The sequence below is a fragment of the Trichogramma pretiosum genome, unplaced genomic scaffold (genome assembly GCF_000599845.2).
Source record: "Trichogramma pretiosum strain Unisexual culture from Peru unplaced genomic scaffold, Tpre_2.0 scaffold107, whole genome shotgun sequence".
In the NCBI taxonomy this organism is placed as follows: Eukaryota; Metazoa; Arthropoda; class Insecta; order Hymenoptera; family Trichogrammatidae; genus Trichogramma; species Trichogramma pretiosum.
This window is the reverse complement of record NW_019640861.1, coordinates 315,116-385,440: the sequence shown is the minus strand read 5'-3', so window position 1 is coordinate 385,440 and position 70,325 is coordinate 315,116. Positions and strand designations below refer to the sequence as shown.

Below are 70,325 nucleotides of genomic sequence, written 5' to 3'. Positions count from 1 at the left end.
GTGTACTGACTCTATCTTCGTATGGCTAATTTCTATATATAAAGTGTAAAGGAAGTTCGATGGTCGAAGCTAAAAAAAGTACAAGATGCTACATGCGTGTCGTACTGAACACTACCCATGCGATCAAGCAGCTGAACGAGAGATTCGATTAGAATATCTATTAGGCCATGGAGACCTGTATAGCACACAGGCTAATACTTAAGGTATAAGCGTTACATATTTAATAGACATGAGTAAAAAATTACAGTAAGAGGTAGAGAAAGAGAGAGAGAGAGAGAGAGAGAGAGAGAGACAGGAATATACAACATTTTGACTTGTGCGGCCGATGCGCAGGTCACGTTGCGCATTGACTGTATAACAACTCTGAATCGACTCTCGTATTTATTAGCTTATAACGTTCAAGTGTTTCAAGTTATTTTAGAAGGATGGGTAGTTAAATTGCATTTCAAAAACAAATAGTCCAATTAATGGAACATTTTTACACAGTAAAGTTTAATCATTAAAGAAGTTGTAAAAAAATTTCAGTTAAAAATATTGAAAATTGTCTATTTTTCATTAATTGATTTCTGTCAATGATTTGACACGAGTTTGAATCATTTTTTTGCTCTGCAGTTCAACACAGATAGATCGAAAAATCTCGCGGTTTTATTTCGGTATTGATTTTATGAAAAGTATAGGTGTTTGCGATTTTCACGAGCTGTGTAAAGGATAAGAGCATGACTTCGTCTGATTCCAATCATCGCGCCGTAGCACCCAGAGTGAGCAGAGACTCTGGTCGCATAGTTTATGCGTTAAATCTCATCCACAAGATTAAGTAATTATTCCTATGTATTTATCCTGATGATATTATTTAATTTCGGGAAAATGAAGTTTTCATTGAGTAAAAAAAAATCATTTAACCAAGACTTTCCTCTGTATTTTCTACATATTTATTCATTTATTTTTTATTAATTTTTTATTTTTTTTTAATTTATTTTTTATTTTAATATCAACTTTATTACATAACTAGGAGATTTGTTGGAGAGTTACAAACTAAATTTATTACAGTCAATAACAAATATAAATATTAAGCCCTAGGTTTTTCATATATTTGATTATTTTGATCCACAGCAGCTTTTTTGCAACGTTTATTATAATTACATGTTTACGAAATAGAACGAGCTTTCGTCTTCAGCTGCCAAGCAAATATTTCTTAAATCTTCGTTCGATAGCTTCTTGATGATCATTTCGCAGGAGAGAATCGACAGCCGGTATTGCGTCAACTCCATAAAAGGATCTAGTGCCCAGCGTCGGAAAAATCTCGACATTATCTCGCACAGACGAGGAGAATAAATAGGATTAAGACGATGCTCTCCAAAAATGTCCGCCGAAATCTCGAATCCTTTAACAAAAAAGTTCATGATCGTCATGGCTCCGACTCGGTCCAGTTCGTATCCCCTTCTTTCTAGGTGCTCAACGACGACAAAAGCACCGGGTGCTTTCAATTGAAAATTGAATTTAGACAAGTAACGAGTCTCTGTATATCTCGAATCGACGCCAAAGTAACTCGAATCGGGAAAAACGAAGCTCGACAGATCGGCACCACGATCCAAGAGTACATCGACGGTTTTCGGCAAGAGATTCGCCACGGCCAACTGAAGTGGTGTCCGGCCCAACTTGTCTCGGGCGTCGACCTCGACCAGCTGATGTTTTTCGTCGTTGATCTGGAAAAACAGCTCGACTAAGTCATCGTCGAGGTATCTCTGGCAGATATAGTGCAGAGCTGTCGATCCTTCTTCGTTGGCTAGATTAGGGTCGGCGCCTCTCCTCAGCAGCAACTCGGCCACCTTCTTCTTTTCCTCTTTCAAAGCCAAGTGCAGCGGTGTGTTGCCCGATTTGTCACGAGAATCGATTTGCACCCGCTGGTGTTTAACGTCGCCAAGCTTGAATAATAACTTCGCCAATTCACAATTGTCCACTTGCGTCGTGCATATGTTGTGCAGAGGCGTGTATCCGTTATTGTTGGGCAAGTTCGGGTCGGCGCCTTGACGCAGCAACAATTCGACCACCCACCTGCGATCGTATTGACATACAGCCAAGTGCAACGGCGTGTCGCCCGACTTGTTCTGAGCATTGACTCGAACTGGCCGACGTTTATCGATGCCGAGCTCGAATAACATCTCCGCGACATCGACATCGATGCGTTCCTTGGATATGATGTGCAGAGGAGTCATACCCTCTGCATTGGTCGAGTTCGGATTGGCACCTTTACTCATCAGAAATTTGGCCACCTCACTCTTCCCCTTACTCAGAGCTAAAAGCAACGGTGTATTGCCCTTCTTGTCTAGGGCATCGACCTGCACCGTCCGATGCTTCTCGTCGCTGAGCTCGAAGAAAACCTTCACCACGTCTTCGTCCCAGCCACTCGAACAAATCGAGTGCAGAGGTGTCGATCCGTCCTCCCGAATCAAATTCATATCGGCGCCTCTCCTCAGCAGAAATACGCTCGCCTTTGTGTTGTTACAGTCCAGAGCATATCTGAGCGGTGACCTACCCAACGCGTCCACAGCGTCGATCGCCACCGGCCGGTTTAACTCGTCATTAATCTTAAAAAAAAGCTCCACCAAATCTAAATGATACTCATTCTTGCAGAGCTCGTGCAGAGGAGTCATTCCTTCTGCATTGGCCGCATACGGACTGGCGCCATTTCTCAGCAGTAATTCGATCAGCTTTTTGTTACCGAATTTCGAAGCAAAATGCAACGGTGTGTTGCCCCTTTGGCTACGGGCGTTGACCTTCACCCGCTGATTTAACTCGTCGTTGATCTTAAAAAATAGCTCCATCGAATCGAAATGACACTCATTCAGGCAGAGCTCGTGCAGTGGAGTCATTCCTTTTGCATTGGCCAAGTTCGGAATGGCGCCTCTCCTCAGCAGCAGTTCGAACATCTTCACGCAGTTCGATCTCGCAGCTAAATGCAAAGGTGTGTCGCCCTCATTGTCCTGAGCATTTACTCTCACCGGGCGATGTTTCTTTTCGCCAACCTCGAATAACATCTTCGCCACGTCGCTGTAATCCTTCCTACTGGCTGCAAGATGTAGGGGTGTGACACCGTCTTGGCCAGCCAAGGTCGGGTCGGCGCCGTATCCCAGCAGCAATCGCGTTACCTCTTTTTGGCCCCATTTCAGAGCCATGTGCAGAGGTGATTCACCCGTCGATTCCAGAAGGAGGTTGGGATCCTGATCGTGCTTGAGAAATTTTTCAACGACATCGTAAAGGCCGAATTGGCAGGCCACATGGAAATGCGTCAATCCATCCTTGTCGATGTAGTTCACGTCAAATCTGTCGTAGATTTTAAAAAGCTCGCGGATCACGATTTCTATGTCGCAGCACCAGCTTTTAGCCGCGAGATGCACCGGTGTGGTACGATGCAACTTTCCGCCTTTATTGATGTCGGGTCTGTCCTTGAAGCCGCTGCGAGCCACGAAATCGATGAATCGAGCTCTTTGTCCTTTTCCTGTTATCAAAAATTCTACTTCAGGCCACTTTACGGACTCCGTAAGAAGACAGTCAATTTCTTCGGTCCGAAAAATGACCCGGAGATAAGGCGATCGTCCCGTCCAATCTTTGATCAAGGGATGAAGTTGACGTAGAAATTGACGTCGTTCTTTTTCGATCTCCAATTTGACATTTTTTCTTAATGCCTTCAATTTCTTTGATCTCTCTTGGTAAATATGCTTCATTTGTTTTATACGATGTGATTCAATACAACTTAATATACATAATAATATCACGGCGAATAAAGAGTACAATATTCTATAATATTCGTTGTTTTTATCATCTTCCCCTTCGCCTACGCGGGGATTAATTTTGAATAACTCGTTATTCATTCTCATTACATACACACACACAATACACAGTCACTAATAATTTTTTGAGATATTGCCTTTTTTCACTGCAATCACTCGATTTAGTCGATTCTTGGCTCTGTACACTGCGGCGTCGTTACGTGTACTGACTATCCACGTACGCTGCTGTTCTATATATAAAGCGTATATACGAAGGAAAATTCGTGGGTGAAGCTAAAAAAACATTGTGTCGTTGAACTGAACACACGCAGCTGCGAACGAGATAGATGCTCCGTTCTCGACGCTACCCTACGTGGGTTGTTTTGACAGCCTATGTATGAATTTTTTCCGACTTCTGACCTATACCGATTCGAGAAATTAAAAGATAATATAATTGTCTGTTTTATCATCGGTTGACATACGTGATACTTAAATTTTCAGTATAACTTCAACAGCTATATTATCGGTCTTAGAGTACTGGAAGGTTTTTTAAAAACCAAATGGATTCGAGTAATTTTAGCACGTGTAAAATGTAAAAAGCTGAAAAAGCTAACGCAAAGAAGAAACGCACACGCATGCGCAGCGTATAAATTAAAACAACGTTTTATCGTTGTTGTCGTTACAATCGCAGCGATAAAGAAAGTTTATAGTGCGCCATGCCCGGGCCTTTTTTTTTTATATATCGACGATCATTTATTAGCGTCTGCTCGGTGCATTATACACGAGCAAACAAAAATGGAAAAAAAGAAAAAAATTGCGAGAAAATTGGAATTTAATGAAAGTAACAACGATACGCGAGTACCGGCTGCAACGTGCGTCAATTGGTTGGACGAAAATAAATCCCCACACACTCACATATCCTGAACTTAATTTTATTATAAAAGTCGCGAGAAGAAAAGGTAAGTGATTCTCGCGAGGATACAGAGAGCCACGCGTATAATGTATATATTATTCAATTAAAGTCCGAAAGATAATGCATAAATTGCTCGGACGCGTTTTACATTTACGCACGCAGCGTTATAAATAATTTTTTTTTTTTTTCGAAACTTCGAATTATCGATCGACCGACGCGCATAAACGATAATACACTCACACACAAACGTTTTAGGAAAGTCCGCGGGTACACATAAATGCGCTATGCGCATTGTACACACAGAGAAAGTTAAAAAAAAAAAAGAAGAAAGAAAGAAATTTACGATCTAATTGCGCGAAGATTTCGCGCGCACAAGCGGCGCTCGTGCGCGCGTATATATCTATACACAACGACCGGGCCCCGGGGATGGGTCAATCGTCGGTGCAGCAGCAGCAGCAGCAAGAAAAGACATATACGAAGAAGAAGAAGTTATTATACGATACGAACGAGATACTTATTTGTGCTCGCGCACGCGAGTGTATGTATACACGAGAGGCTGTGCGCGCCGCGGATGTGCGTGCGTGACGCCACAATGCGCCAAAAGTGTTACAGAACTGACGTCACGAAAAAACGAATGTGCGTGCATACGTGCTATATATTATTATATATGGGTCAAAATAATACTTTTTTACAAAACCGTGCGCACGTATGTCACCGATCTTGACGCGCTTTTGGTATGTTATAGTACATGGTAAAAAGGTCCCAAAAAAAAATTTTTAGACCCCCTCCCCCCTCCTACCCCCCACTTCCGGTATAAACGTCCATTTTCGATCTATATTTTTTCTGAGGACATGAAGCAAGTAAAAAATCTGAAAAAATTCATAAAAATACTTTTCCACAATCCAAACAACCTTGAATTTTTTCAGATTTTTTGAGTGCTTCAGGCCTTCAGATAAAATCATTGAAAATTTCAAAAATCGAGATACGGCGGTATGAGCCGATGTAGTACTCGGAAATTTTTTCAGTTATTTTTCGCATTAAAAAACATAACCTCAATTTTTTTCAGATTTTTTCAGATTACCTAACGCACCTTTTGAAGCCAAAAACCGATTTTTTTGACGAAAATAATTTTTTTAGGACAGTACGGAGCCTCGAAAAATCTGAAAAAAATTTTTTCTTGTTTTTTTCATCAAAATACGTAATCTCAAATTTTTTCAGATTTTTTAATTGAAGGCGATAGCTTCTAGGGCCGAAAAATGCTATTTTTAACAAAAAATGGTTCCTAGAACCCGATGGTTCCGGTGAAAAAATTTGAAAATATTTTTTTTGAATTCCTTGTCAAATTTTAATAAATTTTGACCGTTTCAAAAGTTCGATTGAAGCTTCCTAGCTCATTTTAGAGCAGGACAAAGATTAGTGCAAAATATCTGAAGACGTTTCTGAAGACATTAAGGAATGATAAAACTCGTTTGATGCTCTAAAATGAGCTAGGAAGCTTCAATCGAACTTTTGAAACGGTCAAAATTTATTAAAATTTGACAAGGAATTCAAAAAAAATATTTTCAAATTTTTTCACCGGAACCATCGGGTTCTAGGAACCATTTTTTGTTAAAAATAGCATTTTTCGGCCCTAGAAGCTATCGCCTTCAATTAAAAAATCTGAAAAAATTTGAGATTACGTATTTTGATGAAAAAAACAAGAAAAAATTTTTTTCAGATTTTTCGAGGCTCCGTACTGTCCTAAAAAAATTATTTTCGTCAAAAAAATCGGTTTTTGGCTTCAAAAGGTGCGTTAGGTAATCTGAAAAAATCTGAAAAAAATTGAGGTTATGTTTTTTAATGCGAAAAATAACTGAAAAAATTTCCGAGTACTACATCGGCTCATACCGCCGTATCTCGATTTTTGAAATTTTCAATGATTTTATCTGAAGGCCTGAAGCACTCAAAAAATCTGAAAAAATTCAAGGTTGTTTGGATTGTGGAAAAGTATTTTTATGAATTTTTTCAGATTTTTTACTTGCTTCATGTCCTCAGAAAAAATATAGATCGAAAATGGACGTTTATACCGGAAGTGGGGGGTAGGAGGGGGGAGGGGGTCTAAAAATTTTTTTTTGGGACCTTTTTACCATGTACTATAACATACCAAAAGCGCGTCAAGATCGGTGACATACGTGCGCACGGTTTTGTAAAAAAGTATTATTTTGACCCATATATATACGGTGTGCTTCCAAAGAGACGCTATACGCAAGCGGCAGCACTTTTTTGTCCATTTTCTTTCTTTCTTTCCTTCATTTTTTTGTTGCTGTTAATTTTGCCTCAACTCGGCCCCGTGAAAATGAGAGACGTTAAACTTACTTTTTTTTTTACTTACGGATGCGTGTACTCGCGCACAAAAGGTGTATGTAATATATACAATCAATTTCACCGAGCGCGCACCGCAGTGAGAATATAATAAAGTTGCTGAAATTTTACGAGCGATTACACACACACAGCTGAGAGAACCGATTTTTCCTTTTGTTGTTGCTGCTGTTACTGCTGGGCTCGAGCTCCGATTTTCCGACGCGCAAAATGAGAAAGCTCGCGTGTAGGTAGATGTAGGATATAGGTACGTGCACATATAAACCCAAAGCCAGCCGTAAAACGCACGCAATAAAATGTGTATACACGCGAAACACGTCATTGCAGGATAGCAGCAGTACAGTGTCTGAAAAACAGGTAAGGACCACTATACAGAGAGCCCATATAGTAGAAGTTAGTAGTAGTAGTAGTTGAGATACTGCACCGTAAGTCTTTGCTGCGGAGATCGGAAAGGAGGACAAGAGACGTCGTTGATACATAAATATAAGAAAAAAAAGGCAATAGAAAGACGAAGAAGAAGAGTAGAAACATATATCCAGTGTATAGGAGGGCAAGTGGCTATCTCGGGGTTTTACCTCTCGCACTCGGTGGTTCATTTTGCGTGGTATAGTTTTGATGAAAATAAAAAATAAAGCCACACGGGTAAATACATTAAAGGCGCAGTCGACGTCGCGGATATAATCCGGACGAATCGCTTCGTTTCCGGTTATACTTTTTTTTTGCTTTCCAAAAAAAAAAAAAAAAAAAAAGCAGAGAGAGAGATAGAGAAGACACTCGCCTTTTCTCGAGCTATTACTATCTACTGCAACGAGCCGCGAGATCGCGTCGTCAAAACGCATGTTACAACAAGATAAGAAAGTCGTCGTCGTCGACGACGAGGGGAAAACGAGAGAGAAAGAGAGGAAAATAACTCGTGTTTATTCGTAAATAACTCGCGTTAGCTGAAAATATATACGATACCGTGGCGCTATTGTACTGCAGCAGCTCGAAAGAGCGAGCCTCCACGCGGGAAAAGGCTAATTAGCCATTAAAGTGCCATTCCGCGCGAGTGCCGCGTTTATTATTATATACATACTTGCACAGTTGTGTATATGGTACACATGCCCGAGTGCGCGCAACAAATATCGTTAGACAAGTGTCACACGCGTATAAATATATACTACACTATACACATATATGTTGCAATGCGCTTTTGCGTCGAGAGCTGGGCAAAAGACACGCGTGCCTTTTAATTGGAGCGATCATCGCTGGTAACGAACGAGTTTATTTTCTCGCGCGCGAGGCATCCATATACTTTCTGCGTGTCTGTCGCGCGCGCATACAATCGGACAATGCGAGGGAGAGAAAAGCTCGACTATAAAATCGAAGTCGCGCTGCGTATTTTATATAAAAAGTATAATATACTTGAAAAACTCTCCAAGGCCGCGATACTACTGCTGCTGTGTGCACTTATAATTGCCGCTCGGCCGGCTGGCACGAGAGCAATCGACCGTTATTTTAACCCTTTGACACGGAACGAGTTTCGCGAAAGAGAAGAGAGAGAGAGAGTAAGTTTAAATCTATGTCTCTCTCTCTATCTCGATGTCTTGAGTGTGTGTGTGAGTTTGTGCATACGTGTGATTGTTCTTAGTGTGGGCCGGTCGCATTATAATTTATTAAACATTTTTCGCGCGCGCCCACGCGCTGCCGCGGCCTTAAAATCGTTTGGCTCGTTACACATACACACAAACACACGCGCGCGAGATCCATATAGAAAAGCTAGGCTTCGAGAGAGCAAAAGTTAAGAGCGCATCGCAGAGAGCCTCTTGAAATTCAATTCCTCCTCCTGCATATATAGACTCGTGTGTGTGTGTGTGTGTGTGTGTGTATATATAACGGCAGAAGCGCACTGCAGCAGTGCCGAAGGTGTTGGAGCGTCCACTTGCGCGTCACGATCTAGGTTTCCTCATACATATACACGGTACACACTGCTATACATGCAGTAGTGCGCGGCTGAATTCCAAACTACTGCAGCAGCAGCAGCACGAGATGCTGCGCAGTAGTATAGTAGTTGCAGCTGCACGGCCTATGGTCACGACTCCTCTCGTCGTCCTTCTTTCGCCGCGCGCGACGAGGGCCAGTATATATAGGATGTATGTATTTTATAAAATATATATGTGAGCCGCGAGGAGGCCTACCTGCGCACAAGTGCACGAAGCTACACACACACACATGCCTGCCAGTCTTGTAATATACACAGTTAGGATCGCCGCGTGCAGGGACGATTTAGAGATCGAGCAGCTACACACATACACGCGCGACGTACCCGAGTGTATAGCAATATAATAAAACGACGATAATAAATTATATCGAGAGGGGCATTATTATCGGTGCTTCGTGGCATAATGATGCACTCGTCGCGACGACGGAGCGAGCATCGGCCGTAGACAGAGACTTTGCGATAATAATTTTCCTCCGGAGAGCGCAAAAGAGAAGCAAAGCTCGTACACGACTCGATTGTGAACTTTTGTCGATGGACGAGGGAGAGATGTATCGACGCGTTGTGTCAAAACTACTTCGTTGACACTGCGACGCAATTGTTAAACGAGTTTGCTTTATTTATGCAACGTATTTATTGTACATTAAATAGTGCACTTGGGGAGAGATAACGAGTTGGCGATTAGCGAGTCGTTGCTCATTATAAATAAATGATGTACAAAGTACATAAAATATGTAAAGCTGATTTGACTTGTTTATTGACTTGTCTTATCGCGCCTCTGCGCCGATTATTATTATTACATACTATACACCTGTGCTCAGCTGCAAGAAGAAGTTAAGTAGAAGAAGAAGAAGAAGAAGAACCCGAGTAGTTAGAGAAATTGATTTATTATCATGGGATACGCGTAAAAACCAGTGCGTGCATCGGGGACGCCTCTATATTGACACTCCGATGAATAGGAATTCAGCCGAGAGACAGACACGCGCAGACGCTTTTCGAGAGAAACCCGCGGCTAAACGATGTCAGGCGGCGTTTAGCGCACGCCTAAATGTTATAATGTAAACAAGAGGTAAAAGATGGGTCGTATATCATACAGACGCGCACATACACACGAACGTCGAAAGGAATGTACAGGTACAAGTAGCTGTCGCGACGCACCGTGCCTCGTTACGTATGCGTAAATCGCGATCGGCATTATCATTATTATCGTTATTACTATCCGCTCGTTTGCGCGAGGTGTACCTACAGCAGCAGCTCCTGTATGGTATACATGAGCACAATCTTAATCCTCCTCCTCCTCGAAGGAACTATAAACGAACGTCGAGGCACCGCCACGCAGAGTTGGCTTAAACTTAAAATTGTCATTACACGCGCTGTGCACATGATGCTATGCAGCACGACGTTAGAGCAGTTTTATACAATCCTCGCACGTGCGTGTGCGAAAATCCGCGACGGACGCGGCTCTCGAACTCTTCTCTCTTCTCTCTCTACTCTCTATCTCTTTCTCTTTTCTGCGAGTCGGGAGAGATAGATAGAGACAGAGAGAGAGAACACAACACGCGGACATACACAATAACGGTGGTGTTTATTTATTTTTTTCCCCCTCGTTCTTTTTTATCTGGCCTTCGCCTTGAATACGAAATGAGCTGCGCGCACGGTAGCCCTCGCGTATACATGTGTATACACATTATTACACGCCGTGCTATAAACGCGAGAGAGAGAGAGAGGCGATTTTTGCAGGCGGTGTTGGCTGCGAACGGAGAAATAGAAAAATGCAAAAGAAATGACAACTAGCCGGATGTGCGCGTCTGTCGCGCGCGGCACGAGACCCCCTCGCACACGCGGGGAGGGTTTGACACTTGCTGCCCCCGAAGACGCGGAAATAACGATGCTTGATATTACGCGCACGAACCGAAGAGACGAAGGAAGAAAAGAAACATTTGTGTATCGTATACAAGGGACACGATTACTCACCGATCGAGGAAAAACAACGACGACGACGACAGACAGTCCTTTGGCACACTTGTGTCTCTTATCGCGCAGAGGAGTCCCCACGCAAGAAGAAGAAGAAGATGAAGATTATCACACGCGAGTTATGTTATATTCAGAGACGACGACGACGATTTCTTGTGCACTCGTTGACAACACACGCACACACACGCGCACACACTTCACAGCGTCGCGCTGCCGCTCGCGTGTATATCCTTTGGAAATAAACAAAACTGCGCTCGGGGACTATTCGCACTGCGGAATTTCTAGGTTATACAGGCGAGTCGAGCAGAGAGCGACAGCGAGCTCGATACGATCTCACGATGTAAAACAACAATTGCACTACTCAACAACAAGAAACTGCATGAACCATCGAGACCAAAACAACAACAACAGCAGCCAGCACACGCGTGAATTTGAATTTTTCGGTGGGGGCGGGCGCCGATAGAGACAGAAACTCGTGTTAGAAGAAAATCACACACCTCGCGCGACTTCCAAGATGTTGTTTTATTATTAATTCAGTAGTAGAAAGGTATCGGAGCTGCAAAAATTCACGAAACACGCGATAGTATCGTGTGTATATAATGCACAATGTATACAGTGCGGCTGAAAGGGGGGGACGGATCGACGAACAAACGAACGACGTTCGGGAGGCCTGTGCGTGCTCGCGGTTCGAGCGTTAGCGGGATACTGCCGAGTGCTGAGCCGAGTGTATCTGTCTGTGTCTCTCTGCGTGCGAAAGCAGCGGACAATATATATATAGGTATATGTGTTCGCGAAGTGACTCCGGGACTGTGCGGCGGCAGAGATGCGGGGGGAAAACGGGTGGGGGACGCCGAGTTTGCCGGTGCGCGAATTTGTGCACATATACCTATATATGATGCACAAGTGAGAGGCTTTGCCAGGGCTGCAGCTAGATTTGAGGCTTGCCCTCTTCTCCTTCGTAGTATAGCATTATGATAAAAGTCTAATTGAGCGCGCAGGTGGTGCAGCTACTGTAACTTCATAACTATTTACATGTGGCACGGGACATTTTCGTTACGATCCTTTTTGTTTTCTATCGCGGTGTATATGTTGCGCTCGAGCGATGCACTCGAGGCCCAACAAGCATACGTATATGCACTCGCACTCTCTGCTCGAGTACTCAAAATCATATGTATACTATATTATATTCTACTTGGCACTCGACGGCACTTCTGGTTCCTTTCATCGACTCGTATACATACGCACAATATGCAAGGCCAAAAATAAAATAATAATAATAATGATCGTCGCGCGACATAAAGCGACAATTGTGCAATTGCCAAATCGAAGCCGCTGCGGCGGCGTCGACGCGTGCAATAATGACGTATGGTTATTATCATATATAGTAAGGGGGCGACTCATGGGAAAAACTGTCGTCGTCGACTACACCTATATACCTATCTTTAAATCGTGTGTGTGTGCGTATATGCAGTGTCCCCATATCGCTTATGTGTGACATTTTTAAGGATTGCGCCGTGAGCGTCGAAAGGGGGTGTTCTTCTCCTCCCCTCTATTACTTATATAGCCAGTACACCTACCTATTATACAGTCACGATGGGCAAATCGCTAATAAACGACTCTTGTCTGTGTATACGTGTAGTGTGTTGCATCCTAGTGTGCGCATGGGGGGAGAAACGTTATAATCGGGATTAAGGATCGACAGTGTGGGACCCATGTAGTACACTGACAGAGAGAAAGAGAGAACACACATGTGACACGCGATGTTTTCATTATAATAGTGTCCCGGACGCTGTGACGAATGCTTTATTTTTTAGCTTCGCAGCAGCCATAGTGATCCAACTTGCGATTGTATTGCTAAATATTTTTCTTATTATTTAAAGTTAATTTCGTTGATTTGTACTCATTAAATAATTATTAAACACCTGTCCGAACGTTTATACTGGCTAAAATAAAAATATCCTATAATATTTTGTAGTGTCCGGGTACTGTTACACCCCAGAAGTGTAAGTAAAACTCGGCCCTAAAATAAAATAAACATATTATCACACTTTCACACATTTTCGATTACTTCTATAATGAATTTTGTGTGTAATTTATTTTCCAGATTTTTGCTTTATTCGAGAGTTGAACATGAAACAATTTTTTCTTCAAATTTGGCGTCCATATGTACTAGTATGTACTAGTTTTTCTCGTTTTAAACCTTCATTATTTTCTGCTCTTTTTTCTGAAAAATAATTAATTAAAATAATTTTCCGAGCTATTAAAAATAAACTAAAACTTCTACAATTCTCTTCTCTCTCTTTGAGCTATTTATCCCGTTACCGTAACATATAATATTACATTATTAATTATCATCACTCCTTCGCGTCACTCAATTGCTTCACAGCCTCCGCCTCGATCTTCTTCTTCTTCCTCGCGCTGTGATAGACCTCGCAGAGCAGCACCAGTCCGGCCGCCGATAAACCGATCAGCAGCACGTAGACCGCCACGACGAACTGATTCAAGCCGATGTAGCTGGACGAGCTGTAGGGCGGTTCCAAGTCGTACTCGCTGTAATTCGAGTAGTCCATGGCACCCGTCGCTGCGTTGTCTATGGCCAGCCGCTGCAGGTGACTGACGAATGGATGTCCCTTTTTCAGATAGAGCAGCAGCGGAAACGTGACGATCGGCTCCTCGATGTAGTAGAGATCGACGTCGGGCTCGCGCAACAGTCCCCTGGCGACGTTGTCGATCTGCATCTTGGACAGCGCGACGGTGACGTCGTGATCGAGCAGCTGCTCGATTATCTCGTCCGCGGCGATGATCTCGTACCTCTGATAGAGACCCAGCAGCACCTCGTTCTCCGTGTCGTTCAAGAACTCCTTGACGGCCTCGGGACCGCCCAGCACGTCCACGTCATCGAGCTCCAAATCGCCCAGGGTGCGATAATTCGTGCCGTGATCGGCGTTCATGAGCGACGTCTTGAAAGCCGCGTTGTAGAACAGTCCGCAGAGAAAGGCGAAGACGATCCACATGGCGAAGACGGCGCGTATGCCGCCGTGGCCCGGCAGTCGGGCGCCCTGCTCGAACAGCACCGCGTAGATGTCGAAGACGCGGCCGGACTCGCGCAGCAGCCGACGAGCTCGCAGATACGAGGTCATGAGCAGGAAGCAGGCGCAGAGGCCGGCCACGCCGAGGAAAGAGACCCAGATCGAGGCGTCGAACGGCTCGAGGAGAGCCCCGACGTTCGGTTTGAGATCCTCGAGCAGATCGGCGAAGTAGTACGAGTTTTCTCTGCGACAAACGCGATCGGTGACGATGAGTGCGAAAATTTTCAATCAATTCTTAACGCGAACTTTCATATGATCTTACGCTGGATCTTGAGTATGATTATCGACAATATCGATCTTACATAATTATTCACACGAGTTTTTAGTTAAAAGTTAGTTCTACTAAACTCTATGTATGGAAGTAAGATCTTAAGAACTTGAGAAATAACTTTCAGAAGATCTTAAGTAGTCTTATGTAAGATCTTAAAAATAAAAATCGTCAGAAAAACTATTTTTTTTAGCTTAAGAAACTAAATTAATCTTGCCGCAAGACATAATCTTCCTTTTCGTTCATACTTTTGTTCAAGATCTTACGTAAGATTTCATCTAAGAACTTCTCAAGTACATGCATATATTAAGTTATCATACAATGAACCAAATCTTCCGTAAGAATTTCTGTCCAAACTTCTACTGTCGATAATATTAATAATACGTAAGATTTTACGTAAGATCGAGCATAAGATCTTCTCTTCAAGAATTGTCATAAGATCTTGTTTAATATTTTTATTGAGGTAGTAAGTACTATTAGCTCACTTGAAGACGCAGACGACGTCGAAGAGCTCCGTGAAATTCGGCGGCGCCAGCAGATTCCCGAAGATCACGTCGATGCCGTTGAGCTCCTGGCTGAGCTGCTCCTCGAGCTGCCACCAGTACTCGGCCGGCTTCAGAGGATAATACACGTAATCGACGAGACGATTCAGATCGCAGAACGTGTCGAGCAGGTCGCGCACGGCCGTCTGGTACTCGCGCGCCCTGAAACGCGTCAGCACGATCTCCTCCTTCAAACTGTTGGCGTGCAGACGGCACTTCTTCACCGGACATATGGTTTGGGAGTAGGGCCTGACGTCGCGCACCACCTCGGCCCAGCTCAGCGGCTCCGCGATCGGTTTCTCCAGCACCGCGACCAGATGCTGCTCGCGATGCGGATAGATCGTGCTGTTCTGGCTGCGCAACTGATAGATCCGGCCCCGGGTCTCGTTCACCAGTCGCACGATCGTCACGTAGGCGTAGTCACGGGCCTCCAGGTGTCGCAGCAGCGCCCGGAAGTCCTCCTCGCGGTCCATCTGCGTGCCGATCAGGTACTTGGCGTACTTGTAGTGCAGCGCGTCGTCGAAGGCGCCCAGAAAGAAGTCCAAGGTCCGGGACATCACCAGGTAATTGACGTCCTCGTTGGCGAGGCCGACGTCCTCGGCGAAGAGCTCGAAGGCCAGATCGATGGTGCCGCGGCCGGCGCGTCGCTGTATCACCGTGGGCGCGTAATTGTTGAACGAGCCGCCGGCCCGATCGAACAGCACGGTGGTGCGATGGCTGTGCGCGAAGATGTGCTCCAGCAGTCGATACAGCCAGTCGTAGAGCTGGCCCTGATTGGCCTTGCTCTGGCGATAGGCCACCAGGTCGAGCAGTTCGCGGCGGATAGTTGTGTTGCCCGACGATGACGTCGACGAGGCTTGCGCCAGGAGACAGCACAAAATTAAGCGCAGAACGATCATACCGATGGTGACACTGCTTCGCGTGTGACACGGGGGTGAGAGAATGAAAAAAAAGTAGGACGAATGTCGTGGGTAGGCGATTACGTGTTTACAGCCGATTTCGGTATTATTTGCTCGAGGATGAGAAAATTATAATAGTTAGTAGTTAAAACAAACAAACAAATACAAACCCTCGATGCACGCGATGATGAACTTCGACGAAGGTGACGATGGCTTGTGCAATAATGCGAATTTTCTTTCATTTCATTTTCCTTACAAAAATGTTCTTTATTTTAATAATAATGGTCATGATTTGTCCATTCATTTATATATATTCGTGCAAGTTGTTGATACAATCCATTACAAATTATCTAGATTTTTTTCATAAATATATTGATACAAAAATTAAATAATAAATTTTACAATGTAATTTGTACATTTCTTTTTTTTTTTTCATCAACCATTCCGATTTTACCAATTATTTTTTCATTCCTAAATAATACTCTCGTGCTAATTTAGCACAGAGCGCAAAAAGAAAGTAGAAAAACTATTGGCATTGTTTTTACAGTACTATGATTACGTTGAAAATGACGATATCATGTCATACTTAAAAACTATTGGTAACATTATAAGATTATAAAATTTTGGTTTATAAAAATAGATTAAAAATAAAAGTATTATAATAAATAAGCGTTATAAAAATCTTGATCATAAAAAATAAAAAATTATAAAAAAATTTTTATAAAAAATGTACCCCAACTGCCTAATGGTGTGCTGCGCGCCCGATGCTGCTCGAGTCATCATCGTTGTCGCGGTGGTGGCTGCAGGTGTCTGCTGCTGGTGCGGATCGTTTAGTAAGTTTTTATTGGCATCATAGTTGGTATACATTGCCATACTGGTGCGTATCGACGATGGTGAGTTTGGTGGCGTCACCTATCCGTTGCTGCTTGAACTCGCACAACAGCGGCGGTGTGCCGACTGCCGCCGTCCGCGAGGCTCACGCGATTTTCGAACCACATGCGCCTCTCGTTGCGATTCTCCGCGATGGCCTGGTAGAGCATGCGCTAGTTTTCGTGCGACTTTCATAGTAAACATTAAATAAGATTCTATACACGTTAGCCATAGAAATGCGAGTATTTAAAAATGAATTAATATTGCTCTTGATAAAATTTTACTATCTCAACTTTGAATATGATATAATAGGTGCCATGAATGATCCGAAATAGAGTCACATACCCAGTGAATAAAAGGTTTCAAAAAAGTTAGTTTAAATTTAGCTCAAATCAACGTTTTAAATTAAAGGCTATTATTCAGATATATTATCATATAACTAGCAACTTTCAGGCGCGCTTTGGGCTCATAAATTTTTCAATAGGGTTTTAAGAAAGTTACTATTTTGACCGTAGGTGTCACTTTATTGCATTTCGTCTCGAGGCATAAGTAACTCGACCAATCACAGGCCGAATAGATTAAGAGAGGATTGGCTTCACTTTCAGGTCCATCATTATTTTAAGTGAGGATTATTTTAAGTGAGGATTTTAAGTGAGGATTTTAAGTGAGGAATGTCTTTCTCTACTGAATAGAATTTTTGAAGAATTCTGATTTTCACCTTTTATTAATAAAATGACAAATAACAAGGGAAATAATACACAATGCACCAGTGAATGAAACATTTATACCAGTAAGTAAACCATTATAGTAGTAGAAGTTTTATTGATTCGAGACTAGCATGACATCATTTAAAAACGTCGATTTTTAACGTCTGTCTAGTATATAGTAGCAATATTTTTGCTATCTTTTGTTAATTTTCTCAACATTTATTCTGTATTATTTATGGCTCACGGCAATACCTAGCATAATTTAGTTTAGGTTGGAGATTTTTTTGAATCTGTTTCGACTTGAAACTGCGAAGTCTTAAACCTTATGAGCTATAGAATATGAGAGTCAATTTATAAGTAGTAACTATAAGTCGATTCAGAGTTGTTTCACAGTCGATGCGCACCGTGAATAGCGCATCGGCCGCAGAAGTCAGAACGGATTCAAAAATGTCCCACTTAAGTCAAAATAAAATCAGCCTATTTAGCGGTATGTATTCGTGTCGGTCCCTCTCGTGCAGCTGCTTCATCGCATGGGTCGTGTTCAATACAACGACACGCACGTAGCATCTTGTACTTTTTTTAGCTTCGACCATCGAACTTCCTTTACACTTTATATATAGAAATTAGCCATAAGAGGATAGAGTCAGTACACGTAAAGACGTCGTGGTGTGCGAAGCTAAAAAAAAATATCGCATCGAGTGATTCTCGTGGAAAATATAAAAAATATATATCAAATTGTAATTGTGTGTTGTGTGTGAGCGAGAAAATGTGGCACTTGTTCAATGACGAATTCGATGACAGTAGTCTTTGTGACCGAAGTGAAGGTGAAGAAAAAATGAATTATATTAACCAAAAAAAATTAGAAAAATTGAAAAGTATGCAAGAAAAGCTCAACTGGCAGATTGACAATGAGCGACGTGAATTTCTGCATCAACTTTTCAGCATGATTAGTCATTGGAAGGGTCAACTTCCTGATCTCCACGACATTTTTCGGCCCAAAGAAATCGATTTGCTTCTTTCGGATTCAATAAGTTACTGTGATAGATGTCATAGAACTGGGGACGGAATAGGAGTTCGCTTCATCAGTTTCGTGGCTAGCACCGGCTATAAAGACAATCCTGTCATTGATGCAGACGGTAAGCCATCGTCACGTCGCACAACTGCAGTACATCATGCAGCTAGGAAAGGATATGGTGTCGGGTCTGACGTGATTCCTGAACTTTTTAAAATCTACGACAGATTTGACGTGAATTACACCGACGAGGATGGGTTGACACATTTCCATGCGGCCTGCCAATTCGGCCTTTACGAAGTTGTGCAAAAATTCCTCGAGCTCGGCCAGGATCCCAATTGCCTCGGGCAAAAATCGGTCGCGAGTTCAGTCGATCCGCCTCTACATTTGACTCTAGGTAGTTGTGGGTCGATGGAAATAATAAAATTGTTACTAAAAAGCGGCGCTGACCCGAATTCGGCTAACAAGGACGGATCAACGATTCTTCATCGTTTTCGCGAGGAGCTCCGCCGAGGGGACAGATTAGTGACAGTAGGGGAGATGTTATTCGATCTCAGTCACGAAAAATTTCACCCAGTGCAAGTCGATGCTCGGGACAAGAAAGGCAATACACCGTTGCATATGGCTCTGGGGCGCAACTTTAGGGTCAAAGCCGAATTTCTGCTGAGAAGAGGCGCCAATCCGAACTTGGCGAATGCAGAAGGGTTGACTCCTTTGCATGTGGTTTCCGAGAGAGTCATTTACTATGATGCAATGGAGCTAATTTTTAAGATCAGCGACGAGTTAAATCAGCGGGTGGAGGTCAACGCACGGGACAAAAAAGGTAACACGCCATTGCACTTGGCTCTGCAGAGCAGCAGTAGCAAAGAACTGGCTGAATTATTGTTGAGACGAGGCGCAAATCTGAATTTGGCCAACGAAGAGGGATTAACTGCTCTGCACTTAATTTGCAAGTCTCTCCGTTATTATGACTTGACGAAGATGATACTCGAGCTCATCGACGAAAAACATCGGTCAGCACAGGTCAACTCCCGTGACCAAATGGGCAACACACCGTTGCACTTTGCTTCGGGTGCTTTCGGTGACAACGAGGTAATCGAATTACTGCTAAGACATGGCGCCGATCCGAATGCGGCCAATGCAGAAGGATTGACTCCTTTGCACATGTTTTGCAAGAGAAAATACGACTCCAACTTGACGGAAATTTTCTTCAATATCAACGACGAATTAAATCAGTTGGTGGAGGTTGACGCTCGAGACATATTAGGTAGGTCCCCACTGAACTATGCTGTGGACAACGGTCACAAAAAGGCGATAGAATCGTTGCTGAGAAGAGGCCCCGATAAGAATTGGATTTTTTTGAACGACGATGAACGGACGTCTTGGGGCAGTACTCCCAAAAGAGGAGGAGATATTGACGTGGTGATGATGTTATTCGAGTTGAGCGAGGAAAAACATCAGCTGGTGAATCGAACCAACGAAGACGGATCGACGCCATTACACATTATTTGCAGCAGAGACAACGAACGCGACGATTTGGCAAAGATATTATTCAAGCTTGGCGACGTTAAACACCAGCCGGTGCAAATCAATGCTCAGGACAAGTCGGGCGACACACCTTTGCACTTGGTATTAAGATCTAAATACAATCGCAGGTGGTTGGTCGAATTGTTGCTGCGTAAGGGCGCCAATCCAAATTTGACCAACAACGAGGGATCGACAGCTCTGCATATTGTTTGCAAAAACTACTTCAGGATTAGTAGTGAGGAAATATTGAGGATGTTCTTGAAGTTTAAGGATGAATTGAATCAAACTTTGCAAGTCAATGTTCAAGATAAGTCGGGCAACACACCACTACACTTGGCTCTGCAGTGGTGCGACAACGCATTGCTTCGAATTCTCCTGAAGATGGGCGTCGATATAAATTTAGCTAATGAGGATGGCCTAACACCTCTGCACATTATTATCAGTCAGAAAATATACGACAATAAGTTGGTGGACATGTTACTCGAGTTCATCGACAATAAAAATCAGCCGGTGCAAATCGATTCTCGTGACAAATCGGGTAACACACCGCTGCACTTGGCTTTGAAAGAGGGAGAGAAGAAGGTGGCCGATTTGCTGCTGAGGAGAGGCGCCAATCCTAATCTAGCTAATGCAGAGGGATCGACGCCTCTGCACTATATCTGCCAGAGATACCTCGACGATGACTTTGCCGAGCTGTTTTTCCAGATCAACGACGAAAATCATCAGCTGGTCAAGGTCGACGCCCGAGACAAGTTGGGCCGGACACCACTTCAGTTGGCCGTGGCGAATCTCTTGCCGAAAACCGTCGATGTACTCTTAGATCGTGGTGCCGATCTGTCGAGCTTCATTTTTCCCGATTCGAGTTACTTTGGTGAAAAAATTAATTTTAAAATTCGTTATGAATCTGTTATTAATTTTAAATTTCGCCTAACATCCGGTGCTTTGTCCGTTGTTGAGTGCTTAGAAAAAAGAGGATACGAGTTGGACCGAAACGAAATCTTAACGATCATGAAATGTTTCGATAACAAAGGATTATTCAAGATATGGGCGACCGATCACAAAGAACATTGGTACGATGTCAAAGAGTTAACAAAGAAAGCAAAAACGATAATGATAAATCCGAGTCTGTCGCTCTACGGCCTGTCCCGATTACGACTCGATGAGGCGGAAAAACGAGTAACATATTCTGACTTTGAGTTCGCACACAGGATCAGATTCTGGTCTCTGCCCCCGAAGCATCAAGAGTCTTGTGTTGTATATCTGTGCGAGATAGTATCAAGGAGATTTTTTCGACGCTGGGCACTGGATCCTTTTATGGAGTTGACACATTTCCGGCTGCCAATTCTCTGCTGCGAAATGATCATCAAGAAACTATCGAACGAAGATTTAAGGAACATTTGCATGGCAGCTGCTGACCAAAGCTCTTGATGGCTCGTTCATGTACGTGAACATTGTTCCCGATTGCGAAAAAATTTCAATTGATACAAAAAAGATGCATATCAGAAAATCATTAATATACAAAACCTAGGGTTTGATGTTTATGTTTGCACATTATACTACATTGTAACTGTAATATCTTTTTTGTTGGAAATGGATAATAAAATTAAAAAAAATTGAACTCATTGATTTGCTTAAATTGTACTCGTAGGATAAAAACGCAAAATATCTTGCAAAAAAAAATAATATGCAAAATGGTCGCCTGCATAGACATTTACCAGAACTTAATCGGTTAATGAAGAACTACGCTTCAGGCTCCTGTAGCTGATCAATAATTTTTATCGTAATATTCATTATTATGAAAAAAGTGAAAAAAGATTATAAACGGGTCATTTGAGCTTGCATAAGAGCTTTTTTTTGGCCGACCAGCAGTACTAAAAAATTTTTTTTGACAAAAAATTAAGTCAATAATATTCTTAGCTATTTCGGACGGTAAAATGGGCTTGTTGGCACATACGCTACGGCTGCCGAATAGACATACTGAAAAAAAAGTAAAAACATGAAAATTTAATTGCTAGTGCTAAAATGGCAGAGCAAATACATCGATGTCTTATAAGCAAGTTCGACCTTTGAAATGAATTGGGTTCCGATTTCGATATTATTTGCGCGCGGACAAGTAAATTGTATAGTTTAATTTATTTCGTAGTTATAACAAACAAACAAATACAAACTAACAATGCATTAAACAAAAATGTTGTTTATTTTAATATTAATAATCATGATTTGTTCATTCTGTCAATATACAATCCATTACAAATTATCTAGATTTTTTTTCATTAATATAGTGATACAAAAATTAAATAATAAATTTTACAATGTAATTTGTACATTTCTTTTTTTTTTCATCAACCATTCTGGTTTTACCAATTATTTTTTTCATTCATAAATAATACTCTCGTGCTAATTTAGCACAGAACAGGCGGTGGCGGCAGCGTCTCGTCCGATTACCAAGCGAATAAAATTATTCTCTAAATATTTAAAGCGTGTTCAGCTGCTGTGCGAGTAAACGTAAATAAACAATATACATCAGGCACGGAATACTTTTTTCTTTCTTTCCTCTGTTCGATTAAAAGTATGCAACATTATTATATTATCGTACTAAATAACTATACTATGTCCTTCTAGTGCATCTTTTTCTCCAGATACCGATCTTCTTTTCCGGTGCTTTGGACTTCTCGGCCTTTTCCGGCTCGGCTGCTGCAGCTTCCGCCGCAGCCGCCGCCGCCGCCGCCTTTTTGCTAGTTTTAGTATTGGTATTAGTATTGGTATCACTTTTCCCTTCTTTTGCCGTGTCAGTTGCAGCGGCAGCGGTTGCAGCGTCTTTGGGTTCTTCCTCCGACGTAGACTTCTCCGTCGAGCTCTTGGTGGTGGGCTTTGTCGGCGCGGGGATCGGCTCCTCCACAATGTCCATGTCCAAATCTAAACGAACGAATTATCTCGATTACTCTTACGTTTTCCTTGTTTTTTTAGTAACAATCGCAGTTAATCCAACCAAAGAAAAACTCACCATCGTCGTATTCCATCTTTACGAATACTTTGTTCGTGGGTAGCGTGGCCGTCGTCGTCGTCGTCGTCGTCGCATTAGCGGGGCTGCTACTCGTCGCCGCTTGTTTCAACTTTCTCCGGTCGATTTTCGCGACGGTTCGAGTGACGACCTTGCTGAATTGCGGGGTCGTGGCGACGACGGGCGGCGTCTGCTTCACCACCTTGGCCACGGTCTGCACGACTTTCGGCTTCTGCGTTATCGCCGGCAACGCGTTCGTCTCGGAAACGATGCGATAGTCCTTGGAGCCGATCTCGATCGGACAGAGTTTTAGGGTCTTGGTAGCCGGCAGCTTGGTAATGTAGACCGGATTCATCTGCTGCTTGGAATCTAGGGAAAAAATTGGATTACCGACCTCTTCACGCGCAAGCAGGGGGTGGCGACGGCGACCGGTAAAAGTAAAGTATATAGAGTAAAAAAAAAGAGAAGAAAGGGAAAAAAAGTTCATAAGAGCAGAAAGAAGAAGAAAAGCTACCTAAACCGTCGTCGGCCTTGCGCTTGATATTGTAGATGATGTTCTTCTGGGCCGCGGGAGAGGAATCTGCCTTGACGATCTCCTGGCCGTTGTTGCTCAGATACACGACTTTGCTTCTGATCTGCTGCGGATTGATCTGCTGCAGTCTGTACGAGGCGCCGCCGCCAGCTGCATTAGCGACTGTGGTAACGCCACCGGCGGTCGTCAAGGTCGTCGTCGGCAGCGGAGCGCTGTGCCTGATGGTGTGCTGCGCGCCCGACGCCGACTTTACGATGAGGCCGCCGCCGCCACCCGGCGCCACTCGAGTCATCGTCGTCGTCGAGCTGGTGGCCGCGGATGTCTGCTGCTGCTGCTGCTGCTGCGAATCGACGACCGTGAGGGTGGTGGCGCCACCTAGGCGTTCCCGCTTGAGCTCGCGCAGCAGCGGTGGCGTGCCGCCGTCCGCGAGGCTCACGCGATTTTCGAACAGCATGCGCCTCTCGTTGCGATTCTCCGCGATGGCCTGATAGAGCATGCGCTGGTTCTCGTGCGACGCCTCGAGGGCCTTGGACAGGTCGCGAAACTCGGCCTGCAGCTCCTCCGCGCGCATCGAGTACAGCTTGGCACTGTCCGTCGGCATGATTTCGATCGTTCTGTACGAAGCTCTCCGCTCACTCTCGAAACTTCAAAATGTCTGATCGAAATATAATGTGTAGTATTTACACGCGCGCGCCAACGACGACACAACACAACACAACGCGGCCGCGAGAGCTGCTCTCACTGTTATGGTATTATACAGTCGCTCGACCGACTACTGTGCGCGTTTCGCGACTCTGCTGTTTCTCTCTCGCGCAGCGCACTGTGCACAGTGGCTCGAGTGGTGGCCGGATCCGTTACTTCAGTTACTTGTGGTGCTGCAGCGCACAGCGCCGCACACAGTCGGTGTTCGATTCAATGTTTATGTGTATAATGTGTACATGCACTATGCGCCGTCGACCACTGCGCGCCTTCGCAACGGTATCCCGAATTTCGTTAGTACGCTGCGTGAAAAATGGAGTCGCTGCTGCAACACTCCACTCGTAGGATAATCTGTTGCGCCTCCGTACGCGAACCAAGCCGTGTGTATGTATGTGTGGTATGAAAAAAGATGTCCGACCTGCCCGATGAAGCCTGAAGTTGGCTGTTTGTCGGGCGCGCGCGCGGGGGGCTTATCCGTACGATGCGTTTTCTTCGTTGAAATGGGAACGTTCAATGCACTACGCACTATCGTCGAATAGAATATCGCTGAAAGGGCGACGAATTTACAACTTTTATCTTCGAACGGCTGCGATACACGCGCACGAGCTTCGATCGGAGAAGTTATCGTTTTCGGACAGTCCGGACTTTTCGACAGCGCAGTATACTCGGTGCAACTGTGCCGCTGACGACTCCGGTAACTGTCGTGGCATCTCATAGGAGTCGCCACCGAGCACGACCAGTGCGCAACAGGCGCAAGTGTAAGTCGCACGCGAGAGACATTATTAGATTTGACGTTGGCTCTAATTCAAATTGCGCGTAGTCTGCAGGTGACAGCTAAGGGCGGTAATTTGAAAACACACCGTTCGATCATTTAAACTCGCTGAAAAAATCTTTGGATGCAATTTTCAATTTAGAACGTAAAAATTGTTCAAACGTCAAAAGCACACAACAGCACGTGTCGGCCGAGTCGCGCGCGCTTTGCTTCCATAATGATGTAGCTGTTTTTTCACAGTCTCTCTACTCAGTATTTACTTGCTCGCTCGTGCGGCGCTGATGTGCTCTATGCTGTCTCAGCCGTGCGAGTAAATTATCATCGGAGCAAAAGACCGTATACCGATTTTTTGAAAGCTCGCAAGCTTCAAGCAATGTTGAATGACGTCTGTGTATTTTCGGCGTTTCTTACGTTGTCTATGCAATTTGAATTATGCAAACACGAAAGAGATTAAAACGGCCAAAATGTGATGAGAATTTACCTCGGCGCGAATCGATTGATTCGTGCATTTTTTAAATTTTGATTCCCAAAATTTTTTCAAATTTGTCAAAACTAAAAATACGCACGAGATGCCAGCCACAAGAATCGATTAGCCAACGAAATGTATTCGACGAATGCGTGAACGCACGGGCTCACGATGGTGTTCTGTCCATTGTTCGTTTGTGCGTTATCAGGTGTAACTCAACTCCGTGTCCGCTCGTTCCTTTCTTGAAGGTCTCGAATTAAAATATTGCAAGCAAACTCGGGGGAAGTTACAAGGCGAGCCTACCACAGCGAGTCGCAGTCTCGAATTGACATTCGCTCGAGACACAAGTAGCCGATCGACGTCGGAACATATTTGCATCTTTTCAACTTGGATCTCCCAACGATTACAGTGAGTAGTGCGCATCTAAGCGATTGATAAACGTATGGCGCTTAATTTTAGGAAATTTTAATCAATTATATACATTTTTTAACGAATCTAAACTGTTCTCAAAAATTTTCGAATTTCTATTGGATGAAAGCAATGTATCAAAAAAATAATGTTTGGTATTATATATTTTTGCGATAAATTATATCAATTTTGTCAGCAGTAAAAAACGTCAACTCGATAATAGCAGAACTTGATAAATTACTAATATTTTTTGTTGTTTTCTACAGATGAATAAACAAAGAATGACACGTCGAGAAAGGGAGCAGATGTTGCAGCACATGGGTAAATTACAAGAAGCTGTGCATAGTGGAAAATGGGTCTATGTAGGAGATATGACAAAACATTCGCTTGAACAAAAAATTGCCCAAATAGATACCAAGTCTCAGAATCCAACACCTTCTAATAAATGAAAAAATGTTTCAATTTTTGTAAACGATTATAAAACTATCACAAGATGATTTTCTCAAATACAGGTAATTAGAATTATTTAACTTTGTATGAATTCATTCATTACACCTAATATTCCTCGTCTTTTATCGCAACAAAAATTTTAAGCTATTCTTAACTTCAAACTTGTTGGTTGCTCGGTAAATGAAATTGAGTAATTTATAAAAATAAACAAATCCATATAAACTTTTATTTAAAATCTAATTGCACAAGATATATTACAATAGCCCATCATATTTACGATCTAAAGAACGAAGTAACAATGAAATCGTATAAATAACAGGAAAAATCTTTTATAAAATCTATAAAATATGTTTTTTTTTACAAATTTTTTTACCATAAATCCATAACATGCACCAGCGCAATTACAAAATATGGAATGCCTTCAACCTATCCCAATTATAACCAAATGTCCATAATATAATGTAATAACGTCATGCTGATTAATGACGATTATCAGTGCCTCTCTATTTGTTCGTCATTAAAAATATAAAATTATCATATCCATGTAATTCGCATAAAAATACGAGGCATCATTGCCATTCAAAGGTGTATAGAAATTGCCCAATAACTCTACCAACAAATGCTTCGATTTTACAACTTGGAACGGATAGCCTCGATTTTCTTATGGGCGCGTCTCTGCAAATCGGGTAATTTCATAGCCATAGCCATATTTCCCTGAATCTTGACCTTTCCTTGGAAGAAAGCTTTTTGCGGATTCAACTTGCCAGATATAAAGTCAACTACGTCCGAGTCGCTTATGGTAAAAATGACATCGGGTTTTTCCGTGCCTCTATAGGTAACTTTACCTTTACCCGTTTTTGCATTGATTACCCAGTATCCAGTTGAGCCTCCTGGACCATTAGTAACACGCAGCCCGTAAATGCCTCTAACACGATCGATAAGACCGTCTTGATCTTCTTCCATAGCTACTTCGAGCGCTTGTAGGAGTACTGTTGCTTTAAATCCATCCGGAGTCGGAGCATATTCTTTCTTAGCCGCGATTTGGTTGCGATATGAGTAAGGTTTATCTTTTGGAAAACCTAGGCGATAGAGAGCTACTACTACTGCACCACCCAAACCAATGTTGTGCTGCAAAGCTGTAAGAGTAAATACATTTTATTATCTTCCTTGAGAGTTTAATAATATTAAATAAAATTGAAAAAAATGGAATCATTTTACCTAATTTAGCATTTGGAACCTGTCTTTTGCCTGCTTCACCTCTAAGCTGCCAACATAGCTCAGTACATTGTGCTAAGCCTGTTGCTCCTAACGGATGTCCTTTAGATATGAGACCTCCACTAGGATTCACCACAAATTTTCCACCATACGTATTATTTCCAGAATCAATGAGTTCACCAGCTTTGCCAGGTGCACATAAACCTAAGGCTTCATAAGTTATTAATTCATTTGTAGAGAAACAATCGTGCAATTCAATCACATCGACATCACTAGGCTGATAAGCTGTTTTTGTAAAGAGCTTTGCTGCTGCATCTTGTGTCATATCATAGCTGAAATATATAAAAAATTATTTATTCATATCAATTGTTTATTAAGGATGTTCAGAAATGAAGTTATTAAAAATGATAAATAAGATATTTTGATAACAACTGCATTGAATATTCAACAAAGATATGATTAAAATTATTGAGATTACTTTTGATTGATAAAATGAGATTAATTTAAATGATAAATGGATGTTTGATAAATTCATTAAACAATGATTTTAGTTATTTAAACAAAAACAACTTGAACAAATAACAACATTAGACAACGTACCCAATAATTTTTATGCAGCTTCTTTCAGAAAATGTAGATGGTAAATCAGTCGACATTTCCATTCCTACAATTTCAACAGCTTGATCTTCTAATTTGTGCTTTCTAACAAATTCTTCATTTGCAAGAACGACAGCAGCTGAGCCATCAGAGGTTGGACAACACTGCAGCTTTGTCAATGGTCCAAAAACTCTAGGAGAGTTCATAATTTGCTCCAAGGTATATTTATCTTGGAATTGAGAGTATGGATTGTTGACAGAATGCAAATGATTTTTGTACGCAATTTTTGCAAAGTGCTCTGGTTTGGTTCCATACTTCTTCATGTGTTCAATGCCAGCGTTGCCAAACATTTGAGCTGTTATAGGGCTAGCGTCCATACCTGTAGCAAAAAGTGCAACATTAGTTTGGTACAGAAAATCAAATCATACATCTTTAATATGTACAAACTACAAACCAGCAATGTCAGCCATCAATTCCACATGTTTATCCATGGGATTCGTCCTGTCATCAAATTTACTCATCAGCGAGCCCCTTTCCATCTTTTCAAAGCCAACAGCCAGAACGCAGTCTGCACCAGCCTCGATGATCTGCTTGCCCATCAAGAGAGCGGTGGAACCGGTGGAGCAGTTGTTATTGACATTGTAAATTGGACAACCGCTCAAGCCAATTTCGTACAGTGCTCTCTGTCCACAGGTGGAATCGCCGTACACCCAGCCAACGGTTGCTGCCTTGACATCAGCGTAGGAGATTCTGGCATCGGACAGAGCTTTGGTGACGGATTCCTTGGCCATTTGTGGATAATCAAAGTCCTCGCGTCTGCCAGGTTTTTCGAATTTGGTCATACCCACGCCGACCACGTAGACTTTCGTTCTTTGCGCCATTTTTGCGATCTGCAAAGGTGAAAAACACAGGCTATTAACTGTCGGCATTATCCTCGCGACGAATGCATCTATGACTCATGAAGCTGATAAAAACGAATACGACGACGACGACAGCGACTACGCGCGTTTATGTCTTCTCGGAGCAGAAGCATGTAAATCTCTCGCGGAGATGTAGAAAAAACGCCGTTATCAAGGACGTACTCTTTTACGTTGCAAATCGTTTATAGTGCAGCTCTCCACTGCAGCTGTGGCTTATCATATACAGAGCTATGCGGATTATTTAGCGATGATAGCTGCACCGCGTAAGTCGGACGGCGCACGAAACAAATCAACGACGGAAATTGGCCGTTGAAATTCGCGAAAAGCAGGGAAATTAATCAAACGAATTGTTGTCAGCGAGTGAAAGCGCCGTCGTAGTCGAGAGCAAAAATTGCATCTAAAATCGCGCGCGCGCCTGGTGAAAGTCTCTTAATAGCGGAAAGGACGATCTCGGAACTAATGATTGTTCGTTGCTGCAAGATTTTTTACGACACAATTAGAGCAAACGCGAAGGCACAAAGTAATGCATCATACCAACTATATGTACACAGTACACACACACACAATACAATCGCGAAGCGAGAGAGAGAGAGAGGATGACAAAGCTGAAAGCAGCAACCGGTTTGCTGCTGCAGCAACACAGTGAATTTCCATAATACCAAGCACGGACGAGCGAAATGTCACATCCTCTCGTCGGGCCTCTATTTACCTTTTACTGTATAACTAAATCACACTGATATACGAGTCTTCTGGCTGCTCGAGAAGTTTCTGCTAACTATACTGCTACTGCTTGTGTTGCTGCTGCTCTCGATCAAGCCTCGATGTCGATTATATTTCTTTCGCTATCTATTATCGGAGTCGTAGCGCGATAATAATGCGCGCTGCTCGCTATATAATGGCAATCGCTGGACTAATAACAAAATATCAGTTCTCCGCTGCTGCTGCTGTTCAGGCTGCTCGCTCGCAGCGCTCGATCATAATAAGCATATTAACGCAATGCCCGAGTGAATGGAGATTTTTGCACGCGATTATATACACGAGACTGCTCCGCGTTATCTGCCTGTCAGCCGCGTCAGCTGTACCGCGCGAGAAAACGGGTGAGTTCTCTCTACCAAGACTCACAAGATTTGTTTGTGCAAATAATCGAACGGTATTTCAAAAAAAAGTTCATCGAACCGTCACTGTGAAATGTGGCTTCGAATTTTGCGAAACCTTCTTTCAAATAGGACTTTTCACGAGAAAAAAGCGGTGTGCCGAATTCCGGCGATTTTTGCGCGCTAGCGGCAACTATGACCGAAGCCTAAAATACTCGCGGCTGCCTGCCGCTACCACCACCACCAGACCAGCGTCCTCCATCACCACCGCTACTACCGCCTCAGCAGCAGCAGCGGATCCCCTGCCGCGAGTGTCTGCCTGCCCTGCCGACAACACTGTGCAGACTGGCAGAAAGGCTCGATTCTCTCTTTTTTTTTTTTTTACGAAAAAAACACTCCTCGCACGTATGTAGGTACGTGTATGTGTGCGAGTAAGACTGCTGCCGCCGCCGCCGCCGCTGACTGAGAGGAGCGTGAAGAGCAGCAGCAGCCGCAATACCGAGCCAGTCGTCCATCTGATACGCCTGCGTGTGCACACACGACAACGGAGTTACAAGTGTGTTTATATCATTTGCTATACTCGTCGTCGTTGGCACTGTGTCTGTGTTGTATACATACAAAAGGAAGAAAGAAAGAAAGAAAAGGTTCGGAGAAAAGTGCAGCGAGTTTTCGAATTCGTAACGCGCTTGAACGTGTGTTTGTGTGCGCGGGTGGCAGCGCAGCGCAGTCCTATAGTGCTCTCGCGATCGTTGTCTTGTGTTGTACGACTTGTGACACAGTGAGGCATCATGATAATCTCAGCGGCATCCACTGCATCGCTCGTCGATCATCGTCGTCGGATCGTTGAAATAAACAGCAGCAGCACGACCGCACGTAAATAGACGACGACGGACAGGACGGCGAGACGCCATGTACAACGATACGAAAGCGGAGTACAGCGTATACACATACGTACAGTCCGCGGAGTCCGGCAACAATGAATCGCGTACTCCACCGTGTATGTTACATTAATACCGCTGATGCTGCTGTTGTAAATGCCACTACTGTCTCGTCGATTTGATGAAGAGAGAAGCTCCATTATTATTAGTGGACAGCTTGTTGTTTTTGTTTTGATTTATTATTGAATCGTCGATACACCACGTTGTGACGCGCACGAGACGACGACGACGACGACGACTCAAGTTTTTATTTATGCTGCTCCAACACAAGATAATGGGTATGTATAACATAATGAATCTCGACAGAAAGTACACATACAAAACACAGAAACACACTCACACACATGCAGTTGCACTAGCTACGTGAGAAGTTATAATAGTGGAGAGAATATTTAGTCTGGACGATGGAGCCGCATAAGAGCGTATACGTGCGTTTTGCACTTTTCTCAAAGCGAGAGAAACGAAAATACCATAAGGGAAAAGAGGAGCGAGCAAGCGAGTGAATTTATGTGTGTTTATAATATATCGTGTACGTGTGTGTTAATATCCGTGTCCGTGTGCGAGTGCCCATTGCCATGTAGTAGTCGCTCGAGGGGGTCGCGAGACACACGCAGCCATAAGAGAGAGAGAGAGAGCGAGAGAAGTGCCGGCTTCGTATATATACTACACCGCTCCTGTATGTGTGTGTGCGCGTGTGTCTTGGTGTGCACACGCATTATTATTATTACGGTAGTGGTGCGAGATTTGACAACGATTGACCCGCAGCGCGATGACGATGACGAGCGGCATCAGTAGCAGCGCACGCGGATAAGAAGATATTATCCGCGTGACATTTTTGTGATAAATAAGTGGACGATCGTCGTCGTCGAGGAGAGACATCTCGGCGCGTATAGTTCGTGTCTCTGAACGAGTGAGAAAATACATACGCTAAAAAAACTGTGCGAAACGGAGTGTGAGAAATAGAGAGTTGTGGCCCAACATCCTCGTGATTTGTGTTTTTTTGGTGTTAACATTTTTTTTTTTTTTTTTGTAGCGTCGTTGCCCTTTCGACGTATACACAGTACATATACATACAAACGCACACAAACTGGTCAGCGTAAGTCACGATTACTTCTTTTTTTTTCGTCTGTGATTTTTTTTTGCCTATACGTACGGTTTTCTGAAACTGTATCCTGTGTGTGCGTGAGCTTTTTTTTTTCATTCTACTCACAGGCGCTCTTCTCTCCGATCATCATACGTACGTACGTCGTGCGGTTTTTGTGCCTTTCCTTCCGCGCACGCCGTGCTGTGTGCTGGTATATAGCAATATCATATACATAGATGATAGATATTTGTGTATAACCGTACGCGTGTGTACGTGCGTCTATCTTACTTTTACCACTCTCGACGGCTATATATATAATAAGCGCGGACTTTAATACAACCGCTCAGCTGCGGCATGCGAGAGATTTTAGAGTGCTACAATTATACATTATATTATATCTATATAGATATCCGTGTACAGTAGTCATGCCCCGTATTGGCAGCATAAACAGCTCGATCTGACTCTCAACTTCTCTTTGTCCGCGTGCTGTGTTTTATTTCATTCTCTCTCTCTCTTATTTTTTTCGATTTCTACGTTTAGAAAGAAATTCTCATTTTGTATGAAATTCCTCGGTAGTGATACATGCGCGCGCGCGCGCCGCTCGTTTCTCGGAGACTTGTATACATTTTCATACAAAAAGTCAACTATTTGCATTGTGCCGCGTTATAATTGCGAGCTCGTGTGTGTGTGTGTGTGTCACTTTATATGCTCGCGCTTTATTTTTCGTTTTATAATATCGTAAAAATCGTGCCTATGTAAATCGTTCTACAATGATTTTTATCGCTCCGAGCAACTTGGCAGAAAAGTTTTTTCGAGATGTATGTAAGAGACACACGAAGTATTTTCGCGCGCGCACCACCCGCAGTGACGCGGCGATTTAAAACGTGTATGTCGCAGAGAGACAGAGAGACAGACAGGCCATGCAAGTCTACGTGTGCCTACGAGGAGAAAGAGAGTGAAATTTTAGATCTTTGAAGGCTCTTATCGATGAAGCAGCAGCAGCGGCATGAGCTGCAGCGCCGCAACCGCGTGGCTTTTGTCGCGCGCTGCACGTTCTCGTGTGTAATATGCTCTCTCGCATAGGACACTGTTCTCTCTCTGTCTCTCTCTCTACTCTGCGGCTTTTGCAGCAGCGTATAGGTACCTAGTGTATGTGCACACACTTACTTACTTATACTTGCTAGACGCGGTATACGTGTGTATGTGTGTGCTGTACATATTATAGCAGCGTAGCATAATGTGGGTCTCTCTCCCTTTGTCGTCGTCGTCGTCGTCGTCGTCGTCGTAGGCACACGTATATATACAGTTGCGGGGGAGAAAAAAAGAGAGAGAGACAGAGAGAAAGCTCCGTCTCTCTCTCTCTCTGTCTTAGTCGTGCGCCGCGAAAATCGATAAGAAAGTGAGATATAGACGTATACAGTGTATACGCTCTTATGTACGTGTTGCAAAGGCGCGCACGCGGTCGTCTTTCTCTCTCCTATAATACAACTGAAACTGACTTTTGGACTTAGAGAGAGAGAGAGAGAGAGAGAGAGAGAGAAAAAAAAATAAAATGTCGTCCAGAGCGTGTATAATAATAATAAAGAAGCATGCTGCTCGTGGGAATGTGCTCAAACTCGTATATGAGTTAGCGCGGCTTTTGCACGATTATTACCGTAGGTCGCTCGTGCCGCAGCATTAGTACAGGGCTATAAATGTATAATGTAATAATATCAAAAAAGACGAGCGCGCGCGCGACATGGATAAAATTAGACCGCGCGACGCTTCAAACGCAACCGTTTTGGACTTCGTATTATACGCGCGCGTTGCATATTACCGCAAGCTCGAACTTGGTGGTAATATTATATATTCGTCGGCTCCGTAATCGTTACGACGTACCCCTCCGGCTTATCATATGGTGAATATAATAAACGATACAACGACGAAAAAGTGAAAAAAAGAAAAGAGGAAAGAAAAGATTCGAGTGAGCTCCGTGGCATATAGAAATATGAAGAAAAACCGATATAATGTGTACGCATATACGATGTAGCAGCGTCGCGGCGCCCAAGAGCCCGCGCGACTGATAAAGCAAAGGCTCACTTTTGCCTTTTTAAAAGCACTTTATTTTAAGAGCTTCTCGTGTGCGTGTACGACGTAAGTGTGTGCATGTATTATAATAGACGCACGAGCCTGTGTGCGTCGGGGAATCGTCATCCCTGTCAGTACTGCGCTGCTCGAATTCTCTTCCTCTCTTTCTCTCCGTTCTATAGTATATATACGTACGAATGAATGAATGCATATCTCCGCGTGGAAAACTGACAATTAAAGGGCCAACTTCCGCGGAGCTATTTTCTTCCTGGGTTGACTCTCCCTGCGATACATATATAGAAAGTCCACGACACGCAGCGCGAGAATATGACTTTATCCATCTCGGATCACGCGCGCCTAAATTTAACTTTGTACAAGACAGAGAGAGAGAAAACTCGTCGCGGCGCTCCCCGTTTCTTTCTTTTTCTCTCGCACCTCCGCTTTTTTTCCTCAAAAAAAAATTTTTTTTCTCCTCCCTTTCGCATATATTTTCGCTTTATCAATTTGAAAACTCCGAGAGACTCCAGAGAGAGATATATTTACGTTTCTCATAATCGCTCGATCTTTAACTGCTCGAGCATACACACACAGAGTATAATATAGGATATGCAGTGCACAAGTGTGATGCGGCAGTAGCGACCTTCGACTATAGTACGCTCGGCGCACTCGATAGTGTGCATTGCACGTAAAAAAAGAAGAAAAAAAAACGATTCGTTTTATTCTCGAAGAGTAGGTACACAAACTGCAGTCGGCGAGCGCGTGTCAGGAATCTCGTTACACACACACACACATACACACACATAATATGCCGAAGCATTCGATATATAAATATACGCTTTAAATATATTTGAAAATCGTCTCTCTCTCTCCACACACGCGCGCCGTATTTCCGTTTATCTCGAGAGACGCAGAGAAAGAGAGAAGCTTTGCTGCTGCTGCAGCTGCGATGCTAACGCGAGCGTGTATTTATAGGTGCGCAAACACACGTACGTTTGTACGTGCATCATATATATACGCGAGTCTGCGAGACTCTTTTCTCTGTGTACGTCGTCGGGAGAGCCGTGCCCTCGCCTGAGACAGAGCCTAAATCATCGTCCATTTAAGGCCCTACTCGAGGCGTGCCACTTCCTTCTCGTCTTGTAGGTATATACACACACGAGCTTTACTCTCTTACGAAGCGTGTATGCATCGTGTGTGTGTGTGTGTGTGTGTGTGTGTGTGTGGGCGACCGACTACGACGATGATTGAGTTTCATCGATGCGATGCGATGCGATGCTCTTCTGCACACCACTGCTCCCGTTGTCGTCGTCGTCGTTGTTGTTAAATTTCATCTTTGCCCTTGTATCGTATGGCGTATGCACCTATGCAGAGTCCTCCTACGTGCGTTACGTATTATGATGCACGTCTGGCCTAATATATACGTAAAAGATATTTGCCAGTTTCCTGGGGAACAAAAATATCGATATCAGTGCTGGCTGCTGATGCTGCGGCGCACAAAGACGCGTTGGAAAAAATAACTTTGGCCGGAAGTCGTTTTGCGCTAGAAAAGTTGTGTGTGTGTGTATGCGTGCGCAGCAGCACATGGCTGTATTATATAGACACCCTATTGTGCCCGCTTGCTAACGCGTAACATATACACATATATATCGAACGCTACTACTGCTGCTGCTGCTGCACTGCAACTGCATCGCTAGAGAGAGATCGTATTTTATATACTATGTATATAATTAGAACGTAAACTTCTGCTAGATGTGTATGTATACATACCTCGAAAATAATCACGATCGGCGCGTCGCGACGTCGCGGCGGCGGGGCTGTGCAGTGCACGCAGGCGGCAAGCGAGCCAGCCACACAGCCGAGGAAAAATCGCGGAAATGAGAGATGTCTTATCTTCGATTATTATATATGTATATATGAAAAAAGAGGTATAGCGCGCGTACGCCTCGCGGGCTTTTCGATCGATATTATACACTGCTGCTGTTGCTGCCTTGTGTCCGCCGAGGAGTCCTTATCGGAGACCGATGCAAAATATATTTCGCGTTCCGCTAAGTATAATAATAATAATAATAGTAATAATAATGACGATGTCAATTATCGTCGCGATCGTCGCCGAGTCAGGCACGTTTGGGCCAATTATTTTTTCACGAACATGTATATTATTCGAGGAGAGCCAACTTGCGTGCAGTGTCCACACTCGGCGAGAGAGAGCGAGAGAGAGAAAGAAAAATAGACGAAAAATGAAAAAAAAAAAAAACAACAACAACTTTCACTCTTGAAGATCACTCGTCTTTCGGCCGGCGCTCGTCGTGTGTGTCTCAACGACCATCCACTTTTTGTCCGTCCCTCTTTGGCTCACGCGTGTACAAACTGAAAAACAATGCGGGCACTTTTTTTCTTGTTTTTGTTGTTGTTTTTTTTTCTCTCTTCTCTCATATGTACACACACACATGCACGCAAACACACTCATCGTGTCATTCGCCTCCTATTCGCTTTCGCGCGTGTAACGCGAGATTATTCACGCGCGCGCGCGTAAAGCTCCCGCGAAAAAAATCACGATTTATTTACCTATTTCGTTCGTATTCTTCCACCTCTGCTCTTCCTAAATTTATTTTCATCGACCATCAATTTCTGCGTACACGAGATACAAAATAAAAGTAAATAAATAAATAAAAAAGCTCGACTCCATACATCCACTCGTGCGTTTACTCGAGAAAGATAACATTATATCAATTTTACATTATCGGATCTGTGTCGCAGTGTCATTGTCGCGCGCGCTTACACTACCTTTGACTAATCTTCGCGCGCGCGGCTGCTGTGCATTGTAATGGATGTTGTTATATATATAACGGGTTTTACAAGCTACTGCTGCTGTGTATGTAGATGCTATACGGGCATGGTGGAAAACACGGGCACACGCACACAGGAGAGCCAGAGAGTCCGGAGAAACATTAATTGCGCTCTATTTATTCAGTGTCCATCGACCAACACAGAGAGAGACTCGTTGACTGCAAAACTCGTGAAGAGGAAGTTCGTGTCTCTCTCTCTCTCTCTTCTGCACGCGTGTATTAATCCCGTGCGCCCGGCAGTAGTATACATATACGTACACACGTATATAGGCACCAGTAGCAAACAACATCGCGCGCTGGCAGTAGTGTGCTCCGGAGTCGAGCGCGATCGACGAGAGCTGCTGCCTTTGCTGTGTTTTGCTCTCTCTCTCTTTCATCTCGTCTACATGTATGCATGTATGTATATATAAATACAACCGAGAGAGAAGCTGCTCTTGTTCTGTCATTGATAACGCGCTGATTTTTTTCTCTCTCTCTCTCTCTCTTTACGTGGGTGTACACGTGCCGCTGTATACACGTACAGGAGTACTGCACCTAACAGGTGTGCTGTTGTCAGAGTCGAGTGCTTTTACGAGTGCAATCGAACCGCCGCCCGTAATACGTATGTGTGTGTGTCTGTATGTATGCTTCTAACAGTACGTCTGTCTATCTCTCTCGAGAGAGCTTTTGTTCGTCCGTCGTTCGTGCGTAGGTGTTTTTCTCTTCTTCTTCTTCTTTTTTTTTTCTCTCTCTCTCTATCCGCGATCGTATTTCATCTTGTGCCGGCCTGCGAATAGTATACGTTTACGCCGTGAAAACACCGCACTCACACACATGTACACCCACACTCGTACAGTACACATACTTCGATCTGTATTATATATACAACTTCAACCCCTTCGTCTCATATTTTCTTTCTTTCTTTTTTTCCACTTGCAGACGCACAATTAGGGATGTCGCGTAACACGGGTCCCGGATTGTACGAGTTCCTCATGGAGGCCGAGCTCCAGCAGTATTATTCCGGCATCAGAGGTACGTATTTTTTTCTTTTCATTTCATATACATATGTCTAAAATGGGTAATTATGGCCGGTCTTTTAATTAAGTCTCGCATCCGGATTTTTATTCGTCATCTCTCCGTCTCTGACTCATCGCCCACCTATTTATTTTTTTTCTTCTGTTTACACTGACTAATCGTTCGCTCCCCTCAATATACATCGCACGTTTTGCTTTTTTATTTTTTCGTTTTATTTTATAGGCGACCTGAAGGTCCACAACCCCGCCCAGCTCAAGTACGTGACGGAGGACGATCTGGGCGGCATCGGCATGACCAAGCCCGAAATGCGCCGCCTCAAAAAGTACTTCCAGCGACACTTTCCCCAGAACTACCTGTCCAAGTTCAAGAAGATGCTGCTGCCGCGCAAGGACGACGCGCAGCAGCTCGCCGGCGCCCTGGGCCAGGGCCTGCCCGAGGAGAGACAGGACAGGCCGCCGGTGCGGGTGCCCAACAAGCACATGATACCCGCCGACGCCATCATCGTCAACAAAGAGCTCGGTAAGACGAGAGGAGAGAAAAAAAAATCGAGGCTAATTTCGTTACGTTATTATAATGCATGCATTATATGATAAAGTTCAATGTCGAAACCCCGCAGTAACACGTCGCGCCCTAGACATTTGCTGAGCTTCTCTTGGCACGCGAATGCCAATAAATCATAATCAATAATAAAATGTATTGAATTTAATTTCTTTTTTTTTAATTATACAATATTTATTTTTTCTTAGGAACCGGTGAGTTCGGGGTGGTGCAGCAGGGCGTATGGACGAACGACGGCGAGCGCATTCAGGTCGCCATCAAGTGTCTGTCGCGCGAGCGCATGCAGAACAATCCGATCGAGTTTCTGAAGGAGGCGGCGATCATGCACTCCATCGATCACGAGCACATCGTGCGGCTCTACGGCGTGGTGCTGGACACGAGCTCGCTGATGCTCGTGACGGAGCTGGCGCCGCTGCGCTCGCTCCTGGAGTGCCTCAAGGAACCTCAGCTCAGGTCGAGCTTCCCGGTGCCGTCGCTGTGCGACTTCGCCGTGCAGATCGCCGACGGCATGCAGTATCTCGAGGCCAAGCGGCTGATACATCGAGATCTCGCTGCGAGGAACATACTCGTCTTCTCCAAGAACAAGGTGAAGATCTCGGACTTCGGACTGTCGCGAGCTCTGGGCGTCGGCAAGGACTACTACCAGACGAACTTCAACGTCAATCTCAAGCTGCCGATCGCCTGGTGCGCGCCCGAGTGCATATCCTATCTCAAGTTCACGAGCGCCAGCGACGTCTGGGCGTACGGCGTCACGCTCTGGGAGATGTTCAGTTACGGCTTTCAGCCGTGGGCCGCTCTCACCGGCCACCAGATCCTCGAGGCCATCGACGAGCCGAATTATCAGCGACTCGAGCAGCCCGACTGCTGCCCCAAGGACTACTTCAATCTCATGCAGAAGTGCTGGCAGCACGAGCCCACCAAGCGGCCCAAATTCTCCGAGATCATCGCGCTGTTGCCCGACCTCAAGCCCGAACAGGTGCAGGCCGTGCAGGACACCAACGAGATCGGCATGCTCGTCTACAAGCAGAACGACGTCATCACCGTGCTGGACAAGGGCTGCAGCAACACCATGTGGAAGGGCGTGCTGGCCAACGGCAAGACGGGCTTCTTCAATCCCGCGCACACCATCGCCTACCTCGGCGGAAATCTGCCGAGCAACGTCAAGCCCGGCGAGTTCCAGCGAGGTGGCGGCGGTGGCACCGACGGCAAGAACGGCGGCATTTTCTCCTCGCAGAGGCGCAAGATACGCACGGACATGATCTCGTCGCCGCAGGGCGACTTGAAGCACACCGGCCACGTGGGCCTCGACGGGGCCTACTTCGGCGATCTGAGCTTCCTGGGCGGCAAGTATCCCCACTTGCCGCGCCAGGTCGTCACGCCGTATAAGCCCCAGGAGGACGCGACCGACAACAATTCTAGTCATCATCATCATCAACATCATCATCACGAAGCCGGTGGTAGTACGCTACGCGAGCGCACCAACGGCGACGGGAGCCACAACAATAGGGATTCATCGATCAGGGATAGCAGGAGCTTGCAGCACAGTAAGCGAACGGCGATGATTAGCTTTATTTAATTTTTTTGTCATCGTTTACGTTTCTTAATTTCGTTTGAGCAGACAGCTTGTGGTCGGACTCGTGCTCGGAGATCTCGCAGATGGGCTCGGTCAACACCATCAACAACATGCCCGCCAACATGGTCAGCAGCACGGACAGCAGCACCATCTGCGGCGACCACGAGTACCACGAGATCAGCGACGAGGAGAATCAGGAGAGCCCGCTGCGCTTCGACAAGCCGTTGAGCTTCGACTTTGGCCCCAGTCTGATGGACGAGATGGATCAGATGTTTCGCTCGCTGGGTACTTTCATTGATATTCCATACTCTAAGCCACGCTCCGACGCACACGCAGGCTCCATTGAAATCGTCATAACTGTTGAAATTAAGATTCTTTGAATTTAGGAGCGTCGCCGAATCCGCCGCCCGCGCCCGCGGGCCTCCAGCAGCAACAGTCCTCCATCGAGCAGCACGAGTCGAGCAACGCCCGCAACGAGCTGCGCGAGATCCAGTCCAAGCAGACCGGCAAGAGGAAGCAAGCGACCGTGAGTCCCATAAATGTAGCGTAAACTTGTTTATTGTTATTCGTTTTTTTTTTATTCATTCATTCATTCGTTCGTTCGACTCATTCTCGACTTTGATGACGTTACGTTGCTTTTGTTTTTTTATTAAAAAAATCATTGTTTTTCGAGTTTTCTCATCAATTATATATATTGTTTGACTTCATTTTGGATTGATACGATGTCTCGCATAAATATTTTATTCATTATGTGTACGTGTTTTTTTGTTCGCTTTTTTTCATACGATGGCAGTTCCTCTGAAAAAGTGTCGCAATATAGCCAAATATATTAATGAACGATGTCATAGAAAAATTAGTTCTGCGCTTAGCATACATAATTGTAGCTTTCGGACTCTTAGATGGAAAAATTAGCTCTTTTGGCATTGTGATGAATATTATATATTTTGTATTTGAATCGATGTTTACAACTACTTATCACAAAAAAAGACACAAAAAAGATCGTAACGCGGGTAAAAGAAGGAAAGAATTAAAGTCACTCGCCACCTCATTACTTACACTGAAACACTCGACTTTCAAAAAAAAAAAAAAAAGTAAATCTGTAATGTCGTCTCCCCTCCGCACCTCCCTCGTCGAATACAACTCACGCCAATCAGGTGAAGCCAATATCGGCGGCCGATCAAAAGACCCTCTATTCGGCGATCGCAATGGCCCAGGAGATAACGGCGCGCTCGATGACGGACCTCGAGACGCAGCACCACCAGGAGGTCGGCGGCGGCGGTAACAATGCCAACAACGGCGGCGGTGGCGGTGCTGGCGGTGCTGCCGGCTCGGCGGGCTCCATCTCCGGAAGCTCGTCCAGTCAGCAGCACGCCAGGCACGGCGGCCACTGTCAGGGTGGCGGTAGCGGTTCGGGACACTCGCCGCGTACACCCTCGTCGCCGACGACGACGCATAGGCGCAAATTTTCCTTTAAACTGCCGCATCAGCACAGTCCCAAACCCGACAGACGACACTTTTCCGAGGAGGCCGCCAGTATACCTGACATACAGGTACATTATGATTTTCCGTTTTTTTTTTCATTTTGGGTTATTGTTTTTTGTTTTCTTTTTTTTTTTGGACAAGTAAGACTATACACGGGACGCGGTGATGGGCTTTTACTTTCTCTTAATCTTTCATTATTTTCTAACATGCCATAACACTGCTTATTTTTTGCGCATATCATATAACGTTCATCATTTCATGGAAAAAAAAAACATTTACAGTCTGTCTGTCTCTCTCTCACTTTATACATATACAACATGTGTGTGTAAGTGTGTAATAAGTACAGCGATTATCGAACGAGTAATTACAGCCGAATGCAACGTGAAATCGTTGCGTAAAGCCGCCGACTCGTGTATATCTAGGTTGCGAATCGAAGACAGCTTCCTGACGCCGCTCGTCGACGATATACAACACACATTATATACATACACACTCGATTATAAAGCCTCTTATGCAAATTTAGCCTTGCTTCTGTCGGCTCCGAAGCGCGCCGAGAGTAGCCTCGGACAATTATATATGAAACATTATTATTATATACATTTTTCTGCATCGTCGTTATTATTTAATAATATAAAAATTAATGTTTTTTTTTTTTAAATTACATTTCTCAAATAGATGAATATAACTTTCAAGGGCATGATTTCTGATACACCTCTGACTCGTTCATACAGAATACACATAATTATATTTAATCTTGTTCTCTCTTTCTCTATTGAATACCTAAGAGAATTAGGGGTGATGAAATTTAGCCCTTCACTCAAATAAGTGCTTTATTAATTTTCATCGATATACTAACGCCAAGCGTTTTTTTCTTTCTCTCTCTCTTTCTCTCTTTTTCTCACCCGATCCCGTTTCGAACCGACTTCATTACTTCTTCTGGATTATTTTTCGGTTTTATATACCCTTATCTCTCTGTTTACTCTCTTGAATTCACCCCCTCGCTCTCTCTTGGCTTTCTATAATCCCTCTGGGCGATCCCTCCCTCTGCCTCCCATACCTCCTGCGCGTCAAAAAATCTCAGTGGCTGTGCACGAGCCTGCAATCACTATCATCTACCGTTTCGTCGATCGAGTCTCTGGGCGCTCCCTCGACGCTGAAACTGCCCCTATGGGACAAAGCCTCGGCCGAGTTCTGCTTCGCCAAGTCGCGCGAGCTGCTCACCAAGCCGAATCCGGCCTACTGGTCGTCCTACTGCTCCGACGACATGGATTACGATCCGCAGGATCTCATGAAGTCCACGGAATTCCTCGAGAACGGAAACGGTCATCATCATAATGATCATCATAATCATCGCAAGAGCATCGCCAGCTGTCTCGAGTTCGATCAACTGCAGCAGTTCCAGCAATTGCAGCAACAGCAGCAACCACCGCCCCCGCCGCAGCCGCAGCCGATCAAGCAAAACGGCGCCGGGAAAGTCACCGGAAACGGCGACTACGACTTTCCGAGGGATAATAGTAGCAGTGGAAGCAACAACAAGCGGGTGAGCACGAGCTACGTCGATCGCTACTTCGAGCAGCCCAAGTACGACGAGGGTGATCATCTGTCGTACGAGGACGAGCTCAGAATCAACGAGCTCGAGCAGACCTGCCGCAAGGCCTTCATGGCCAATTACGACAATAACCATCGGGCGGCTGGTGGTGGCTTGATCATGAACAACGACACCGCGGCCAAGATCGTGTCGCTCAACAAGTTCGATTTGGGCGCGAGGCCGAAGAACGAGCAACAGCAGCAGTTCATGGGCAGTCCCAGGCATCAGCTCAACGGTCACAGCAACGGTCACGCCGATCAGCAGCAGCAGCAACAGCAGCAGTATCCCTACGCGATCTCGAACAATCCCATATTCAACGACGACGGCAACAACGGCGGCAGGCCCGGACTCGTCGGCCTGCAGAGAAGAAAGTCCGACGCCGACTGCAATCAGCTGTACTCGTCCCACCAGAGTCGGGAGGTGTCGGGCCTCGAGAGCGTCAAGAATTATCTCGAGTCGAAGAAGGCCCAGCAGCAGCAGTCCGGCCTGAATCTGGGCTTCAGCAAGCTCACCCAGAACATGATACAGCTGGGCAAGAACATCGCCCAGAACACGAGGCATCTGGGTGGTGGAGGTGGTGGAGCTGGAATGAACGAGAACAGCAGCAGTAACAGCAATGGACATACTAAATCAGGTGGTGGTCCGGTGCTGCAGAAGCCCAATCATCTGGATCTGAAGCAGCAGTCGAACGGCGGCAGTCCGAGCTTGCAGAGGATTCTGGATCCGCCGAAGCTGTATCAAAACAACGATCGAAAGCTCGCCGAGATCGCCAAGACGGAGATCCTGGTGGAGCGCCTCCAAGCCTTCAGACCTCGCACCTCGTCGCTGTCGGAGAATCGTCGACCGCACGCCAAGAACTTCCGCAGGTCGTTCCATCAAACGAGCCAGCAGGAGCAGAACGACTCGAGCGACGACTCGGACTCGATCTCGCACTCGGAGACGGACATCAGAGGCCGACTGCGCATGAAGCGACGCCATCGGCGCGGCATGCGGCTGAACTTCAAGAATCAGAAGGCCGCGGCGGCTCGTCAGCAGCAGCAGCAGCTGGCCCAGAACAACTTCCTGCATCCGGACATGGCGCGTCGCTCGAACTTCGATCTGCACTGCGACAACAAATCGTCGACGTCCGCCGCGTCGAGCTTTCTGAGCTCGCTGCAGGCCATGTCGTCGAGGAGCAGCTTGACGACGACGACCTCGGCCACGCTGACGCCGCAGCACAACAATCTCCATCATCATCATCAGCACACGGCCAGCTGGCCCGAGAGCGCACCGAGCTCCAGCATCACCTTCACCAGCAACTCGGATCTGGATTCCGACTCGAGCTCCGAGTATCCGGAATTCTGCAACGACGTGCTCACCTTTCCTCCGTCCCCGGCCCCGTAGTGTGTTTGACGACGATCATCGTCGTCGTCGCCCCCTCTGAATCCGATCCCCCTCCACCCGCCCAACGAGCCCATGAGAATATTTTTTGATTCGATACCTTTTTAACGCTACGTATACATGAAAAAAAAATATAAGTAATTTTCACCCAGAGCTTGGCTTAATTATGGAACTGGAGACGAGTATGATACTGCTTCTCTCATTCACGTAAACTTGCACTGATAATAATACTGTCATTGATAAAAAATATACTCGCTGATATTTTCCTATCTCGTAGAAGTTACGTAGTTTGTGCGATATTTTCATATTTTATTAAGCGACTCGCATGCCGCTCGCATTCACTTTTCGACACAGCTCGTGTACGATATATATACGTGTGTAGTCGTGTGTGCGTGTACCACCGCATCTTTCGTGTACTTTCACGTGGAACGAGATTTTGATGAACGGCATTGAAGCGTTTTCAAGTATATAATATAAATATATACGTAAGAATTATGTACGATTTTTGTAACGCGCTAATCGACGATAATAAACTCTTTTTGATACTCGTTATATTTACTGGGAATTTTGTACCGATCGTATATACAACGTTGCGGGTATAAATGAGCATTTTTAAAGGCGTTAAATGTTAAGTATTAGCTTTTAATATACAATATGATATATATATCGACCGGACAACGATTCCGTATATTTTTATTATAAAGTTACTTTCTCGATCGATACCGACTATAAACTCACGTTTTATCGTTTCTTTTTAAGATTACAAAAATCGCATTAGTAATTAATCGCAAGCTATATGATACTATGCTATAAGTAAAAATAATCGTAGCTGTAAAACCTTTCTGTACATAGTTTTGGCAATAATTTTGGGCATTACCCGATCCGCATTTAGTTTTTTGGCTTCTCTGTAAGTAACGATTAGTGACACGTAGTGCGTAGAAAAAGTTTTTGGATACGACCAACTATACTCGAGAAACAACCGCCTTACCGAAAAAATAAAGTCCTGCATCATCCCGATTCTTTCACCAAAGTGACCAGACACGCATCGTTTATAAAAAAAAAAACATTCTGAATTGAACGCAATAATAAATTTCCAACGAATGTGCATATAATTAGCAAGTAGTCTGTATAACGATGTGTGCCTCTGTTTTTTACGGACAATCACTGCTCTACTTCGAAACACTCCATCGTATGTAACAATACAAATGTGTGTAAAACCCGCTTGCATGTGTAAAACAGTGTGTGCAAAACTACTCATCCGCTCTTGTTATAACTTTGTTTCTTCATCGTACTTTTTTAATTCACATCTTTCTTATTATTTTTATGATTTATCTCATCGATTATTTCGTTATTGTTATTATTATTATTTTTCTCTTCTCGCACCTTCCAAAATCGTTTCTGAAAAAAACAATACGTACCCAATTGTCCCGATCCCTCGGCTTATCACTACTACTACCACCAACCACCACCACCACCGCATTCACCACCGCTGCACAGGCGACGCTTTCGGAAGAAGCCAAGGAAGTCTACAACAGCCTCGTCGAGACCCCAGTGACCACCGTGATCACCGAGACGCCCGACACCAATCCGTTGCGCATGCTGAGATCGGGCTTTCCCGTCGTCAGGCCGAGGGTGCGCGGCAACAAGCACGTGACAACGACGACGACTTCCCATCACGATTCAGATCTGCACACTCAAGTAGGTGTTTTCAATTTTCGAGACGATGCGTTTTTACTTATTTACCTATTTTATCGATTTTCAGGGCTCGAGCAGGAGTTTTCACTTCGACAGCGCGCAGCGTCACAGCAGCGGCGCCTGCACCCTGCCGAAGCTGAAGATACCGGTGGCGCATCCGTCGCAGGCTCCGCCGCCGATCCCCAGCGCGGTACTGTTGAGGCATCGCTCCATGGAGATCGAGAACAATCAGAATCAGAGCAACACCTGCAACAACAGCGGCGACGAGAATCCGATCCCGCTGCCGCCCCGAGACAGGTCCAAGAGTCTCCAGCCAAAATCGAGCCTGCCGCGCCATCAGCGCAAACATCCGCTCATCATACCCGGCGACGGCGTCAGTCGGACTCTGGCCAAGATGCAGGCGGCCTCGAACGCCGCCATGGAGGATCAGGTCGACGGCGGCTGCGTTAGGATCGGCACGGAGAGCAGCAGCAGCCTGGACATCATGCTCGGCAACGAGCTCAATGCCAATACTGACGAATTCGAGCGTCGCATTGACTCAGACATAACGGCACTGGACTCGTTGTTGGGCTGCGACGAAGCCCCGACGACGACGCGCACGAATAGTCAGCAGCAGCGCTGCAGCGTCATCTCCGAGGATCTTCTGGAATTCTCGGAGAATCTGATCGACTGCGGCGGTGACGACGAAAGCGAGGACGACGACGTCGACGGCGGTAGCGTCACGCCGGTGCCCGAGCAGCAGCAGAACCAGCTCTCCAGACACAGCAGTGCGGATACTGCCACGGATACGAGCCGGAACACGACGCCGACGAACAAGCTGCCGAGCGAGACGCAGCAGCAGATCATCGACTTGAAGGGCGAGAGCATGACGAGGACCTCCGATCACGTGTCCTGCGAGGATCTACTGGAATTCGCCTGCGACAAGCCGAATTCCAGGAGAACGCGTGGTCCTCGCAACGGAGAGCAATCAGACGAGGTTAGTATGAGAAATACATATAGGCAATCGACCAAACCCCAATATATCGTTTCCTGTTTGCATTTTTCAGGTCAGAATAATGTTGAAAATTTTGCACGATCAGTCGACGCCTGAGTCGTGTATGGCAGCTCTCAACGTGACGAACTGGGAAATTTTGGCAGCTATCAAACTCGAACGATTGCAGGGCCTGCTGAGAAAGGAGAATCACTTCGTCAGTCTGGAGGACTGCAAGACGATGCTGAACCAGTGCGGCGGCGACGTCGTCAAGGCCGCCGCTCTGCTGAGAAACACCGACGACACGGCAGCCGTGTGAAGAAATGCGCGCGCGATCTTTTTCATCCTTCCTAAGAGAGAATATGATAATGTAGATGCCATGACGAACGAATAAGCGAAGCAATAAGAATGGCCATAATATTATAAATATAATACGCAGGGTTGTGAATGTCTCATTTAGTTTGAGAGAGTCTCGACGATTATTGACTGGATAACGTTTAAGCGCCATATACATAATTTTACCGTTATATTATTGTATAAAATGTATATTTTACTTTTTTCAAGCAACCAATAATTATAAAAAAAAAAAAAAACGAGGCAGCTGTCGGAATTTATTACCTTATGAGTATATAATATGGAAACTAAGTATTGTCAGCGAGATTGATTCTATTTTTTAGGATTATTTTTTGATTGCATCATGTTGAAATTTAAATGTTTCATTTCTCTTTACTATTGTACAAATTACGCACAATAATTACTAGAAAGCGCATAAATCGCGCACGGTGACAAATAAAAAAGAGATGTGTTTTTAAACGTGTATTTTTAGTGTCAGACCGATATAATGAAGTTACAAAGGTGTATTAGAAAACCAAATACTTTTAAAGTTAATATTGTGTTCACGCAGTGTTGGAATTAGTTCGTGTAGTTAATCGCAGAATATGAGGTATTGAGCTGAAAGAAAAGTATCGCTCGGATGATGCTTGAATAATCTAATCTGCCTTACGAAAAATTTTGTGCCAATATTTTGCTAATGAAAACTGCTTTTAAGTATAACATTTGGAAAAAAATTAACTATTTTGCATAAGATTGGATTTAAGGAGTCGATCGTTGCACTATTTTTAATAAAAAAAATTGAATACGGAATTTGGTGCATACATGATTTGACAGCCATTGGGAATTTTTATACAGAAAATTTACTGTAGGACTATTGAAAAAGATTTAAAAGTACACTGTAACGATTTAATAGCAAGTAGGTAAATTTCTCAAAAAATGATAAGAGCAGATGAAACCAAAACAAAAACTACGTAGAGAGTCACTCAGATTAGTTAGTTTTTTAGAATATTTTGCTAGTTTTAATGTATGTGTGAACTACTAACAAACGTGTACGCGGAAAAATTGAAATACTAAGAAACTATTTTTTCAGATTACGCAAAATGTTTGCGAACAAATAACCATTGAATTTGCCTTTATTGCGAAAAATTATTTGTTCCAAATATGTTTATTAGTTCGTAGAATCGATTGAAAACCAAAAATAAAATTGCAAGAGAGAGAGCATGAAATTGAATATCTGTTCCAAAGTAAGTTAATCCTGATTAGAACAAATACGATACAAAAAAAGTTTCTTTGTAAAATTTGTATTATAATAATGCGTACATTTGTTCATCCCCGCCGTCAATTAGATATGAAAATTGATTTATCTATTGTCCTAATTGTAGAGGTACGGTGGTGTGCCCCCGGTACCGATATGACATTTAGCGCGTATTGTTAGATTTTAATCGCATCTCTCGGCTCTGCGGGACACGCACGTGTGTCCGCGAGCCGAAATTCCTTTTGATACGCCTATGGAAAAACGTAGTTCATATTTTAATTTCGTAAGTTTATATATACACGCATACACAAGTCGAGTATGATTCTTAAAATAAGCATGTTTATACATATTATTATTACATTGTATTTATTGCTATACGAGCGACGAAAAGAAAAGAGTTGGAAACAATTTTTTATATCAAAAATGTATTTAAGAGTTGTATACACAATCACATTTAAACAAAAAAAATATATCCATAAGAATACAAAATCAATCGATTTATCGCTTATCTCAATATTATTATCCCTAAGAATCGTTCCACTTGCCTCATGCCATGCACCGCGATAATGATAGGAATTAATTCTTATTAAATTTTCAGGTGAATGTATTAATTAATTTAATTATGTAGTCGGTACACGAGACACGCAGGTGTCTCTAACGGTTTTCGCGCGCTATAAGCGTCGTTGTTACTCGTATACATATTACATACATTGTTTGCATACTTCGGGTTCATAGTACTGCTATATATCACGCACATGAGCCATACGTCGATCGTTAGTTTGAATATTCATCTGAAAGCAAAAAATAAAAAAACAATAAATTTCCGAATTCATATAGTTAATATAAAAATCTCAGAGTCGTTACGAACCTTGCTCCGCAGCGGCCAAGCAAATATGCCACAAATCTTGATTCATCAATAGCTTGATGATTTTCTCGCAACAAAGAATCGGCAACTGATGACCGGTCAGCTTCAGCAACGGATCCAGCGCCCATCGTCGAAAAAATCCTCTCGACGCCTTCTCGCACAGGTGCAGGGCGCAGGCGTCGATGGGCTCGTGCGGCAGGAACCACAGCTTTTGCGAGCGCGCGACCTTGAGGTAATCCTTGCAGGTAATCAGCTTGGCGGCCTCCTCGGCTCGCAGCCGGATCAGCTCGTACAGCGACAGACTCCGGCGTATCGTCAGCTTTTTGGCCGTTCTCGCGAACTCCTCGTCGTCGTACCAGTTTTCGACCTCCGGAGTCGTCTTCTCGAACAATCCGTAGCTCGCGAATAGACGCATGATCGTCAGGGCGTCACCGCGTTCCAGGGTGTATCCTCGACGCTCGAGATGCCCGACGACCAGCAGAGCGCCCACGGCCAGGCCGAGTTTGAAATTGAACTGGGTCTCGTCGAAGCGCGACTCGATCCTCTCGCGAAATTGACTCGAGGCGGGAAAGACGAAGCTGGACATGTCGGCGCCGCGATTCAGCAGCGAGTTGACGGTGTTCGGCAGGAATCTCGCCACGGCGAATTGCAGCGGTGTACGGCCCAGCTTGTCTTGGACATTGACTCGCACCTGCGTCCGCTTGATCTCGTCGTTGACCTTGAAGAACAGCTCGGCCAGATCGTCGTCGCGGTATCTCTGGCAATTGACGTGCAGCGGAGTCTCTCCGTCCTCGTTGACGATATTCGGGTCGGCGCCTCTCGCGAGCAGCAGCTTCGTCAGGTTACGGTGTCCGTGGCGCAGCGCCAGGTGCAGCGGCGTGTTGCCCTCCTTGTCTCGGGCGTCTACGAGCACCGGGCCAAACTCGTCACTAACAAAATCGAACAGAATGTCCGCCAGGTCGTAGTCGATGTGCTCCTCGCACATGACGTGCAGAGCCGTCGATCCCTTGGCGTTGGCCAGATTGGGATCGGCGCCGTGTTTCAGTAACAATTTGGTCACTTCGCGCCTGTGATGCGTCAGAGCCAGGTGCAGAGGTGGATCGGCAGCCGCACTAGGCTGTAAGTTAGGATCCACCCGGCCGAGCTCGAGGAATCGTCTGACCGCCGCCTCGTAGCCGGCCACGCAGGCGGCATGAAAATGCGTGAGGCCCGACTCCTCGTCGACGTAATTCACGTCGTATCTGTCGTAGATCTGAAAGAGGCCACGCACGACGCAGAGAAATCTGTAACCGATGGCGTAGTGCAGTGCGGTGGTGCGACGCACCGAGACATCTTCGTCCGCTTCGTCCTTGTAGCCGCACCTGACGACGAAGTCGACGAGCGGCTCCGCGTCCATCTCTCGGTTCTCGTTTCTCACGGACTCCATGAGCAGCCAGTCGATCTCCTCGGGCCGAAAAATGTCGCGTAGATCCGGATAACGGCCCTCCCAGTCTCGGATCAACTCGTACAGCTGCTCGTAGAGTTCGTCGCGCTGCGCCTCGTTCTCCCAGTCGACGCTTTGGCGCAGACTTTTCAATTTTCTCGAGCAGGCTCGATCGTCTTGAGCCATCGCAGCGGTCACGCGCGCGCACTGAAAAACACTCGACGCGAGAATCACTCGGCTTTTTCTGTTTACGCCACGGAGTCGTGAGGTGTACTGCGAGTAGGACTGACCTAATATATATCTATTGTGTCGTTCGACCGAGCTACAGAAGCAACTCGAGCTAACACGCACGACAAAGAGGGGAGCGAAAAAGAGACAAAGACACGCACCACAACAACACTGCAAATGCTCGCGAGCGCCAAATTGTATGTCACGTGTTGTTGCTGTATATGCACGAGCGTCGACCGAACGCGTCGTACCTATGTATAGGAGTGTCGGTCAATCGCAGCGTGTCAAAAGGGACTCTGTCGACTGTCACTTCAGAGCACATGATTGTTGAACTCGCTCGTATTTCTTTGCGCACAACGAATTCAAATATGCACCGCGTGTCATTTTAGATTAACTTACAATTATGAAGTTTTCATCGCGACGATGATGGATTGGAATATAAAAATGAAATAAAATCGCAACGAATTAATTAATAATTTTTTTATTGAATGACAGAAATCTGCAAAATTTAATAACTCTGAACCAGAAAATGTTGCATGCTTAACGTCGTCACAGATTCTTCTATAAATTTCAAAGCAAGACTAAAATGGAACCTTCATCGTCTTCACCATACAATTTGCAGTCTTTGTGGAGCTTTTCTAGCCCTCGCAGGTCTTTTGTTATTGCATTGTCCTCCATTTGTTTCCAAAATTTTTTTACTGTCCTCGTGACTCTGATCTTCAGCCGCTAAACAAATGTGAAACAAATGTTCGTTCATTAAATTCCTGATGATTATATCACAGCAGACAATCGGCAGCCGATAGCGCGTCAGCTCCATGAAAGAATCCAGTGCCCATCGTCGACAAAATCTTCTCAACGTTATCTCGCACAGATGCAAGTTACAAACTTTTCCATATCCGTAGATTAACTCATTCAATTTTCCCGAGCCCGCCAACTTGTAGTAGTCCGCCACCGTGAATAGTTTCGCAGCCTCGTCGGATCTCATCCGAAATAGCTCGTAGAGCGACAGACTCGGGCGTATCTCTATATTTTTCAATCTGCTCTCGAACTCTTCATGGTTCGAACATTTTACCCAAATCGACGACTGATCGAACAATTTGTACTTGTCGAAAAAATGCATAATCGTGAGAGCGTCGGACCGGTCCAATTCATATCCTCTTTTCTCAAGATGTTCAACAACTAACAGAGCGTCAGATAATTGTTTCCATTCAAACCAACTGTAACGCTTGTCAAAATCACTCTCGGCTGGGAAAACGGAGCTGGCCAGATCAGCGCCACGATCCAAGAGCACATCGACGGTATTCGGTAAGAGTCTCGCCACGGCCAACTGAAGTGGTGTCCGACCAAACTTATCCTTAGCATCGACCTGCAAGGTCTGACTCGATTCATCGCAGATCTCGAATAACATCTTCAATAGCTTAACATCGTAATATCCATCGCATAAAAAGTGCAGAATGGTCGATCCCTCCTCGTTGGCCGAATTTGGATTGGCGCCATTTTTCAGCAGCAACAGTGCCACGTCCTTGTGACCTAAACGCACGGTCAAGCTTAGCGTCGATTCACCATAATAATTCTCGAAGAGATTGTGATCCTGACCTAGTTCGAGGAATTTCTGAACAACGTCATAAAGACCATACTCGCAGGCCACATGGAAATGCGTTACGCCATCGTCGGTGTAATTTACGTCGAATCTGTCGTAGATTTTAAACAGCTTGCGGGTTATCCTTTCCCACTTTGGATAATAGCCTTGAGTTCCATGTACTCCTGTGCTGCGATGCCAAAGTGGCTTGCCGTCTTTATCGACGTCGGGTTCGTCTTTGTAACCGGTTTCGATCATTAAGTCAATGAATGGTTCTGGATTTAACTTGAAGCTCATACCCTCTTCAAGAAGCCAATCGATTTCTTTGGGCCAAAAAATGTCCCGGAAATTTGGTCGTTGACCTTCCCAATGTTCGATTAGGTGGTAAAATTCATAGAGAAAATCTTCTCTCTGGTAGGGATTCTCCCAGTTGACCTGTGCACGCAATTTTTTCAATTCGTTCAAACTTTTCGCGTCGGCGGCCATTGTTTCACACACACAAGAAAAAAAACTATCACGATATGAAATAGAATTTCAACTTTTCTCGCTAAAATCGACTTGCTGCGTGCGTTCGATGCGATCACTCTCTGTTCGGTGTTCGCGCTGTGGCGTCGTAACTCGTACTGACTCAATTCAGCAGTTCACGCGCGCCAACTACCCATGCTTATAATATACGCTTTGATCGAGCAACAACATGAACGAACCTGCACGCCACCGACTGAAGCGAGCGCAACTGCACGATATATATAATTAAAAGACGTTACAAAGTGATACGAGCGTCGAGCAGTATAGTTGCCATCAAAAATATCGTTGCAAATGAAAGAGATTCTGCTATGTTCCTACTCTTCATTCCTATGCGCGTAAACTAGTTTCACTTCTTACCTAGCTTCACGCGTTAGATTTATACTAATATTTGCTTTAAAATTACGTCGAAAGGTAATAATAATCATCTTCTTATTTCTAGTCATCTGCAGCCGCAGCCGCCGTCGCTGCTGTTCTGCCGCGTGTGTATGTGTACACAAGCTCGCAGCTGTCACCGCAGATTTTCTCAAGAAATTCCGACCGATCTTCAGCGAAGATATAGAGTCGCGGTGCGGCGGCTCACTCAGCGCCTCTTTGGCTCTCTTTCTCTGCAAGCGCATTATATCCGTAAAAAAGTATGCACTATGCAGTGTGTTTATATATGTGTGTGCCTGAATTACATATAATATACGTGTATACTCGTTCTCTCTCTCTCTTCTCTCTCCCAGCGCACTGTCAATTATACGCCAAGTACATATCATACAGTGTATGTAGAAAGAGAAAGAGAAAAGCAGCGGCATCGAGGCTAAAATCTTAATCGCACGATGGTCATCGCGAAGTACAGCATAATATATCGACGCGGTATAATATGGCGAATGACGCTGGCAAGCTTCGCGAAAGAGGTCCGTTACGCGATCGACCTTGACTGTATAGTAGTGCGTGGCGAGCGACGCGCAGCCACGATGCAAAGGGACTAGAAGAAGCAACGGAATGAAAATATGATAAAAGTTTTATAAGATCATTCGATTGTTTTATTCGATCGCGTGGCGAAACTGCCGAGAGCCAAGATTGTCGGCATTTCATTGCGACGTCGAGAGATCGCCACTTACGTAAGCAAGCAATAATACCGTGTGTGTGCGTGTGCTCAATCGAATCGAACCAACTGCTTTGGCATTTTATTTTCTAATAAGGACATAATCGCTGCGAACTTACATAGTCGATATCGAGCCGCTAATGTTTACCGGCCGATTGCATCATTATATCGAAACGACCCTATGATAACGATGTATATTATGATTGTGTGCGTCTACTTTTTACCGAAGCTAATGTCACGTCGTTTTAATACTCGAGTCGTCAATAAATTACCTCATGTTGCGATTAAAAAGAAAATAGAGATCTTTTACTTCAAATGATTAAGTTTTATGTAATATCATAGAAAACAAAGCACAACTAATTTTTTTACTTATACATTTATTTCCATTATTTCAATACTAAGAAAAATCTTCAACATTGTAAAGCACTAAAATAAATTAAAAAGATTATCGACATCGTCAACTATCGACTGCTCGCCGCCAAGCAAATGCGCCACAAATCCTTGATCATCAGCTGCTCGATGACCATGTCGCAGCAGAGAATCGGCAGTCGCTGGCCGGTCAGCTCCAAGAGAGCATCCAGCGCCCATCGCTGGAAAAATCCTCTCGACAGTTTTTCGCAGAGGTGCGTGGCGCAAGCGTCGTAGAACCCTTTCGGCAGGGACCAAACAAGCTCTTCTTCCGCGAACGCCACGTAGTCCATGTAAGCGAGTCGTTTGGCCGCCTCTGCGGGTCGCAGCGGGATCAGGTCGTGGAGCGACAAGTCCGGCGTCAACATTTTCTTTTTGGCTTCTTTCGCGAACTTGTCGTCGTCGCGCCAATCGTCCTTGTCGAGATTCGACGACGTCTCGAACAGTCCGTATTTGGCGAAAAATGCCATGATCGTCGCGGCGTCGTCTCGGTCCAGCTGGTATCCTCGTCTCTCGAGACTCTCGACGCAGGCCAGCAGGCCCGATGCTTGTTGCACTTTGAAATTGATCGAACATTCGCCCTCCTTTTGCGATTCCTCGGGAAAGTGACACATGGCGGGAAAGGTGAATTTCGATAGATCGGCGCCGCGATCCAGGAGCACGTCGACGGTCACCGGCATGAGACTCGTCACGGCCAATTGAAGCGGCGTCCTGCTCATCTTGTCTCGCGCGTCGACCCTCACCGTCCGCCCGACGTCGTCGCAGCTCTCGAAGAACAGCTTCAATTCCTCGTGCGAGTAGTGGTCCGACCTGCACAGTCTGTGCAGAGGAGTCACATCGTTAAAGTTGGCCAAGTTCGGATCTGCGCCGCTTTTCAATAACAAGCGATAAATCGATTTCTCTTCGTCGAAAAAGCCACCAGCCACAGCCAAGTGTAGCGGCGAATCACCCGTCACGTACTCGAGGCAATTGGGATCCACGCGGCCTAGTTCGAGGAATTTCTGAACAACGTCGTAAAGACCGTACTCGCAGGCCACGTGAAAGTGCGTCAATCCAAACTCGTCGGTGTAGTTCACGTCGAATCTGTCGTATATTTCAAACAGCTCGATGATCATGCGACATGTCCAAAAGTCGCGCCGACTCGCCCGATGCAGCGCCGTGGTGCGACGCGTCAGTGGCTTGCCGCTGTCCTCGTCGAGGTCGGGCTCGTCCTTGTAGCCGCTGCGAGCCACGAATTTGACAAATTTACTGACCCCGAGTGGCTCGGCTATATTTTGCACGTTCGTCATCAGAAGCCAATCGATTTCTTCCTTGCGAAAAACGTCGAGGAGATTGGGAAACGAACCCGTCCACCAATCTATGGTCAAGGAACAGAGTTGTCGTAGAAGATCGTGTCGCTGCTCTTCGACGTCCCAATCGATGCGTTCGCGCATTCTCTTCAATTTGGCTGAATTCACGTAGCCGTCGTCGCTGTCGCCGTCGGATTCGCGATCGGACAACCCTTCGTGCTCTTCGTTCCCGTACATATTTTCGCGTTCAGTGGCTAGGAATTGAAAAACTTGCTGTAAAACTAGTCGATTCGATTCTTCTCGGTCGTTCATGCTGCACAGCGTCGAGCGTCGTAACGTGTACTGACATGCACGCGGCACGAACGAGCTGAGCGACGATTTACGAAGCGAGTGAGACAGACGAGTGTCGCGCCTCGCCTCGTGTTGCGTGTACGACAGTAGTGGGGAGGAATGAGCAGCGGCCAATATCACGTGTCAACTGTCAGTTCGCGCGAAGCGCACAAAATGCTCTATATTTACAACGATTACAAAATAATTTTCATCCAAGCTATCGACGTTTTTAATAAGAAAGATCAAAACTATTTTTTATTAAATTTCATTTATTTGAATTATATAGAAAATGTGCATCATTAAATAACATTAAAACATTGAAAAATACTGAAAATAAGTTCATGACAATTACGAGCTTTGACCCGTAGCCGCCAAGTAAATGCGCCACAAATCCTCGTTCATCAATGTTTCGAAGATTTTTTTACAGCATAAAATCAGCAACTGTCACCCAGGTTCGGTATAGTTGATAATGTCTTGTGAAGCGAAGTATAATCCTGAACGAGTTCATGCAATTCTCCTAATAATCGTTGCTCCCTAGCGATAGTTTCTTTCAGCTCACTCGACAAATGATCAAGTCGGTCAGTTTTTGCTTTTGAGCACTCATCGCTTAATTTGTCCTTCTCTCTGAATGCAAGATCTCGTTCAGAAGTCACCCGTTCCAACTCTTGGTGAAGCTACAGAAAGTAAATTAATTTAATTTAGGTGTTGTACATATTTGTAAAACCTGTATAAAGTTAAGCAATCGCTTAAGTTGCGGGTGATCAAGTCGGGGTTGTCTACAGACACGAGTGTCTCTACGGCAGGAGAGGGTCCGTGAGCACGGGGTCGACGGAGCTACTTTGGTGTGTCACGGCACTCACTGGATATCGCTTATCGCAAAACACACACTTCGCAGTTCACAGCAATACGGAAGGTCGTTGCGACTGTTCGCGCGCGTACATGGACTAGAAGTCTATATCTCTCCCGTCGATTATCGGCTCTCGCTCGGTCGCGTGCTCGTTGCTGTCGTCTGCTCGTCGTGCCTCTCGCACGGCGAGCTTCGCGCTTTGATTTTCTGTTAGGTTCGCGCTCGCGGCTTAACGCCGAGTGTTTTGATTCGTCACCGCTAGGTGGCGACGACGCCGATCATCGCTCGCACGCTAAGAAAAGGCGAGCTAGCCGCTTAAAGGAGCCTAGCGTCAACGTTATTTTTGATTTCGAGCACAGCAAAATTAGAAAAAAGGTTTTATTGTTTTTGGCCTTCTATTACAAAAAACACCGAGTTTTCTCTCGCGTTACAATATATTATTGTAGAAATAAACAACACTGGTAATCATTTATGTTAATGAAAACTTTTTAATTTATAAAACATTACAAAGAGATACTTATGCTCGCTTGCTTTATAAAAAAAATTTCAAATTTTGATTGTTTTAGTCTTCAAAAATGACGACTATCCCTGCCTCTCGGCAACGCTCTTCGAAAGTTCGGTTGTGGTAATTTCCAAAGTGGTGCGTATAATGGCACAGGTAGTCCATCCTGTATAGGTATTCCATGTTAACCCTCGATAACATTGCACACTTTTTTCGGCCTGCCCCAAGTTGCAATTGTAGATGGTTGTATTTTTTGCGAAGACCTTGCCACATATATTTTACAGTTAAAGCTGTAACAAAGAAAAGATAAAAAATGTTAGTTAATACAAATATAACGGCCAGAATAAAAATATGAGAGCGAGAGAGATTATAATTGGCGCATTTATGTGCGTTGATCTTGGTGCACGACAAAAAAGTTTGTCATGAGTTGCTGAGCAATTGTTTTTGGGCTCGCGTCGTATACTTGTTCTTATTTTTATGCACCTCAAAGTGGCAGCAAAAAAAGAAAGGAAAAAAGGGGGTTAGAGTAGATAAAGCAAGAGAGAGACAGAAAGAGAGAGAGAGAGAGAGATCGGCAGAAAAGGTAAGATAAAAAAGTATAAAATTACTTAAGGCTTAATACGTGCAAGCTTTGTGCATCGGTGTTGTATGCATCAAATTTGCGATTGGTGTTTTTGTAATCCGGGTGACGCTGGTCATATAAAATAACCGGCATTCGCACCTCCCTGCACAATTCTCGCTGTAAAGTCCTCATCCTTCGAAAAATTTTAAAACAAATAGTGGTGTCAGAGTGCGATGTGGTCTTCACGGCGGTCAAGCGTAAAAATAACGAATTCGTTTTTGCAACGAGCAGCCAAGTTCCCCTCCTTCGCGTCATTTGCACGACTTATCGTTTGCAGTTTAAAAATTTAGCAAATTCGCACTGCAGTTGCCCCCACCGCTAACTTGCGAATAAGCTGGGAAACCGTAAATCTTCTGCGCTAATGACCGATTATCATCGTCACAAGGCAGTCTAGATTGATCGCGCTTCGTGTCGGTTTCGTGAACAATAAAACGGTTTTTTTTTTTTTAACAATGCCGTTTCAGCCGAACGAGCCAAATCTCGCTGTATTGCGATATTTGATTACCGCAAATGTGGCTCGCAATGTGATAGCTGCCTATTTCCGTTGTTCGGAGAGAACCATCCGACGATGGACAACGAAATTGGAGTGGAGTTTTGGAGTGGAGATGGACCCAAGCCCTTGGTCGTGGTCTGTCTCACCCGTTATTTGAGGTACGAACGAGCCCTCATCACCAGTGAGAAAAAGTATCGCAGCTTCTCTCTACCATCAGCAATCGGTGTTGTTCGTGGACAGCTGCGGTAGAGGAGTTCGAAATAACCCCCGTCTCCCTTTTTCTTCAGTGTGTTAAGGTAGAAGACGTCCGCTCTACCGCTGGTTTGTCGTTCGACGGTTCCATCAACGAAGGCAAGAAATATCTCGATGGTCTTGTAACATCGATCGATTTCTTCCCTCGTTGGGATCGTCGTACCGCGTTCGAAGTTCGTTGACAGCAAATCAACCGCTTCCTTGGTTTTGGCGCGACAATATTTTGTCCACTCTGTCACCGACGAAGGCCCCCTTGAAGTATAACGTATGGAACAGTTGTAAAATGCACGTCGAGTAAGTAATACGGTGATTTTGAGTTTCACTCGACCAGACCCGGGAAAATTCGGAGACCGCCAACTCATCGACTTTGAAAAAAGTTTCCACAATTTCGATTCGAGTAACGGGTTCCTTCGCGATCGAATCTACATAACCCAATAGCTGATTGGGCAGCGTCACGATTTCATTTCTTCCATCCTTAAAAACGGCGCTATTTAAGCCATTTACCACAATGATGGAGATCAATTTCTGCTTGTAAACATCTTTACTGATCTTGTGCTGCTGCAGCTCGTACGTGATGATGTTGTCGATCTGGGGGAAGCGTGCTGTCCTTTTATTTGTAAAAAAGTGCCCTATCTTATTAAAATGGAACGCCTTCGGACGTTGGAAGTTATCGTGGCCAAGCACCTAGGACAAAAAGCAAGTAATTAAAAAAACGTATGTCATAGGTTGGTATATGAAATGGGGGTTAATTCCAAATAATCCCCGGGTAATATACCCAAGTGAAGGAATAAAAAATCGCAGACCTCTTCCACTTTGTCGTAGTCAAACAAAAACATTTCCTTCTGATCATTTCTTACGAAGCAGCCCGTGTGAATTTGATAGAAGAGAATGTCTTTCTGCCACGAGCTCATGGACTGACGGATCGCCTCATATGCCTTGTCGATATCAGCCTTGAGGTTGTGTCGGCATTTGTAAAAAAATGTCCGTATGACATACGGCTCAGTGTTGAGCCAACGTGCTTGGTTCTCTTCCAGCAGTTCAATAAAAACGAGCATATCTTCGCTGAAGATTCTCATGGGATTTTTATCCTTTTGGAAAATCAGGCCCGTCGTTGTGTCACCCGGCAAGGAGTCGAAAGCTTTCAGCACGACCTGCGATTTGGAACATTAATAAATTGGACTTTATCAGGATCCTTCAAGTAACCCCAAAGTAACCAAATGAAACGGAATCAACTTACCTTCTCCATGAAAACGCGCATTATGTTCGTTCCCGAGAGTAATAGGCAGTTGTCGACAGCAAAGAGCACAAAAATTTGCTCTGCGCCATAATTGGCCCAATGGCCCTCCATGAAAACCATCTTCTGGTATTTCTTGGTGCTAGATACTCTGTTAAGGTAATTCTGAACAAGCTTTGTAGCTTTGACGTTCTCGCAAGGTTCGTACCTCCACCTGGTTTCTCTACCTAGCAAGGACCATTCGGCGGATGTCGCAAATGCTCATAAGCTGTTGCTCAGGATAAGGTAGGAATCTATGTCTATGTCCGCCTGTAAGGTCTCTTCCACGACGTGCTCAAAATTAAAAGAATCTTCGGCGAACATGCCATTTTTTTTTCTGTAAATAACAAAAAATTGAAAAATCAAGAAAAAATCAATTCAATAAAAAAATCTAAAATCAAACAAGTAAAAAGTAAGGAAACAAAAAAAACAAAAAACATGAATCAAAAAAACGAGAAAATCAAGAAAAATCAAGAAAAAGAAAAGTCAGAAAATCAATCGTATAAAATAGACATTCTCTCAGATTTGATCTAATCAACTTTATGTGGGCGACTACCATAAGAAGCTCATTTATCGATTCAAATGCCATATTTTTAACTCTTGAAGTTTTAATATTTACTTTGAAAGTCCGAGATCTAAAAATTAAGTAATTACAATTAAATAAATCATTTGAATACCGGTAAAAAGATTATTATATTTAATTTTTGTTTCGTTACATCAATCTAAAATTAATTGCCTCTCTAGCTGCCATATAGTCAACTTAGCCCTCATGCGTATCAGTCAATTTTGTTTTGAGTCAGTCGACAATCGCTATTGACAGAGTACACATCGAATAAACTAAGGTAATTGGTGTACTTCATCGATTCATAATGATCCACTAGACGAATCCGTCAGTTCGTTAACTTTTTTTCGTCCCTCAGACAATGCTTATTCATTTCAAGCCGGAATTCATTTCTATCATCCTGTCGTCATGGACCTTTTACAAAATCCTCTACCCTCTCATCCTTCCCTATATCCCTATACCTACTACTACCTCCCTTGTCCAGTACAGCTATCCTGGCCGGAACCTGATATTCGACCGGTACTCCTATCACGAAGACACACGGGTGTTTGTCGTCTGCGACGAGGAGCCAATCCACCTGCAAGGGAATGGATCACAGAAATTCATCAAGTGCGAGATATACCACGACGATCAGGGGGGCCGCAAACACGAGTGTCCCATCACCCTAACGATGAGTCGTCGAGGCGCCGGTGTCATCAGGCCCGGTACGATGCAGGTCCGGCCCTTTGGTGAAGACAAGGCCATCCTCAGCTGGGTAGATCCGACCGTGTCGGTGACGTCGCCGAACAAGTGGCGACTTTTCGTCGTGCACTTGAGCGACTGTTCGCTGTACGAAGCACGAGCCAAACAGCTGAGGCATCTGCGGCCGGTGAATTTCGTCGTCTACGAGAATTGGTTCGTCGCCATAGTCGGCAGCGAGAAGCGTGGCACAAAGTGCTACCACGAGCCTTTGCAGATCTTCAACGTGCCCAGGTGCTGGGTCGGCTTCAACGATCGCCTCGACGTCAGCGCCGGGCCCTTCTTCTGGTTCAAACAGGACCTCGGGGACGACCGGATGATCGTGGCTCCGCTCCGGGACAACGATCCCGCGAGCGGCCATCTGCTCATCCAGGCCGTCGAACTGCTCGGTACCGTGCTCACTCGAGTCTGGATCGTCCCGCAGAGCGGCAAGGCAGTGCTGCTGCGCACGTACGAGTTACGGCCGAACACGACCGTCGCGATCGAGCGGCAGTTCGGACGGCACAACGAGCGCATCGTCGCCTACTCGACGAGCCACGGCCGCATCGGCGTCTGCGCCAAGATCACCTTCGCACCGGGCGAGGATCGGCTTCGATGCACCCAGTGGGATCATCGCGGTCGGCTGCTGGGGACCGACTTGATAATACCGGTGAAATACCGGCACCCGCGCGAGATGGCCCTGCTGAATCTGCCCGGCCAAGAGGGCATGCTGCTTCTCGAGGCCGAGTGCGGGGACGCCTCGTGCAGAGGCAGCGGCGGCGGCGGAGGAGGAGGAGGAAAAAGTCAATACTTCGTGTCGAAGATCTACGCCCGCCACATGGAGAACCGGTCCCACGTGTACGACAAGTACGAGTGCGACGGCAGGTACAATCGGGTCGACGCGCAGCTGTTTCAAAGGGGCCCGCCAGGACACTACTGCATCAGCCAGGTCTGCTACGAGGACTTGTTGGCGGTGGACGATTTCGGGAACCGATCGTACGAGGATAGGTCGAGGAAGTTGAAGTTCCATACGCAGTGCTTCTTCGATTTGCTTAGCAAAGATTCGTATTTTCTTTATTTCAAACGATTTTTCAGTAAATGGTTTATTGAATGATTTCGTTTAAATACATGCAACACACACTCACTGTGTTTGATTGAGATATTGTTCATGTCCCGTTTGATATATAATTTTATATACTCTGACGACAAGTTTTAAATTAATTGTATGTACAAGGTGTACAAACACATTTTTAACCTGACTTCGATTGGGATAAATAAATAACTTTCGACTATTCGAAAAAACGCAATATGATACGACAACTATTGTTCTTTTTTCTAGAACAAAATGGGGGTTTGCTGCATCAACCGAGGCTGCTGGCTGTTGACTGATTTTTGCTATGTCATGATCCTAGGGTAAAATTTTTTCTCAGTGCATAAGACGATCGCATCTACAATTAGTTATTATAATTAGGTCAAATCGATTTTTTTTATGTCAACTTGATGCTATCTGTCGAGAGTTAGTTTGTAAATACTCAATTACAGAAGTTAAAAAATTTCTTGAAGAAACTTTTGTCAAGTTATAGTTTTAGATTGGTTCAATTATTGTAAGGAGAATATGTATACAAAGATAAATCGGCAACTTGATTGTAAACAATATGATTATAAACTATTTTGACATATTCCCTCAACACGTGTAAATAGTATAATTAGTTTTAACATCAAGCCATAATACCAGAAGATCGAATTAACTCAATCAATTTCCGTGATATTAAATAGACTAAATTATCATTTAATTCAGGCACCAAAATGGATAAAAGTGAGAAGAATTCCGAAGAAGTTGGTTCAGGACATGATTTCATTAAACGTGACATTATTGTTTTAGGCGACAAAAAATACGTTTGTGATATTTGCCAGGAGGCATTTACATTGGAGTCAAGCATGATGACACACCGAGACAAAATTCACAATGAACGAAATAATTTTGCATGTGACAAGTGCGAAGAGAAATTTGAGTTCCGAAGTCATTTGAGTAGGCACCAAATATCGGTACACAGAGGCCGTAAAGATTTTGCATGCGACAAGTGCAACAAGAAATTTGTGAAAAAATCTAGTTTATTTAAACATCAAAAATTGGTACACAAAGATCGGAAAGATTTCTCATGCAACAAGTGCGAGAAAAAATTTGAAAATAAATCAAATTTAATCAAGCACAGAAAAATATTCCACGAAGTTTTAAAAGATTACTTATGTGAAAAGTGTGCGAAAAGATTTGGAAATAAACAAAGTTTGCTTTTGCATATAAAAACAGTCCATGAAGGTCCCAGAGATTTTTCATGCGAAAATTTTGAGCAAAAATTTGAACATAAATCAGATTTGTTAGAGGAACAAGGGACAATATACAAAGGTCGCAAAGATTATGCATGGAATAAGTGTGAAAAGAAATTTAATAATCCGAGAAATTTGCTAAGTCACCAAAAAACAGTCCATCAAGGAAGTAAACACTATGCATGCGACAAGTGCGAAAAAAAATACACACGAAAGCGGTGTTTGCTCGACCATCAAAGAACAGTCCACGAGGGTAGCAAAGGCTATCCATGCGACAGATGCGAGAAGAAATTTGGAAGTAAATCCAATGTATGGAAGCACCAGCAAACAGTCCACGAGGGTCGCAAAGATTATTTATGCAACAAATGTGAGAAAAAATATTCAAGCACATCAGATTTGTTTAGGCACCAAAGGACAGTACACGAAGGTCGCAAAGGTTACGCATGCGACAAGTGTGAAAAGAAATTTGCTCAAAAATCGCATTTGCTCTGCCATCAAAAGACAGTACACGACGGTCGCCAAGATTACGCATGTGACCAATGCGACAAGAAATTTGGGATTCACGGCAATTTAATAAAACATCAAAAAATTGTCCACGCAGGTAGCAAAGATTACGCATGTGACCAATGCGACAAGAAATTTGGGGTTCGCAGCAATTTGATAAAACATCAAAAAACTGTCCACGCGGGTATCAAAGATTTCGCATGTGAATATTGCGAGAAAAAATTCGGAACAAAAATAAGTTTGATTAGGCACCAAAAAACAGTACATGAAGGTTTCAAAGATTTCGAATGCGACAAATGTGATAAGAAATTTGGACAAAAATCACATTTGCTCAAACACCAATCGACAGTCCACGAAGGTCGTAGAAATTATTTACGCGACAATTGCGAGCAAAAATTTAGATGATCTTAGGGTAACATTTATGTCAAGATATATAAACTCAATGTTTTCTGTGTGAAAACGATGTCTTTCGAGAGTTTGGAAGTACTTAGTTTTAGAAGGTTGAGATTTTCTTGTAGGAATTTTCACCAAGTAAGAATTTTAAATTGGTTCAAATATTGTAAGGAAAACATGTATACACCGATAAATTAGTAACTAGATTGTAAACAATATGATAATGAACTATTTTGACGTATTGCCTCGACACACTGATCATATTTATAATAAAATTAGTATGAAAATCAAGCCGTAACATTGTAAGATAAATTTACCTCATTCAATTTCCTGATCAGATAAGTCCGTCGATTATTTGAGGCACTAAAATGGACAAAAGTGATGAAAAAACCGAAGAAGTTGTCTCTGCAGATGTTTCGGACGACAAAAAATATGTTTGTGATATTTGTCTGGAGGCATTTACTCAACAATCAATCATGATAGCACATCGAGATACAATTCACAATAAACAGAAAAATTACGCATGCGACAAATGTGAAAAAAAATTTGAGTTCCGAAGCCATCTAAGTAGACACCAAATATTAGAACACAAAAGCCGTAATTTTGCATGCGACCAGTGCGACGAGAAATTTGTGAAACAGTCGAGTTTGTCTACACACCAAAAATTGGTACACAAAGATCGGAAAGATTTTACGTGCCACAAGTGTCAGAAAAAATTTGAAAATAAATCAACTTTACTCAAGCACAATAAAATATTTCACGAAGTTTTCAAAGACTATTTATGTGAAATGTGCGCGAAGCGATTTGGAAATAAACAGAGTTTGCTGATACATATAAAGATAATCCATAAAGGTCGCAAAGATTTTGCCTGCGATAGATGCGGAGAGAAATTTGGAAAAAAATCGGATTTACTCTTTCATCGAAGGACGGTACACGAAGATCGCAGAGATTTTGCATGTAATAAGTGTGAGCAGAATTTTAATGATCCGAGAAATTTGCTGAGGCACCAAAAAACAGTTCACGAAGGTCGGAAAGATTTTGTATGCGACAATTGCGGAAAGAAATTTGGACGAAAAGATCATTTGCTCTCCCATCAAAAGACAGTACCCGAATGTCGCAAAGACTACGCATGCGAAAATTGCGAAAGGAAATGTGTAAGTAAATCAGTTTTGTTGAGGCACCAAAGGACAGTCCACGAGGGTCGCAAGGATTACGCATGCGACAAATGTGAGAAAAAATATTCAAGTAAAGCAGATTTGTTGAAGCACCAAAGGACAGTCCATGAAGGTCGCAAGGATTACGCATGCGACAAGTGCGAAAAAAAATTCGGACAAAGATCACATTTGCTTTTCCACCAAAGAAAAGCCCATGAGGGTCGTTACGCATGCGACACGTGTGAGAAAAAATTTGGACAAAAATCACATCTTCTCTCCCACCAAAGGACAGTACACGAAAGTCGTAAAGATTTCGCATGCGATAACTGCGAGAAAAAATTCGGAAAAAAATCAAATTTGCTCGTTCACCAAAGGACAGTTCATGAAAGTGGCAAAGACTATGCATGCGACAATTGCGAAAAAAAATTCGGACAAAGATCGCATTTGATTTTCCACCAAAGAACAGTCCATGAGGGTCGCAAAGACTATGCATGCGATAATTGCGAAACGAAATGTGGGAGTAAATCAGATTTGTTGAAGCACCAAAGGACAGTCCACGAGGGTCGCAAAGATTATGCATGCTACAAATGCGAAAAAAAATTTGGAGTTAAAAGCAATTTGCTCTCCCACCAAAGGACGGTACACGAATGTCGCAAAGACTACGCATGCGAAAATTGCGAAAGGAAATGTGTGAGTAAATCAGATTTGTTGAAGCACCAAAGGACAGTCCACCAGGGTCGCAAAGACTTCACATGCAATGAGTGCGAGAAGAAATTTACGCAAAAAAATATTTTGCTCTTACACCAAAAGACGGTACACGAAGGTCACAAAGACAACTTATGCGACAAATGTGATCAGAAATTTGGAAAAAAATCAGATTTGTTGAAGCACCAAAGAACAGTCCACGAGGGTCGAAAACATTTCGCATGCGCCAAATGCGAAAAGAAATTTGGACTTAAATCGACCTTACTTTTGCATGACAAAACGATCCATCAAGGACGTAGAGACTATGCATGTAACAAGTGTGAGAAGAAATTTGGACAAAAAGGCTCATTTGGTCTCTCATCAAAAGACAATCCATGAAAGTTGCAAAGTTTAAGCATATGACGAATGCGGGAAGCAATTAATGAGAAGTAAATCAGATTTTTTAAATCACCAAGGATAGTATACGAAGCTCACAAGGATTTCGCCTGTGATAGGTTTCAGAAGAATAATTATTGATTTACAATTTTAAATATGTGTAGACACTTATGCAAATATTTTTCTAAAATTTCAATAAAACATTTGCTGAAATGATTGTGTAAATCCTGATTCTAAGTGTTAAACTATCATTACACCTTTGTACACTAAACGTTGCAGTGTTTATAGATTTCACGTACATTTATTTACTACTGTCAAAGAATTTGTTGAATTTTTTTCTGTAGCTATTCATGTAACAATCATCTGATTGTTTTACGTTTTTTCACGTCTTGTTTGGAGCTATGAATGAGTCGAGGATTTAGTTGGTTACTGGATTTTCTATAAACCTCACGAAATGAAATCGTAATTCATTAATCAAAATGTTCCACTAGTCCACATATTTAATAAATTACGGATTGTTAAACTGATTATTTTTGCTGAGAGATGAAATCTTGAATATTAGATAAATTAATATGAAATTTGAAGATATTCATTATACTTACATCGTTTCTCGAATGTCTTCAGAATTTCGTTTTTATTTTATAGGCTAATGGATTTACAGACTAATTGATCGGCAACTTGATTGTAAACAATATGATTATAAACTATTTTGACATATTGCCTTGATACACTGATCATGTTTATCGTGAAATAAGTTTTAGAATCAAGCCATAGTACCAAAAGATGAGATTTACCCATTCAATTGCCGTGATACTAAATAGACTCAACCATCGTTTGATTCAGGCACCGAAATGAATAAAAGTGAAAAAAATTCCAAAGAAGATGTCTCAGGACATGCTTTAATTGAACGCGACATCATTGTTTTGGGCGACAAAAAATGCGTTTGTGATATTTGCCAGGAAGCATTTACACTAGAATCAAGCATGAAGACACATCGAGACAAAATTCACAATGAATACAAAGATTACGAATGCGACAAGTGCGAAAAGAAATTTGAGTTCCGAAGTCATTTGAGTAGACACCAAATAACGCTACACAAAGGCCGTAATTTTGCATGCGACAAGTGCGACAAGAAATTTGTGAAACAGTCGAGTTTGTCTACACACCAAAAATTAGTCCACAAAGATAGTAATAATTTTACGTGCAAAAAGTGCAAAAGGAAATTTGAAAATAAATCAACTTTACTCAAGCACAATAAAATATTTCACGAAGTTTTCAAAGATTACTTATGTGAAAAGTGTGCGAAAAGATTTGGAAATAAACAAAGTTTGCTTTTGCATATAAAAACAGTCCATGAGGGTCCCAGAGATTTCTCATGCTACAATGTTGATCAAAAATTTGAAAATGAATCAGATTTGTTAAAGGATCAAGGGACAATATACGAAGATCGCACAGATTTTACATGCAATAAGAGTGAAAATACATTTAATAATCCGAGAAGTGTGATAAGGCACCAAAAAATAGTTCCCGAAGTTCGGAAACATTTCGCATGCGCCAATTGTGAGATGAAATTTGGACAAAAACATCATTTGCGTTCCCACCAGACAACAGTCCATGAAGGTCGGAAAGATTACGAATGTTCTAATTGCGAGAAAAAATTTGGAGAAAAATCGAATTTAATTTTTCATCGAAAGACAGTCCATCATGGATGTAAAGACTATGCATGTGACAAATGCGAAAAAAAATACGGACATAAACAGAGTTTGCTCGAACATCAAAGAATGGTCCACGAGGGTAGCAAATTTTACGCATGCGGCAGATGCGAGAAGAAATTTGGAAGTAAATCCAATGTGTGGAAACATCAAAAAACAGTCCACGAGGGTCGTAAAGATTACGCATGCGATTATTGCGAGCAGAAATTTGGGAAAAAATCAGACTTGTTTCGGCATCGAAATAGAGTTCATGAAGGTCGCAAGGATTACGCATGCGACAAGTGCGGAAAGAAATTTGCTCAAAAAGCGCATTTGCTCTGCCATCAAAAGACAGTACACGACGGTCGCCAAGATTACGCATGTGACCAATGCGACAAGAAATTTGGGGTTCGCAGCAATTTGATAAAACATCAAAAAACTGTCCACGCGGGTAGCAAAGATTTCGCATGTGACTATTGCAAGAAAAAATTCGGAGTAAAAATGAGTTTGATCAGGCACCAAAAAGCAGTACATGAAGGTCGCAAAGATTTCGCATGTGAAAATTGCGAGAAGAAATTTGGGCTCAAATCGACTTTGCTCAACCACCAAAGAACAATCCACGAAGGTCGCAAAGATTACTTATGCGACGTGTGCGTGCAGACATTTGGATACAAATCAGATTTGTTCAAGCATAAAAAGCTAGTACACGAAGGTCATAAAGATTATGTATGCGACAAATGTGAGAAGAAATTTGGACGAAAATCAGATTTGTTGAAGCACCAAAGGACAGTCCACGATGGTCGCAAAGATTTCGCATGTGAAAATTGCGAGAAGAAATTTGGGCGCAAATCGACGTTACTTCTGCATGAAAAGACGGTCCATCAAGGACGTAAAGACTATGCATGTGACAAGTGTGAGAAGAAATTTGGACAAAAATCACATTTGCTCAAACACCAAAAGGCAGTACACGAAGGTTCCAAAGATTTTGCATGCTACAAATACGAGGAAAAATTAAGATGATCTTGGGGTAATCCTTTTTCACAGTGTATAAGACGATCGCAGCTACAATTCATAAATATAATCAGTCCAACAAATTATATTTCTTTGTAAGGTCAACAGTCGCGGTTTATGGAGTACGCCAATCACGCCATGCCACGAGGGCAAATTTAGAAGTGAATATCGAAATTATTAACATGTATATAAAGATATATTAATTCAATGTTTTCTGTGTGAAATCGATGTTGTCTTTCGAGAGTTTGTTTGGAAGTACTTAGTTTTAGAAGGTTGAGATTTTCTCGTAGGAATTATCACCAAGTAAGAATTTTACATTGG

The 70,325-nt window shown here is 43.9% G+C and overlaps 8 protein-coding genes across 22 annotated transcripts in view; 3 read left to right on the top strand and 5 right to left on the bottom strand.

Moving 5' to 3' along the window:
- Positions 1-1,550, bottom strand: part of LOC106655399 (ankyrin-1-like) — a 4,842-nt gene extending 3,292 nt beyond the window's left edge. Inside the window, exon 1 of the mRNA XM_014375775.2 lies at positions 1-1,550. This exon is cut by the window's left edge and continues 3,292 nt beyond it. The gene's annotated coding sequence lies outside the window, so the exon portion shown is untranslated.
- The window catches only part of LOC106655463 (CDC42 small effector protein homolog), a 72,581-nt gene extending 60,886 nt beyond the window's left edge, over positions 1-11,695 (bottom strand). The window contains exon 1 of the mRNA XM_023457504.1: positions 10,991-11,695. The gene's annotated coding sequence lies outside the window, so the exon portion shown is untranslated. The remainder of the gene's footprint in view (positions 1-10,990) is intronic.
- Positions 11,696-18,242: 6,547 nt separating this feature from the next.
- On the top strand, positions 18,243-21,332 carry LOC106655402 (ankyrin-1-like). The gene has a single exon (XM_014375777.2). It carries the CDS (start codon positions 18,243-18,245, stop codon positions 21,330-21,332), a length of 3,090 nt encoding a protein of 1,029 aa, XP_014231263.2.
- Positions 21,333-22,082: 750 nt separating this feature from the next.
- Positions 22,083-24,815, bottom strand: LOC106655442 (mucin-19-like). 2 transcript variants are annotated; one of them, XM_014375832.2, is made up of 3 exons: positions 23,420-24,815; positions 22,909-23,301; positions 22,083-22,820 (listed from the first exon to the last, which is right to left on the bottom strand). In XM_014375832.2, exons 1-3 carry the CDS (start codon positions 24,036-24,038, stop codon positions 22,513-22,515), a joined length of 1,320 nt encoding a protein of 439 aa, XP_014231318.1. In that variant the 5' UTR covers positions 24,039-24,815; the 3' UTR covers positions 22,083-22,512. The 2 variants fall into 2 exon arrangements, with proteins under 2 accessions (XP_014231318.1, XP_014231319.1); XM_014375833.2 differs by having other exon boundaries at positions 22,909-23,274.
- Positions 24,816-26,426: 1,611 nt separating this feature from the next.
- Positions 26,427-31,407, bottom strand: LOC106655470 (non-specific lipid-transfer protein). 3 transcript variants are annotated; one of them, XM_014375879.2, is made up of 5 exons: positions 31,337-31,407; positions 28,499-28,934; positions 28,048-28,423; positions 27,451-27,779; positions 26,427-27,368 (listed from the first exon to the last, which is right to left on the bottom strand). In XM_014375879.2, exons 1-5 carry the CDS (start codon positions 31,340-31,342, stop codon positions 26,863-26,865), a joined length of 1,653 nt encoding a protein of 550 aa, XP_014231365.1. In that variant the 5' UTR covers positions 31,343-31,407; the 3' UTR covers positions 26,427-26,862. The 3 variants fall into 3 exon arrangements, with proteins under 3 accessions (XP_014231365.1, XP_014231366.1, XP_014231367.1); XM_014375880.2 differs by lacking the exon at positions 31,337-31,407 and adding an exon at positions 29,674-29,879; XM_014375881.2 differs by lacking the exon at positions 31,337-31,407 and adding an exon at positions 29,499-29,615.
- On the top strand, positions 30,030-49,293 carry LOC106655468 (tyrosine-protein kinase PR2). Of its 11 annotated transcripts, none has more exons than XM_014375873.2 (10): positions 30,347-31,274; positions 37,912-38,004; positions 38,230-38,526; positions 38,754-40,109; positions 40,184-40,423; positions 40,525-40,679; positions 41,293-41,688; positions 46,086-46,286; positions 46,351-47,259; positions 47,330-49,293. In XM_014375873.2, exons 1-10 carry the CDS (start codon positions 31,250-31,252, stop codon positions 47,570-47,572), a joined length of 3,915 nt encoding a protein of 1,304 aa, XP_014231359.1. In that variant the 5' UTR covers positions 30,347-31,249; the 3' UTR covers positions 47,573-49,293. The 11 variants fall into 11 exon arrangements, with proteins under 11 accessions (XP_023313268.1, XP_023313266.1, XP_023313265.1 ...); XM_014375871.2 differs by having other exon boundaries at positions 30,348-31,274; positions 40,510-40,664; XM_014375870.2 differs by having other exon boundaries at positions 30,348-31,274; positions 40,510-40,679.
- Positions 49,294-49,387: 94 nt separating this feature from the next.
- LOC106655403 (tankyrase-2-like) lies at positions 49,388-51,376 on the bottom strand. Its single transcript, XM_014375778.2, has 2 exons — positions 49,710-51,376; positions 49,388-49,632 (listed from the first exon to the last, which is right to left on the bottom strand). Exons 1-2 carry the CDS (start codon positions 51,313-51,315, stop codon positions 49,616-49,618), a joined length of 1,623 nt encoding a protein of 540 aa, XP_014231264.1. The 5' UTR covers positions 51,316-51,376; the 3' UTR covers positions 49,388-49,615.
- A 9,998-nt stretch (positions 51,377-61,374) lies between these two features.
- Positions 61,375-63,875, top strand: LOC106655444. Of its 2 annotated transcripts, XR_002763365.1 has the most exons (3): positions 61,375-61,409; positions 61,488-63,662; positions 63,729-63,875. XR_002763365.1 is itself a non-coding variant. In XM_023457474.1 (2 exons), exon 2 carries the CDS (start codon positions 61,491-61,493, stop codon positions 62,958-62,960), a length of 1,470 nt encoding a protein of 489 aa, XP_023313242.1. In that variant the 5' UTR covers positions 61,375-61,409; positions 61,488-61,490; the 3' UTR covers positions 62,961-63,875. The 2 variants fall into 2 exon arrangements, 1 of the variants encoding a protein (XP_023313242.1); XM_023457474.1 differs by having other exon boundaries at positions 61,488-63,875.
- Positions 63,876-70,325: the final 6,450 nt, after the last annotated feature.

Excerpts from the sequence above, each read along its gene's own strand:
- LOC106655402 (XM_014375777.2), top strand. The coding sequence starts at position 18,243 with ATGCAAGAAAAGCTCAACTGGCAGATTGACAATGAGCGACGTGAATTT.
- LOC106655442 (XM_014375832.2), bottom strand. The coding sequence starts at position 24,038 with ATGCCGACGGACAGTGCCAAGCTGTACTCGATGCGCGCGGAGGAGCTG. Across the intron at positions 23,302-23,419 it reads CAAGGCCGACGACGGTTTAG|AGGTCGGTAATCCAATTTTT; the intron begins GTAGCTTTTCTT and ends TTGCGCGTGAAG. Across the intron at positions 22,821-22,908 it reads AAAGATGGAATACGACGATG|ATTTGGACATGGACATTGTG; the intron begins GTGAGTTTTTCT and ends TCGTTCGTTTAG.
- LOC106655468 (XM_023457497.1), top strand. The coding sequence starts at position 31,250 with ATGCTGCTCCAACACAAGATAATGG. Across the intron at positions 38,527-38,753 it reads CATCGTCAACAAAGAGCTCG|GAACCGGTGAGTTCGGGGTG; the intron begins GTAAGACGAGAG and ends ATTTTTTCTTAG. Across the intron at positions 40,424-40,509 it reads TCAGATGTTTCGCTCGCTGG|ATTCTTTGAATTTAGGAGCG; the intron begins GTACTTTCATTG and ends GTTGAAATTAAG.
- LOC106655470 (XM_014375879.2), bottom strand. Across the intron at positions 28,424-28,498 it reads ATTGATGGCTGACATTGCTG|GTATGGACGCTAGCCCTATA; the intron begins GTTTGTAGTTTG and ends TTTTTGCTACAG. Across the intron at positions 27,780-28,047 it reads AGCTGCATAAAAATTATTGG|CTATGATATGACACAAGATG; the intron begins GTACGTTGTCTA and ends TATATATTTCAG.
- LOC106655403 (XM_014375778.2), bottom strand. The coding sequence starts at position 51,315 with ATGGCTCAAGACGATCGAGCCTGCTCGAGAAAATTGAAAAGTCTGCGC.
- LOC106655444 (XM_023457474.1), top strand. The coding sequence starts at position 61,491 with ATGCTTATTCATTTCAAGCCGGAATTCATTTCTATCATCCTGTCGTCA.